Source organism: Gallinula chloropus (assembly GCF_964237585.1).
Source record: "Gallinula chloropus genome assembly, chromosome: Z".
Lineage (NCBI taxonomy): Eukaryota > Metazoa > Chordata > Aves > Gruiformes > Rallidae > Gallinula > Gallinula chloropus.
Window position 1 is genome coordinate 55,621,767 of NC_140089.1, and position 56,643 is coordinate 55,678,409.

At 44.2% G+C, this 56,643-nt stretch overlaps 2 protein-coding genes and 1 pseudogene across 3 annotated transcripts; all 3 read right to left on the reverse strand.

The window, feature by feature from the left end:
* Positions 1–4,103: 4,103 nt before the first annotated feature.
* On the reverse strand, positions 4,104–26,320 carry LOC311203668 (uncharacterized protein; the record flags this gene model as incomplete). The annotated part of the gene is made up of 16 exons (XM_084278423.1): positions 4,104–4,264; positions 6,307–6,549; positions 9,030–9,153; positions 10,451–10,578; positions 11,646–11,744; positions 12,310–12,438; positions 13,145–13,273; positions 13,701–13,829; positions 15,839–15,967; positions 16,336–16,470; positions 18,545–18,608; positions 19,858–20,021; positions 22,292–22,412; positions 23,185–23,359; positions 25,083–25,295; positions 26,310–26,320. The coding sequence occupies 16 exons, from the start codon at positions 26,318–26,320 to the stop codon at positions 4,104–4,106; spliced, it is 2,154 nt and encodes a 717-aa protein (XP_084134549.1).
* Positions 26,321–26,565: 245 nt separating this feature from the next.
* Positions 26,566–42,265, reverse strand: LOC311203669 (annotated as a pseudogene). Its single transcript has 13 exons — positions 42,219–42,265; positions 41,908–42,120; positions 40,175–40,349; positions 39,243–39,363; positions 37,455–37,618; positions 34,431–34,533; positions 31,908–32,042; positions 31,411–31,539; positions 29,345–29,473; positions 28,789–28,917; positions 27,957–28,085; positions 27,293–27,343; positions 26,566–26,651 (listed from the first exon to the last, which is right to left on the reverse strand). The product of its transcript is annotated as an uncharacterized misc_RNA (transcript).
* A 446-nt stretch (positions 42,266–42,711) lies between these two features.
* On the reverse strand, positions 42,712–54,105 carry LOC311203670 (protein PRRC1-like; the record flags this gene model as incomplete). Its single annotated transcript, XM_084278424.1, has 8 exons — positions 42,712–42,732; positions 43,139–43,241; positions 43,591–43,694; positions 45,125–45,288; positions 47,861–47,894; positions 49,420–49,571; positions 50,589–50,975; positions 54,012–54,105. 8 exons carry the CDS (start codon positions 54,103–54,105, stop codon positions 42,712–42,714), a joined length of 1,059 nt encoding a protein of 352 aa, XP_084134550.1.
* Between the last annotated feature and the right edge of the window lie 2,538 nt (positions 54,106–56,643).

The following is a 56,643-nucleotide window of genomic DNA, read 5'->3' on the forward strand; positions in this document are numbered from 1 at the left end:
GGCCCGAGAGAGTAAACATGGGCTAATTCAAGGCCAGAGCTGCTGCTGAACAAGGCCGAGCCAATCGTCCAATGTCACAGCGCATCAGGGAATCACATTTAGGAGAATAAAAACGCAGGCAGGTGCATTTTCCCACCAAAGAGGGGAGTGAGAAGATGTAAGGAGCTGTGCAGGCAGCAAGGCCGGGGAGGGTGGGAGAGGAGGCACCCTGCTGCTGGAGAGAATGATTCCCCTGCAGCCTGTGGAGAAAGCCATGGTGGAGCGGGTGTCCCTCCGCAGCCCATGGAAAAGGCTGAGACCCCACCTACAGCCCCTAGAGAGGCTCCACGCTGGATGAAGCAGATCTAGACATAGAGGACATGCTGTGACCCGTGTTAAGAGCAAGCCACTCCCCCAGAGAGAGACACACAGGGATGAGCGAGGGAGAGATTGGCACCAGAGCAGGTTTGCTGGGGGCAGGCTGGTGACCCCGTGGAGGACTGGGACTGAGAGACTGAGAGCCATTGTGATTTATGACTGCCCGCCATAGCAGTGACCCACGCCAGGGCAGCTGGTGAAGAGCTGAAGCCCTGTGGGAAAGGACTCACATTGGAGAAGTTTGTGGAGGACTGTCTCCCGTGGGTAGGACTCCATGGTGCAGGAGGGGAAGGGTGTGTGTGGAATGAATGCCCCCCGGCCAAGAAGGAAACCAACTTGTGAGGAAATGACTGAAACCCCCATTTCCGCAGGCCCTGCCCCTCCCTGTGCCACAATGCAGGGGAAGAAGGGAGTGAAATCATGACCAAAGTGAAGTCTGAAGTGATAGAGCGGTTTTGGTGGGCGTCTGGCCTCCAGCCAGGACCAAACCACCACAATTTATGACAAAGCATCTCAGGAACTACTTGCTGTCTCTAAGAGAGAGACTTGTATGCCATCAAATACATGACTTGGTTGTCCAGCATGGGTAAGTGTAACATGTTTTATAGTTCCTGCGCTATTTCTAGACCCACCCTCAGCAAAAGAAAGGGAAAGGAAAAAACGTCACAGCATTTCACATCTTTCATTAGAAACTTTATTCCATCAGCCTCCAGGTACATGAAGTGAAATAAATGGTAGTGAAGGGCAGAAGGACCAACAGCAGTCATCTTTGGAAAACAGAAACATTTTCACAACAAAACACCTTTTTTTACAGTGAAGAAAAAAAGCCAGGCACACTTGATAGCTTTTCTTTAAAGATGTATTACAGTTCAGTCACACCAAAGTGAAACGTTGTGGGCTAAAACTGGGAAGTTCTGTGCTTTAGCACTAGTACAAGCCTACCAAACCACACGATTTTCTGGGCAGCAATTAGGAAACATGCTTCTTTCTGTCGAAATTTCTGTCCAAATGAGCTGTGTATTCTTCAGTCTGGACTTCAGAGCTTCAGTATAAGGATCATTAGTTGGATACCTACGTAATGAAACAAATTCAATCATGGTCACGGTCCTTGGAGAATCCAACAGATCTTAACTGACACCTTGGCCACTTTGGAGTTTGTTTTATTCTGTATTCCCTTCAATATGAACTCAGCTTTGCAGATTGTCTCAGCAGAAAGTATGAATGCACTGAAATCTTCTTTCCCCTAATCTGCATGCGCATCTCCAATTAAAATTTATGTGACTTCTCTGGGTACATCAAAATAAGGACAAACTTCATGTGTGACTGTGTTGTGATTAAAATCTTTGCTTAAAAGCCTTTAAGCCTTTTAAAAAGCCTTGAGGTTCATGGTGTTTCTCCATGACCACCATTAGTACACCTACATTATGGAAAACCTTAGGTTTCTACTTACTACCTCATTTAAAGTCAGCTACACACTTTGTGCATCGTTTTGCACTTCAGTAAACTGGTACTAAGTTGCTCCCTTTTCAGTGTGACATTTCTCACTCTTGTAATGTGACTGTTTAGCAGCAAAGCTTCTCTTGCCGTCCCTGTCCCTGGTGAAGGCCTTTCTCTTAGTAGACAGTACTTGCTGAAATTACTCGTCAGCTTACTCGTTAAATTCCCACCACAATATAGTATCTCTGTTTGGATTTAAATTCTCTAAAGAGCATACTGGGATCTACAGAAAGGGCTAGATGACAAGCATGAAGATTAAGTTGGGGGGGTGGTCTCTCAAATTGACAGATGAGTGTCCTTCAGTGGAAGCCTCCTGGGGCACAGAGGGGACAGTGGGATTGCCAACGCCAGTCCCACGGGCTTTTGTCCTGTGGCTGTCATTTGACAAAACTATGTGAGCCCTGCAGGTAATCTGTTCAGAGTGTCTACCAGCGATCCTTCGCTGAAATAAATTCAGGGAGGACTCGTGCTTCCCGCTGTATGCCGTACGATGCAACTGCCTACCCCTTTTACCTGGGCACAGAGCAAATGTTGGGACACGCTGCTCCCAAGAAGCTGGAGAGCTACTGCCAGAAGAGGGTGGAGGAGCCTGCTGGGGCTCCGTTACAAGCATGTTTTCCGGCACCATCACCAGCAGCAGCAGCTAGAAACAGTCCTGCCGCACCTGATGCAGGGTTCTAGAGGTAACTTGGCACTGACACAGAATGTCCGGTCTGGATCAACCATTTTATTTCCAGCTGAGATGTTTGGGGAACAATTCTGCTCCAATGCATCGCTACCTTGGCAGATTTCACAGTTCCCAACAGGCTGTTCTGGAGGGAGAGAAAGGAGCCTGTTGGAAAGGTGCTCTCCATGCAGAGCCAACAGAATAAGCTAAACTTTAAGGAGGGACTGGTTTGGACTTTCCTTCTGCTTCCTCGTTACTAGCCTTGACAACACCACCTTGATGTTTTTTCCCAATGAAGTAGGTTAAAGTGTTATGTATTAGGTAACCACCTCTGACAGACATGGTGACGACACGAATTCTGCCTTCAATCCTCTCCCTCTGCCCAGAGGTTCCTTCAGCCGGACAAAATAAAGGCCAGTTGGCCAAAATGCCAAAGAAACGCACACACGGTAGAATATTTTTGCAATTACAACTAGATGGCTAGAACACAGACACACAGCATAGAAATGGAGACAGGAGTTAATAAAGAATGGGGGGTACATGTGTCACATTATCAGCGATGCAAAAGACCAGCTTAAGCACGTGTTTCTCTACGTCAGCTATAAAAAAGAAAAGGTGCCTTTTTAGCAAGTATGCACAGAGATTGCTCAGTTATTTCTAAGAAAAAAAATACACAGAACACTTTACTATTTTTATCCTCTATTACAGACATTATTACTACCTGTTTATAAAATGTAAACCTTTCCTCGCAGTTAAGATTTACAGCAGTCATCACCTTTGTCCACTCCTTACATAATCAGTCCCTGGTGACAAAAATAAACTGATGTAGCACACACCTTTTCTGAAGTAATTACTGATATGTGATGGAGCATTAGTTGTGTAGTGGCAGAAGTAGTGGTCAGAACTGCAACGTATGGAGCTGAATGGCAGCAAAAGACTTGTTGAAGGCTGGTGCTGGGTCTGGAATACCAGGAGTTTCTCGAGGCATCCATCGTAGCATACTGAGGTACGCAATGCTTTTAACTCCCAAACTATGCAAGCAAGGTATGCCCACCACCAGTAATGGACAAGAAAAACCTGGTCATGGATTCCCCAAGCTTCCTTATCACCATCAGATCATGTCTTGAGATCAGAATGGAAGGTAAAATTTGGCCAAGCGCCTTTTCTTCTACAGAACTAGTGAATCAAATCACCTGTACAAAGTGGTATTTGGTAAACTGCACTGTCCTGGGAGGACACGAAGTCTATATTTAAAGTGTCTGAAATGGGATGTTATAAAAACTGATCTGCAAGCTAGTATTTTTAAGCCAGTATATTACAGTATAAATGTGCTGCATACCTGCGTCTATAAAATTAACTGCCATGAAAAAAGAACAACCAGGATCCCCAGAGTGTGGCATTTGTCCATCTGTCACTTGTAGACACAATACAAACCTCACATTGAGATTCTGTTTCAGGTACAGCAGCTGTCTGCTGGACAGATTTGGAACCAAATCTGATGGAAAGGAAACTAGAGGAAGGAGCACAGTCCTGCCACTTTGCCCTGGGAGAGTCCCACTGTGCTACACATCAGCTTTTGGGGTCATTCACTGCCGACCTCTTTCGGTGAGGATGTGGGGCTGTCTCGAACTGGTAGCAAGTCATAATGACATGGAATGTGGCTGTTTTTTGGCAGATCATACGGATCCTGGCTGAAACGTCCGGTGCTGCTGAGTGCTCCCTGGACAACACTCAACGTAGGTTCTGTGATAAAAGAGAGAAGATGCATTCAACACTAGAAGCAGCAAACAGAAACAAACGCGGGGTTACACTTCAGTTTGCATTACAAAAGATCCTCTCTTCTCTGCTTCAGTATTCCTTGTCACAAGGCAGGTGTGGGAACAAAGAGGGATATTATGGTGCTTTGGCTTTACACTAAGTTACACCTGTGGGTTTGCAGCAGGGCCCTGCCACAAGTACATTTCCTGACAGAAGCAAGTGTGCTTTGTCTGTGCATAAACAAAACCAACCAAACAAACCCCCCCAACAATAAACACAAAATTAAAAAACCCACCCACCAAACTAATTTGGGGATTTTAATTAGTTTCATAACGAATTTTTAATTAGTTTTTATAAAAATCCTTAGAAATGTGGGGAGAACTGGTGGGTTTTGGAGGAATGTCTAACTGGGGACAGAAAAGGCAAATGGTATCCTATGACAGAAGACATAGACTTTATTCCAGCCTAGAGAGCATTGGGATAAGGAGGATTCTACCAGACCCCCAAGTTTTCTGGAACTACACCAGCCACAGTAGCGCAGGAACTCGATAGGGCCCATGTCAGTGAAATACAGCCTCTGGGAGGGAAGATGCTGGTTTTCATGTCAAGAAGAGGAAAGATTCTTTCTATCCCTCCCATAAACTTACTCCAGCTGTGTTCAGTACTTAACTGCTGCTGTGGGTCTGCATGGCCAAACCAGCTCAAGGACCGATCCGCCGCTGACCAAGGCCGAGCCCATCAGCACCGGTCACAGCCCCTCTGTGGTCACATTTTTAAGAGGAAAAAACCCACCAGTGGAAGCTTTTGCCACCAGAGGAGGGAGTGAGAAAATGGAAGAAACTTTGCAGACACCAAGGTCAGTGAAGAAGGGGAGGAGGAGGCGCTCCGGGCACCACAGGAGAGATTCCCCTGCAGCCTGTGAAGAGCATGGGGAACAGGTTGTCCCCTTGCCACCCACTGAAGATGATGGGGAGCAGAGATGCTTCCTGCAGCCCGTGGAGTGGGGAGACACACGTTGAAGATGTAGTGACCTGTGTTGGAGCAAGCTCCTGGCAGGACCTGCAGCCTATGCAGAGACAGGCCCCAGGCCACAGCATGTTTTCTGGGGGGACTTGTGACTCTGTGGGGGACCAGGATGGAGCAGTGTGGGCCTGAGAGACTCAGAGACATTCTATGATTTTATGACTGTACTCCATAGCAGTGACCCACACTGGGACAGCTGGTGAAGAGATGGAGCCCCGTGGGAAAAGACTGATGTTGAAGAAGTTTGTGGAGGACCCCATGCTGGAGGAGGGGAAGAGTGTAAGGAATGCCCACCCCCCCCTTTCCCGCTAAGAAGGAAGATTACTTATGAGGAACTGATGGAAACCCCCATTCCGCCACCCCCCTGTGACACCTCAGCGAGGAGGAAGGGAGAGAAATAATGAATAAAGTTGAGTCTTTGAAGAAGGGAGAGGCAGGGACAGGCCTTTTAGGATTTGGTTGCACTTCTCATTATTCTACCCTGGTTTCTGTGCATGTGAGTGTGGTAAGATGGGTTTTTTCAATTCCCTGTTGAGTCTGTTCTGCCTGTGACGCTGATTGCGGAATGATCTCTCCCTGTCCTTATCTCCACTCCTAAGCCTCTCAAGAGGTATTTTCTCCCCCAGCTGAAAAGGGGAGTGAGAAGAGTGTCTTTGCTAGGAACCCGGCCTCCAGTCAAGGTGCAACCACCACAACAGCCTAAAATAGAGTGCGATCAAATGCTTAGCTTACGCTGTTGTTTAAAGACAGGCCTTCAAACCAGGGAAATTGAGCGCTCTCTCTAGGTTAGAGATCAGAGCTGAAGGTATTTAAAGCTCTGTCCTTGTGAACTCTACCACTTCCCTGGAAAAGACGTTGTGAGATGGGTGGAGCAGAAACCAGAACCTGAACGTATCGCTTTTTTAGCTGATTTTTAATGTGTTTTGATTAACCTGGCTCAAAGGAAAAAGTCCTGTGCTCTTTGTTCTTAACCTTCAACATCGAGAAGTACATTTTGCACTTACCAACTTCATAAACGTTCCTATTGGCTGAAGCAGAGCCAGCGATCTCAGCATACGGGGAGTCCCCGCGTGCCGGGGACTTCATTTCCACATAGCCGCATTCTGAACTTCTGGGGACAAGAGCTGGTGGGTCTTTTATAGTAGCGTAGGGGTTCTCAGAACTACTTAACGAGCAATTACTTAAATTATATTCGGAGTTCTTCACTAGATCTGCAACAAGAAAAACACGTGTTTCTCTCAAGCATGCTAGTAGTATGGACATCAATGCTACACAGGGTGTTGAGTTCTAACAAGTCGCTCCCCAACAAATATTTAAATGGAAACCAGTCATAGCACTTCCAAATGGTTAGACAGTCCTTAATGAATCCACTTCTACTGCTATTCTTGTTTATGGCCCTTGGTCTTGTCATCAGCAAATTCCTGTTGCAGTCTGAGAACTGTCAATTCTGGTTAGAATAGTAGCTGGCATTCAATACAGATAATCCCAGAGTGGTTGGGGTTGGAAGGGACCTCAAAGCACATCTAGTTCCAGCGCCCTGTCGTGGGCAGGGACACCCTCCACTAGACCAGGTTGCCCAAAGCCCCATCCAGCCTGGCCCTGAACAATGCCAGGGAGGGGGCAGCCACCGCTTCTCTGGGCAGCCTGTGACGGGGCCTCACCACCCCAACAGAGAAGAATTCCATCCTAACACCTGATCTAAATCTAACCTCTTTCAGGTTAAGGCCATTACATTTTGTCCTTTCACTATATGCCCTTGTAAACAGCCCCTCTCCAGATTTCTGGTAGCCCCCTCCCGGTTAGGTAGTGAAAGGCTGCTACAGAATCTCCCCAGAGCCTTCTCTTCCCCAGGTGGAACAAGCACAACTCTCTCAGCCTGTCTTTGTAGGAGAGGTGCTCCAGCCCTGCAGTGACCTTTGTAGCCCTCCCCTGGCCTCACTTCAGCAGCTCAGTGTCTTTTACTGGGGAGCTCAGAGCTGGACACTGCACTTCACGTGCTTTCACTTTCTGTGCCTTGGGCACTGTGGCTTGAGCACTTGCCAGAAAAGACTGAGGCAAAAAGTCATGAAGTACCTCAGCCTTCTCCAGATCCTGGGTAACTGCATCTCCTGTTTCCTTCTGGAGACAAGCCCAATTTTTCCTCTCACCCTCATTTTGTCACTGATGGAGATATAGAAGCTTTTGATGTTGCCCTTGATGTCTCAGGGCAGATTTAGTTCTGTCAGCACTTTAGCTTTCTTAACCTGGTCCCTGGCTGTTGGAACAGTTTCTCGTTATTCCCCCTAGACTACCTGCCCATGCTTCTACCCTCTGTAGGCTTCCTTTCTCTGTCTGAGTTTGCCCAGGAGCTCCTTGTTCATCCAGGCAGGCCACCTGGCACATTTGTTGGGCTGCATCTCTCCAGAGCTTGAAGGAGGCAGTCCTTGAATACTAACCATCTGTCTTGGGCCCCTGGTCCTTCCAGGGCTTCGTTCCATGGTACTCTACTGAGCAGGTCCCTGATGAAGCCAGTAGAGTACCATGGACCCCTGCAGTCCAGGGTAGTGAGCTTGCTGTGCACCCTCCTTACTTCCCTGAGGATCTAGAACTCCAACATTTCATGGTCACTGCAACCAAGATTGCATCATGGTACTCTGTTACAAGCATTACAGCAGTCTAAAGGAACTTTCTCTAGACAGTCTCTCTCTAAACAAAATACACAGTTTCCAAGAACAAAATTAGGTTATTTGAGAAGACCTAAACCAACTAAATTTATTCCTACTCCATCTTTATTTACTAGGTCTCATGTCAGCTGTCCTGCTGTTTTTGCCAAGCCTGACACCCAGGTCACAAGCCTAGAGCTACCCAAGCAATCCCATTGCACCTTCTAGAAACCAGGCATAACATCAGCATTCCTCCAGTCTTCCAGAATCTCCCCATGCAGTGGGGTAGCCACAGCCGGGATCTCTCAGAAGTCCCAAGTGCTGGTACATCTGCTCTAAGAAAATGTAAAGCTGAACTCTGAGCGTTAAACTGTTTTCTTAAAAACCCCGCGTCTCAGCCGGAGCTGTTGTTAGACCAAGGCTGGGGATGGGCAGGGAAAAATCCTGCTGCAGACTGCTTCTGATGCTGCACCTGATCCCCAGAACCTGACAGTGAGAAGGACTAGAAATGAAGGTAATTAAATCATCTAAAGAATAATGGCACTCAGAGTCCCTTCTAAGGCTTTCACTGGGCAGAGACATGAGGAGTGTGATCCAGCCTTTTTGGGATGCTTGAGATTGGGAAAGGATGAAGCGACAACAGGATACAGAAATTCTCACCCCTTCTCAGGAATTTTCTTTTGAGGGACAATGTGCTGTGTTTCAGCAGACAGGAGGCTTAGCTGGGAAGATGCTGCTACAATTTACATCTGCAGCAGCCCAGATGATGAGAAACTACTTCAAAAAGCATTGATTCTGTGTGGTGGGGATTAAAGAAAAGGATTCACCCAAATATGAAAATAGTTGTATGACAATATGATGAGAGTTTTGCATATCATGTCTGCACTGGGCATCAGGTGGATTCACCGCTCCTCACAAGGAGTCACTTTTTTGTCTCCTTGAAGAAAGATCGAACCCATAACCCCGAACCTCACACACAACCAGACCACCTCTGCATTACCCTGAGCGGAGAATAAAGAAAAATTCCCTGCTTCCCTCTCTATCCCAAACACAGTGAATCCCATTCACCCTCTCCTCCTTCTTACCAAGCTCGTTGAGGTAGCCACCATGTTTCCAGTCTGCAGGCAATGTTCCCGCGTAGTCCATGACAGTTCCTCGTTTTCCAGGTTCCACGTTTTTAAGGTTCACAAACAGTTGATTGGTTTTGGCCTAATTCAAAGGAAGACAGATAACAGAAACTGAAACTGATGGGAAGTTATAGGATTTCCAGGTGCTAATCAGGGAAAGTGGTTTGGGTTTGCGTGGCCAGGTTTTGGTAGCGGTGGGGGGCCAGGGGTGGCTTCTGCAAGAAGCTCCTAGAAGCTTCCCCTACGTCTGACAGAGTAAATACCCAACAGCTCAAGGATGGACCCACCGCTGGCCAGCGACGAGCCCATCAGCGATGGTGGCAGCACCTCTGTGATAGGATGTTTCAGAAGGAAAAAACCCCACAGATAGACACTTCTTGCTGCCAGAGAAGGGAGTGAGAAGATGAAGAAACTCTGCAGACACCAAGGCCAGGGAAGAAGGAGGGGGAGGAAGCGCTCCAGGCACCAGAGGGGAGATTCCCGAGCAGCCCATGGAGAAGACCATGGTGAAGCAGGCAGTCCTGCTGCAGCCCAGGAGCAAGATGATGCCGAGTAGAGATCCCAGCTGCAGCTCCATGCTGGAGCGGGTGGACACACCTGAAGGAGGCTGTGACCCCATGGGAAACCTGCATTAGAGCAAGCTCCTGGCAGGACCTGCAGCCCGTGGACAGAGGAGGCCATGCCACAGCAGGTTTCCCTGGGGCAGCCTGTGGCTCTGTGGGGAAGCAGGCTGGAGCAGTCTTCTCCTGGAGGTCTGAGCCTCATGGAAGCCACGCCGGGGCAGTTGGTGAAGAGCTGTAGCCCCCATGGTAAGGATTCATGTTGGAGAAGTTCATGGAGGATTGTCTGATATGGGAAAGACCCCACACTGGAGCAGGGGAAGCATGTGAGGAGTCCTCTGCCCGAACAGGAAGGAGCAGCAAAGACAACGTGTGATTAACTGGCCACAATCCCCATTCTGCCCCCTCCTGTGCCGCTCGGGGGCAGGTGGCAGAGAATTTGTGAATGAAGTTGAGGCCAGGAAGAAGGGAGAGGTGAGGGGAGGTGTTTGAACATTTGGTTTTATACTTCATTATCCCAGTCTCTTTTGATTTGGTAAGAAATTAGATGCATTTTATTCCGCGTTGCGGCTGTTTTGCCCATGATGTTATCTGCAGAATGATCTCTCCCTGTTCTTATCTCAACTCATAAGCTTTTGGTTGTATCTTCTCTCCCCTGTCCAGCTGTGGAGGGGAGTTATAGAGCGGCTTTGCTGGGCACCTGGCCTCCAGCCAGGGTCAACCCACCACAAAAAGAAACCAAACCTGAAACATGATGGAACCAAATGAAATAAACTAGAAGCTAATTGACAGAGGAGCACTGAGATTTTGATGCTCTACCTTTGCCAGGGTCAGTCTGTCCATGTTGTTGACATGAGGTGGGGTAGCGCACTGAGTCAGAGTATGATAACTGGGGTTAGAGAAATAGTGACTGTTGGAATTTCCACCGGTACTGTGAGGGATGGCTTCTGAAAAGAAAAGAAAATCAACAACTATCAATAGCATGGCATTTCTTTCTAAGGAGATGTTTTTTACAGCTCTGCACTCATTCCAAAACCTAATGGAGAGTTTCTGGAAAATATCTACCTAGGAAATTGCCATTCATTTGACGGATTTAGGGACACAGAGCAGGAACTGACAGGTCACTTGAAGCAAGAGCATGTTACTTGCTAACTTACTTCTCTCCTGAGGTTCCTTGCTCTCTTTTGCCTCTGCAGTCACTGTCCCAATTACAGAGAATTTTAACCACCAAGTTCATAGCAACACTCTCTAGTGCCTCAAGAGCACCCCCACCTTTGCTGACAGCTCTTCTTGGCTCTGAAAACTCTTTCTGCCACCTTCTTCACCTGCTGCCTGCCTTAACAGCTGCGTGCAGAAGACAGCAGTGCCTGAAGTTTCACGTACCCGTTGCGTCACTCCCGGGTTTGCTCTTTGCCTTCACTTGTTTCAGACTCGAGCCTCTCTGCTCCCTGCCTCTCCAGGAGATCTTGCCACAGCTCCTGTGAAATCCTGACTGGCCACAGCTACAGGAGCCGCCTTGTGCAGTCCAGCTGTTGGCACGGAACTAAAGTCTCAGTAGAAACTGTATTTTGCCCGTTTCCAATCCTGTTTTTAAGTAGCCACAGAGGAATAGAAAAGTCCATGCTTCCTCTGAACTGGGCTGAACTGTCTCTGACAGCTGAAAGGTAAGCACGTACATCTGCCATCACACCCCACTGGTCCCCTGTGTCAGTTCACCGGCACGGCTGCCAGGGTGGTCTCTCTCCCCCGTGAAAGGCAACTGACAGCAGTGTCTCAGGCTTCCTCTTCCCACAGGTGGAAGCCCTCCCCTGCCTCTCCTTCCAGGAAGCCTCCCATGGCAGAACTGTAGACATCCTTTTCAAAACCACGTATGCTCCTGCTCACAGCAACCCTTGCTCATCCCAAAAGGTGAAATGGGCACTGTTAGGGGCACGTGAGAACCCTTCAGAGCTCAGCTAAAAAAGCGCAAAGTGAAGAGATGAAGAAAAACCCCCACCTTCAAAATGTCACTTACCTGGAATGGTGTAATCTGCATTGATGGCCCTCAGAGCAGGGGTGTAGGTCACTGCAGGCATATTGTTGAATGATGTTTGAAACCGATGTGAAGACATTCCTGGCCTTAAGGAGAAACATTCATGTTCTTCCTAGAAAAAGGTGTTTTCATGGACTTGAGAAAATAACAACATTTTCTAAGCAAAAGCACAAAGCAGGTCAAGCACTCGCTCCATCAGCAATTCTGCCTTTTTGGAGAGGACAGCGCTGTAAAGGCTGTCCTGTCCTGTTCCAGACTCCCCAGGGAAGTGGTCACAGCACCCAGCTTGACTGAGTTCAAGAAGCAGCTGGACGATGCGCTCGGTCCCATGCTCTGACTTGGCTGGTCCTGTGTGGAGCCAGGAGGTGGACCCTATGATCCTTCTGGGTCCCTGCCAACTCAGAACATTCTAGGAAGGACTCTGTATTTCACACAACTACACTGATTGCTTTGCTCCAGTGAACTCTTACTGAGGCATGGAATACTTACAAAATCCACAGAATATACATCACTTAACAGGATGGACTATTTAAACCTACGAGCTTTATCAGACTAATTTAGTGAGTGATACAGAGATGGAATGTAATAGGCTAATCCAAATTTCCTATCAAACAATTAAGAGAATTTGATTGCATGGAGGCTTTACCTTGATCACATCTGGCCCCCTTCCAGCCTGGGCTGCAGTAACATGTTCCCGTGATGTGGTCACACGTTGAGTTGTTCAGACAGTCACAAATCTGCCGGCATCCATACCCGTATGTACCCTGAGGGCATTCTGCACCAAGTGTGAGAGAAAAAAGGAACTCGAATCAGTCAGAGCTTCTTAACTGTGTTGGGATTACAGATCTGCAGCACCACGGACGCTACCATTTGTTCCTAGCCCCAAGCTCTGTCTGTCCATGGCCAGCAGATGGCAATGTGTCACCAGTGGCAGACCCCTACGGACAAGATTTGCTTCGAGAGGACCTCTGTGTATCTGGGAGACTATGAGAAGGGAAGAGGGAAAAGGAGAAGGAAATTGTCTCTACTTGGGATTTGGCTTTACTTGTACTGGGCCTGCCACTGAGGCCGTGAAATTAGGAAGGAATGAAAACCGAAAAAGAAGAAAAGGGTAAAAGACAGTGAAGAAATAGGCAAAACAGGAACCAATTGTCCTTCTCCACCAGACTGTCAGGTCTCCCAGGCTACTCAGAGCCCCGTGCTTGAAAACCCGTGCAGTCGTATGAGCGGAGCCAGACATCTGGCTGGTGTCATGTCATATGACACGTGTGTCGATGTGGGAAGACAGCAAGAGATAAGGTCTTCATAACCAATTCTGCAGGTTTTCTCTGGAAAAAGCCCAGGTCCAACTCCTGAAGCATCTACCCCATTAAAACTCCCCCTGAAGCAAAGAGGATGTATCAAAACACTGGCCAAAACAGAGGCTCCCCTGAGGGTTGAGTAATTGCTCTTAGGCACCAACACTTGCCATTCCTACTCACTTTGCTCGCAGTGCTTCCCCATGAAGCCCGTGCGGCAGGTGCACTGCCCACTGATGTGGTCGCAGTCAGCTCCGTTCTGACACTGGCATAGCAATGCACAGTCCTTCCTGTAAAAACCCAGGGGACATCCTGCAATAGAAGGAGCGGGAAGAGAACTGGAGTGAAGCAACTGCTCCAGAACTAAAATGCAAACATCCTGGGTAAGTATATTAATGGACTACAGCCAGTACTGCACATCCGCAGGGGGAGCATCTGAATGTCAGAGTCATTCATTCTGTGTGTGCACATGACAGACTCTTCCACAGGGATGCCCAGCCGCAGCCAAAAGTTGTCTTCCTCTAAAGCAAGGCTAAAGAGGAGTTCAAATGTAGTTGCCAGCACTCTGCCAGTGCTTATGCAGCTGCCTCCCCTGCTACCGCGGAGGTAACGTGTTACTTCTTCTGGGCCAAAAATGCTTAGCAGCGTGGGAAGACATCAACGACTGAAATGTGAAAACACCAAAGGAAAGTTCTGTCACTCACTTATAGACCAAGAATGGATGACAAAAGTCACTTACTCTGTGTACAGTAAAGGCCAGTCCATCCTGGGGTACATTTGCACTCCCCATCGCAGGCACTGCAGTAAGCTCCATTATGGCAATTGCACGTGTGGATGCAGTTCGGTCCCCAGTGGGAAGGTGGGCAAGCTAAAACAACCCACAGCATTTCATTAATTGATCCCAAATGACAAAGATCAGTGGGATCCACAAACAGAGCTGCTTACATTCACATAGAAGCACCGCTTCACTTGGTGTTTGTTGTTTTGCTTTTAAAGCCATTTCTTGGGCTACTCCATTCTGAGGAAATAGCCACAGGTTGGGTCTTTTCTAACTAAGGAGCAATTCAAACTTGATCCTCAGTAACTAGGACACTCATACCAGCTTTCTCCACACAGAAAGCCAAGTAACTTTCCTCTTTTCATTATTTTTTAATCTGCAAGCAGTTACATTCAGCACAGCCAAAGGTATAAGTCTTCTAAGCCTCAAAACTGAAGGAGTACAAACAGAGAAGGTTGAAACACATCTCACAGCCTATAGATTTAGGCTAAATATGAAGCTTAATTCTTTAATTTCTAATGTTACAGTCTAGGTAATTACCTAAATAGAGTGCATATGATCAGGACTGTACCTTTATCAAGTGGACTCTTGCTGCTGTGGTTGCATTGATGAATATAGTATTTCTAAAAAATAGAAATTCCTGAATCCTTTAAATGCAAAAGGACTCATCTATGTGTGGGCTGCATTTTTGCAAAGTGGTGGTTTTGCCCAAATTTCACTTCATTAAGAAATATACTACATTGTAGGGACAAAAAAATAAACACTAAGTTTGGTTTTTCTTGTTTTTGCTTCAGTTGTGCCTTATGATTCTTTTTGTTATTGTTTTTGTTTGAAAATAGTGGTCAGCTATGAGGGAATGTAAACCCCATACAGATGAAAGGTTAAAAGTTTTAAGAAGGTTACTGGTTCCAGAAGAATTTAATGGAATCGTTATTTTCCATGTGAACAAAAGGCCTGTACACAAAGCAAAGAAACTTGCTCTGTTACAGCCCATGAGCACAGTCTAAATAGATGTTTCCATTCATATTGCTGGCACCATTTTCTTGTTATTGATTTGTGAGTAAGTCTCTCCTCCTCCTAAATACCCCTATTCTTCTACTCTCCAAAATACCTACTTATTTTACCATGAAAACAGAGACCTTTCTTGCTACTGGCTTCCACAGGAATCGGCTCAAGATTTATCTTGCTATGATACTTAGTTGTGCATGCCAATCACTTCACAGAATTTAGACAGCAAAGAGTTTTTTTTCCAAAGTCACCAGCTGCTACATTGCACTGGTACAGAGCTAGTTAACCTGGACTAGCCAAGCCATAAACGAGTTACCATAAGTGACGTGAAACCAATGTGGGATGGTATTCGGAAATGCACCTCCCTGGAAATCAGCACAGTCTCTTTGGAATGTTGACGTATCAGGCTCTGGTGTGGCTTCTTTTATTCACAGAAATGGGTTGACTGAAACTTTGGAATACAGTGTTTCGGACCGTGTGGATTTTGGTACTTCATGGAATTGGATCTATTTCTCGTGAGAATTCTGCCTCAGGTATTTCTCTCCTATTATCAGTATTTTCATAGACCTGACAAGGCATCTGGAGAATGCTGAATTATTTAATAAAAGAACTCCTATGAAACATAATGAAATTAGGGCCTAGCACTCTGAGTCAGTAACAAAGTCTTCACTGGTTTAGCATACCAAGGCAATACTCCTCAAGTGAGGTAGAATGGCAGTAAAAACGGGTATCTGCGTTGTGCTTTTATGTGGCAAGGTTCTGGTGGCGAAGGGGGGAAGCAGGGGTGGCTTCTGCAAGAAGCAGCCAGAAGCTCTCTGCAGATCCTCTACAACTCTTCTTGGGCAGTGAAAGACTGAAAATTGGTCTCTTCTCTCATATTCTCCATCCCACTTCTTAGAAAAGCCAGAGTGCAATTATGTTGCTGATAGTGTTGATAAACTGAAGAAGAAAACTTTCGGATTTCTTCCTCCCATACCACACAGTCCTCATTTCTGACTTGGACAGTGGGTTTTTTACTACAAACTAGATAATGTAAATAGCCAAACCCGAATTGATTGTTGTTAAAAGAAAGGGGAACATTTCATACTTACGTTGAGAGCAGTCACTACCAATCCAGCCAGGGTAACACTGACAGGATTTATCAATAGGATTGCACATTCCTTTACTGGTGCACGTGCATATTCCAATGCAGTTCTTGCCAAATCTGCCACTGGGACATACTGAGAACAAAACACAATTAGAACTCCTTAGTAATCAGAATGGGATTACCTTTTCTTTATTTCAAGAGGAATCTTGATACTAGGATCAAGACAGGTACTGCTTAGTATAATGTTCAGTAAGGCATTAGAAATTCTGGGAAGCCCTTTATACATGCTCATTATACAAATAATACAAATAACAATACAGTGGGTTTCATACTGTAGGATCAAATGTTCAAACAGTTTAAACCTGCTTAAGATTCCTAATTTATACGCTGCAAGCACTACAACAGCAACTGCTGTTGGTTTTATGGCTTCCAAGCGACGGAAGGAAAATTGCTAAAGTGCCTGGTCTCTCTGTCCCAGAGAGTCTTTACTACAACTTGTACCTTTGTTACAGAGGGCTCCTGTAAACCCAGGTAAGCAGTCACGTAAGCCAGTAATATGGTGGCAGGGACCACTGCTGTGTACACACTGGGGGCATGTCTGGCTGCAGCGGTGTCCATAAATCCCAGGGGAACAGACTGGAATCAGAAAGAACAAACCGTCATTCCTTCCTACACTTTCTATACAGCCGTGAACTACTCTTCAGAGCACTTCCTGACTCTGAATTAGCGCTGCTTTCTAAACACACAAGGCTGGCAATGGCGTCCTCATTATTCGTGCAGTTCAAGGCTTTACACTCACAAATGGAGATTTGCTCCTCTTCCTCTAGGGTTTGCTATATCCCAGCTCTTCATGACTTAACTGACATTCTGTTACTTGTCAGGCCATGCTGACTTGGGTTGCATGTGAAATGCATCTCTAGTTTTTATGTTATACACATTTGACTACACATTGTATGTCCTCTCCAACACAAACAACTCCTAAGGCATATTTGAAGAAAAGTCGTTTAAAAAGATCGACTGGATAGTTTTATCTGTAGAGGAGTATGGTCATCTTAGACCTTGACTTCTTACCTGTTTCCTAACTTGGAAAACAAATAGCCATTATTCACTGAGAAAAACTTACCAATGTTTTCCAGTGATCCTTTAAGTACTCATGACATGATACAGCCAGCTACACATCACCTAACTTTTAGAGAACCTGAGACCAGAAATAGGAATTCACTTAATTCTTATGCGAAAGGCACAAGTTTCTTTTAAAAAAGGAGGAAAAAAAAAGGGGGGGGCAAGGAGGACAGACAGGGAGAGGCCGTTCCATAAAATCTCCTCCTTTGCTGCTCTAATCCCTTCTGGTATTTTTTTCCTGATAAATTAGAATATTAGGTAACGCATCAAGAGAAATAGCTGTTGCACAGCAGCACAATTAGCACAATGCACAATTAGCACTCACAGAACTTAACTTGGAACCTTTCCCATATTTTAATTTCATTCAAGATTCAGTCTTTTAATTATACACTCGATACGAGTTACATGGCTCGATCTCTCTAGAGATCCTCGCTGTTTTGGTAGGTAATACTAAACACCAAAAAATACCAAGTCTGATGGTTACTTTAACAAACCTAAAAGAAAAAAAACCCAAGCTATTCTAACATACTTTGTTGAATTTAGTTCCTTCCTCTATTGTCACAAACCCTTTGCCTGCTGCTCCACTTATTATGCATATACATATGTTCCACAACACCTTTCTTAATCCTACCTTCTGATGCTATCTCTGCAGTGTAACTTTATAGAGCAGCTATTTGAGACCGTGTTATGAAAGTATTGCTCAGGAGTATTGCTCTGACATGTGAAGCTAGTCCGTTACACACGCTGTTGTGATGACACAATCCCGGGACAGATACTCCATTTTTTCTAGAATCAAGCACAAAGTCTCTTTCTAGCAAAATCTTTTTCCTTTCCAAAGATGAAGATTTCACTGAAGCCAAAAGCAGTGTCTCCTTTCCAATACCTGAGGTCACGCAGTCAAGGTCTGTGCTACGCCTGAAGTCGTCATCTCCACCCAGGATAGTTCTATCACACCGGCCAGCTCATTTTTAGAACCTGTTATAAAAAGATGCTACACTTTTACTACGGACTTTCAAATCATAGAATCTACCTACTTTAACCTGGCTTCATTCATTACCATACTTTTGGTCTCTGGTGATTTGTCTGCCCTAGTGTCTCACAAACTACTCATCGATGGCACAATGACAATACTACTATTTTCTCATCATTCACTCCAATTACTTTTATTATTTTTGCAGCCTTGCCATTTCCCAGCGGTATCTGAGTGACTGAGGGGAGGTCGCACTGCGGCTTTTGGGACGACAATAAGGCCAAGAAGACTCCGCGCTCAGTTAGGTGAGTGCTGGCTGTGGGAGCCTCTCTCTCTTTCTGTGAGGACTCCTGTGGAGAGAGTCCACAGAGACTACTGACCCTTGAATACAAACAGGAAAGCTGAAGCTTGCAACGCTACAGTATCGCACGGAGACACAAAACTCCAGAACCCTCTGAGAGAGGCAAACTTAAGAGTGTCAACTCCATCTTATGGAAGCTGGAAGAGTTTTCCCAACACTTACATAGACATTTAGGTGAGAACTCAAATCACTTCCTGGAGATAAAAGGTTTGTGATAGCATGCCCTTCTGCAGAGTTTCATCATGTTTTCAAATTACCTTGCTCTCCATAGACAACAGTGCCAAACACAAATTCTAATGGATAACCAAATACAAATACTTCCTAAAACCACAAGGAAAATGCCAGAGAAACCTTGCAGAAAAGTGCAACAATTTTCATGCAGAACAAAATATGTGCAGAGACACTTGAGTTCTCAAGTTTGAAAAACCTAAGTGGAAGCACAGCTTCTGCACAACTGATCCTCTTTTTGGCTGCCAGAGCCAAGCTTTCTGGGTTCCTGCACGCAAGGCTTTACGTACCAGAGCTGCCAGCACAGCCCTGCATATTTACAGCTCTTCACCACTTCCTGAGGAATGGTTCTGTGAAGGCGCGCAAGGTTTCAGATTGACCCGTCTACCCTCCTACTCCCAGTTTGCCTGTGGATCCCACACTCAACAACATTTCCATACCTGTGAATCACAGATGGAACAAAACAGCCACAGAACTGGCCCCTGTCTCCTTCCAGCCCCACACAGTCCTCCTGTAGAGCAGAGAATTTATTTAAAAACTGGAGTTTCTAAGAATTTCCCAGAAAACCAAACACTATCACTGGAAAAGATGGAGCCAGTTTTTCAGAGAAAGAGTTCATGTTTTGACTACAAAATGTAATAAAAAACAGTTACGGAATAAAACAAATCGGTTTTGACTTTTACCATTTTAAAACCTTTGAAATTAGATATTTTGATTGCTCTCCCCAAGCACAAATTGCAAGGTGCAGCAGACCTGATGAGGCAATGTTATGGGCAGTGCAATGATTTCTAACTTTGCACTTCTCAATGTCGGGGTGACAGCGTCAGAGCCCCAAGAGGAAGGCAAAGACCTGTCTGTCACTGCACTCTTCGCAGTGCCTTCTCACAGCTGACTAAGAATGAAGGCAACTTCTCCATTCATATTGTACCAGAGATAGAAGATAATTTAACTAAAATTATGTTGTTTGATGTTAAGTATCTATTTCTGGCACATTCTTTCCTCTCATAGTTTTTTCTGCTTTAACAGAAGCACTCTGGAGAGCATTTGATGCCAACAGGGAAAAATTTGGGTCTGTGTTTTTCAACAAATTCTAAAGGAGCTGGAGAAAAGTCTGAGGCTCAACTTTAAAGCATGGAAGCAGGAAGAGTTTTTCATCTGTGCATCTTAACTGTGTGTTTTCTGCACTTCAGTGTGTTGCACTGCAGAGTTCTTCCCAAAGATTTGTCGTCATGTGTCACCAATCTTCAACCCAGTTGTGTATGGGCTACCAGGAGCAGTCCTCCTTGGAGACTTATCCCCCCGACAAAATTCAGTGCAAAATCTGGTGAAATTATGAAACTACCTGGCAAGGGAATTCACATTTTTCTCCTCTCCAGCCTGGAGCACAGGTACAGGTTCCATCCAGAGCACTGCAAGCCCCTCCGTTAAGGCACTGGCAAGTTAAGTTACAGCCAAGCCCCCAGGTACCTCTGGGACAATTTATTGAGCAATCTACACCATGCCAACCTGCCAAAAAGAAGAATTTCAAGTGACAAATTAATCCAAGTTTTCCCCCATTCCTCTCTGAGGACGTGTTTCACTCTGCCTATCAGGCAGCATCTTTCGGAGATGTGCAATGCCAGGGTACCACTAGCTACAAGCTAGTAGCAGCAGTTTCAGACGAGGACTCGTCCACGTTGGAACAAGGGTGGTGAAGGGCACCTCCTGACATCTCTGCACAGCACACATTTGCAGATGGGTGCCACCATGCAATAGCAATGCAGGGCAGATCAGCAAGGAAAACACAGACACCTTGAAATTTCACTGCCAAGCACCAGAGGATACTGAAGGTTTAAGGCATGGGTTGAAAAAGCAAGGACTGTATTCCCTACATTCAAGCTGCTGCTTTCATCATTCTTCCGCCAGTACTGAACAGATGGAGATCTGCAATACAGTTTAGAAACTCAAATCCTAGACACAAAACAGAAGGAAACATAGCAGCAGTGCCTAAGTTGCATTTCTCCAAGGATACATGGAAGACCTTCTAGATCATTGCTGCACTTCTCTCCAGATGCAAAAAAGACTGTAATGGGAAATGGTTCTAAAATGCACCCTTCACTGCTGATTATGCTGGGTAGCAATGATTTGCAGACTGCACGCTGGAGGCAGAGAAATGGAAATGGATTTTTAAAAATGTGACCATCTGATACAATAGAAACGGCAGGAGACAGTCTGACGTGACCATCAGCAGTGACACAAGCCAAGGTTCTAATTTTGTACCTTGTTTACAGCAAGCCAAGGGAAAAGTAATTCTGCACTGAGCCTAATCAATAGACTGTGCAAAACACATGGATTGAAACGAAGCCGCCTCGTGCCCTGGATTGAGAACTTCACATTTAGGGGTCATTTCAGGCAAAAATGTTACACCATACGAGCTAGAAAACTGAGACACTTTCTCCCATGTCTCTTTCCAGGATTTATACATATTGCACCGCTTGCTGACCTTTTGCACAGTACTATGACTAAAACTGCACAATGCACAAGAAGACAGGATTTTGCCTGGCTCAAGGATAGTTTTTCTCTCACAACCTAGCCTCTCAGCAGTAGCTGCTTTGCGATGGTTACAGAATTGTCTCAGCTGCACTGTCTCCGGGAAGAGCAGAAGATAGAAACTCCACATTTCCTACACGTCTGATTTAACAGTATCAGCCCCTGACAAATTTAGTGACTATTTTCCGGTGTAACTAACACTTCTCTCCCACTCTCAAGCGTTGTGCATTTTTAGACAGGGAGTCCTACCACACAGGCTTGGCATGGAATTTGCTTGGGAGCATTCAACAGTCTCCCCTCTCAGCAAACCCCCATCACAGCTGAAGGACGCTGGACTACAAACCCTTCCTTACAGCAGAAGTGACAAAGAGAAAGGTGTATTGGAAGAGTGGATCTTTAAGGGAGGTGAGTAGCATAGTTTTGGGTTGAACGTCGACACCACGTGAAAAGATTTCTACGAAACCAGTGCTGGAGGATGTCTGAGATATCTTTGTTCCAGCCAAAGGCATGTGCTACCAGGAGATGAAGAGGTGGGCAGACACGTGCAGTTTCTGAGGGGGTACAATGACCATCAGAATTACTGCTGAGAGGTGAGAGCCATGCAGGGAGGTCAAGGAGCGTAAGTCTAGTCACGCGAATACTGGGAGACCTAGAAAGTTTCTCACAGAAGCAGGGAACAGTAGCGGGCAAAGGCTTGGAAGGGGCTTAGGCAAGGTTTTCTCAGAGAGCTGGTGAGGAAAAGAGCATTCAAATAGAATAAATTGCCAGTAGATACTAACATCAGTGCTAAAATGGCAGGAAGAAATCGGTGCCTCTGTGTGGCTGAGAGGGGCAAGGGTTGCAGCCAAAGGTCATGCACACCCAGGCTGAGGGAAACCCGCCTATGCATTTCGACTAGGCAGGCTGCTGTCAGACACATGGCAGGCATGCCTGTGGTACATCCAGCAGATGACAGCACTGCCACCAAGAGAGAAGTGGTGGCACACCTCAGGGTAAACACCAGTAATTCACTAAGCCGCAGCAGCCTCCAGCCCACTGAGAACACAAACATGAGGCATGTGCACTCTTCTTGGGGCAGATGGTTTCCTAGTTTTCACCTCCCAGAGCAGCAGAAGCATAAATCAGCTGGTGATATGGCCTTCAGCGTGGTCTGCTTTTTATTAAGTTTCTTTCTTCTTCTCTACTTCCAAAACTCAAATTCATTTTATGATTAGGGAAAAAGGAAATTAATCTGAAGGGATGCTTACCTGCTTTGCAGGCACAAGAAACATCTACTGGTGAACAGATGGCTTCGTTTTTGCAGTTGCATACAGATGAACAGTTTATTCCATACGTCCCCAGAAGACAGGCAGTACCACAAGCAGCACCCTGAATGACACAAAAACAGAGTCTAAAAACTATTCAGACAATAGAACCAGTACATTCTGTAGACTGACTCAGGTGCTACAAAAGCCAGAGAACATGCCTGTTCCAGGCTGTCACTAAGGTATCTGAAATTTCATGGCGAGGGACTCCTTCATGCTCTTTAAGTCCACAGTAAGCATTACTTTCCTGTTAGTTGTTGGGAGAGCTCAGGTCACACAGCAAACACCACTTGGTTAGACCAAATCTCAGTAAGACAGCAGGTTCATGGAACGTGGATGTCTACAGTATTTTTAGGAATTAATTTGACTGAAGTTTTCACAGTTGTTGTTCCTACAACAGTCACCCTGTAAATATCCAAAGCACAGGTAACCGCAAATGCATGTAAAAGCTGCAGAATAATCCATCCTGAACTGCAAAAACAAGTGTCTTGCTCTAGATTTTCTCTGGATGGAACATCAGGAGCTTCTGTAGCAAGATAATGATTGAAACCATCATTCCTCCCTTTATTTACACCTCACAAGCACATCCTCCTACTTATCACTGTCTTACAAAGTCACTATCTTTTCTTTCCTGAAATGCCTTCACTTCAGTGCTGAGAACCAATCCCAGATTTGCCTCAGAATCTTAGACAACGCCCAGTATTATTTATGTACCTAAATACCGTTACCTTTCTTTTCCTGTGGTGGAGAAACGACACCTGGGCACCATGAAGAACTTGGCAATCAACTAAAGCCAATGGAGTTGAAAATGTACTGTGAAAGAGAGACTTATTTACCTCAAATCCAGGGCCACAGGTGCATTTTCCAGTCACACTATTGCAGTCAGCACCATTTTGGCAGCTGCGGATCTGCTGACATGACTCGCCATAGAATCCTGGAGAACACGTCTCGTTGCAGGAGAGCCCCGACCAGCCAGGCTTGCAGGAGCATTCCCCAGACACAGGGTGACAGCTGCCAGGAGGGGATAGAAGGATAAGTAATTCAGGACTAAATGTGACAATCTACAACTGAATAGTTCTTGAGATCTATATTAGAACGTATTTATAAAATTACTAGTACTGGCATTTTAAGACATACATCACTGTCCTGTTTGGAGTGTTTTTTTTGATACATCAGAGGGGGACACAACACACATGAGAAAGCACTGGGTATAAAGCAGAGTCATTGAATATTCTTGGCCCCCCAGTGAGTGTTACTAAGGCATACTGACTCATATACTGATTCACACCAAACTTAGGACTCTATAATTTGTAATTAGATGTAAGAAGCTGCAAAACTTTTGAAGGTTTTTCATGGGTTCTCATGCAGTTAAGCCTAATTGGCAGTAAGATTTATACATTAAGAAAGGGAAGGAAAGAGATGTGGAGAGATACTGCCTATTCAGTAGCACCCTATGCAATTTAACATTCCCATGAAAAGATTTTGACCATATACACACGAGTCTGTGAGAAACATGCAAACTTGCAAGATGCCCTAAGTTTGGCTTTAAAAATACACCCTGACTACATTAACTGAATTCACACCACAAAATTCAAACCTATATATATATATATATACCCCTCAGAGAAAGCAAGAGACAAAAGAAACGCCAGCAGAATGTGTCCTGAAAAAACCCTAATCCCAGCCTAACTATACCAAATTAGTTGGTGATGCAGAATGACCTCCAACAGTCTTATTTACAAATGTGAAGCAGGGGTGGAAGATCACCAGAAAGAGCTTACAAGACAAAATAAAAAACCCTTCTAGAAAAGTACATAGCTACAGTGTGCTCTTTTTACACCAGGTGTCATGTGAATAAAGACATAACAAAACCAGCCTGAAATGCTACAATTCCTACAAACCCCCCAAACTGTGATGGGAAGTGGCAGGGACATATGGATCTGCTCACATCAGGTCACAGCGCTGTTGCTGTACCCCACTGAGGAAACGGGGTTTATGTGGCCTTAGTCTCAGCCAGCCAGTGCTCACTCTCTCTTTTCTCTTGACTGTTGAGTACCAAGGGAAAAATGGATAGTTTCACCTGGTCACAGAGAACAGAGGGCTGGGTTCAATACACACTCTAGCTCAAATCCTTGCATATCTACCAAAAGAGGCAATCAACAAGAACCATTTCTGAAAAAACTCTTTGCATAAGAGGCTTGTTACCTGCTGCTGCTCTCTGGATCCCTGGAAAATAATAGAACCTCCCAGGTATACCTATATCTAACCCTTCACGAAGCATAGAGGCTGCTAAGCACAAGGATGGGCTTGCCCTTCATGCCCTGGAGCTGCCATCAACTGACCACATCTACTGATTTCAGTTATTTCGCACTTACAGCACACCAGAACGTGCAAGGGATATATGATCTATCCTGCCTACACACAGTGAGCAATGTAATGATCTACCCACCTGGTAAACAGAGACAAAGGTCCCACTTTGTCATAATATTTATTTGGCGGGTAAGCAACCAAATAAATACAGCAATGAATATTAAGATCACATGTAGCTGCAAGCACTGTCATTGGGAAGCTCTTTTGGGCTGAGAGTTTCCTGATCCAGTTAGGGAATACCAGATTCTCTCACAAGTCCTTCGCTGCTTCAGATTGCATGAAAGTACTAGAAAAATCAGGAAATCTTTCTTTTCAGATTTCTATCTTCTCTACAGAAGAACAGGTTCAAGGGTGTAAAGCCTACCTCCAGGTAGTGGGCCTGTGCCAGGGACATCTTTTATCACACTTGAGACCATAAATTCCTTCGGGACAAAGCCTTGTTTCACACTGCTCTCCAGTGTATCCTGCTTCACAGAGACAGGCACCACCAATATGGTAGCATTTCCCACCATTCATACACTTGCAGGGCTCAGCACACTGCACCCCGTACGTCCCCACTGGACACTCCTCTTGGCACCTATGAGAAAAACAAAGAAAAAAGTGGTTTAGTTCCCATCAAATACAGCTTTGGGACATTCCAGGGAAATCGAGTTTATGAGCAATCTCTATACGGCTCTAAAAAGCTTCTGAAGTGGAGCAGTGATTTATAGAAATTCATGTTTCAAGTACTTTATGTCAAAATTTGTAACTTTTAGAAGTAAACTGGATTCTCCACTTAGCAATAGCGTGAACAGCCAGCAGATTCCTGTGCCCCTGTAGATGCTCAGGGCCTGGCAGTCCTCTGGCAATCACGCTCAGCAGTCTCTGATGAGAACCTGTCTGTTTGCTGGTGGTTAACAACATAAATATGAAGGCTCTATGAGCTTTATTAAAGACTGAGTGGCAAGATCTCAAAATAGACACTTGTTCCTAAATGACGTGCAGATACTTTGCTCAATTGCTAACGTGCTCACACAGACACCTCACTGGTGATGCCATTTTGTTGGCATTAGATGACACTCAAACACATCTGGGAAGTAAGCTAACGAAAGGAAAATGAGCCTTTGGACGGGTAAGAGTGCTTACTGCACCTCCTAGGTGCACTTGCTTAGTGCATTACTTGAGCTACAAGACCTCCTTCTGCACCTAAGGAAGAGTGAGGATTCTTATCTATCTAAACATTTGTGAGTCATGGAATCAGATTGATGACAACAATTCAATAATTAAAGCTGTACTTCCTTTTCTGAGGGAGTACTTTGAGGTTATTTTTTCCTTGGTTAACTTCTTCTTGGAATATTTCTTCTTCTTTAACAAGAATTAAAATCAGCGGCTCAAGTGCCATGTACTGCAGATTAAAGACTCCCAAGGGAGAACTGCTTTTCTACAAAGGCCTGAAGATTTTTAGGCAATGCATGACTCAAAAATATTTTTGATCCTCATTTTATAAACTAAGAAATTCAAGTGTAGCTACTACCAGTAAGCGCTGACATCATAAATTAAATCTTAAATCCTAAGTCTTAATCCAACTTTAATAAGCAAACAGAAAACTCACCTGCTGAACATATTGCAAAGGCACTGGTGTTGCTTGGGTAAAAGCTTCCAGATGAATTCCATGAATTGGATCCTCGATAATCAGACATCCAATGTCAAACCACCTGCAATGACAGCCAAGTTAGAGTCTGTTGAAAAGCAACAAGTTAGCCTTTGAACGATGACCGTTTTACAACTTCTAATACTACTGTAGTTAAAAATGTAACAATGACTTACATGAAGGCATTGCAGCATTTCTGAAGGAAAAGAAACACTCTCTAGTGCCTCAAGAGCACCCCCACCTTTGCTGACAGCTCTTTCTTGGCTCTGAAAACTCCTTCTGCTACCTTCTTCACCTGCTGCCCTGTGTGCAGAAGATGGCAGTGCCTGAAGTTTCACGTACCCGTTGCGTCACTCCCGGGTTTGCTCTTTGCCTTCACTTGTTTCAGACTCGAGCCTCTCTGCTCCCTGCCTCTCCAGGAGATCTTGCCACAGCTCCTGTGAAATCCTGACTGGCCACAGCTACAGCAGCTGCCTTTGTGCAGTCCAGCTGTTGGCACGGAACGTTTCCAATCCTGTTTTTAAGTAGCCACAGAGGAATAGAAAAGTCCATGCATCCTCTGAACTGGGCTGAACTGTCTCTGACAGCTGAAAGGTAAGCACGTACATCTGCCATCACACCCCACTGGTCCCCTGTGCCAGTTCACCGGCACGGCTGCCAGGGTGGTCTCTCTCCCCCGTGAAAGGCAACTGACAGCAGTGTCTCAGGCTGCCTCTTCCCACAGGTGGAAGCCCTCCCCTGCCTCTCCTTCCAGGAAGCCTCCCATGGCAGAACTGTAGACATCCTTTTCAAAACCACGTATGCTCCTGCTCACAGCAACCCTTGCTCATCCCAAAAGGTGAAATAGGCACTGTTAGGGGCACGTGAGAACCCTTCAGAGCTCAGCTAAAAAAGCGCAAAGTGAAGAGATGAAGAAAAACCCCCACCTTCAAAATGTCACTTACCTGGAATGGTGTAATCTGCATTGATGGCCCTCAGAGCAGGGGTGTAGGTCACTGCAGGCATATTGTTGAATGATGTTTGAAACCGATGTGAAGACATTCCTGGCCTTAAAGAGAATCATTCATGTTCTTCCTAGAAAAAGGTGTTTTCATGGACTTGAGAAAGTAACAACATTTTCTAAGCAAAAGCACAAAGCAGGTCAAGCACTCGCTCCATCAGCAATTCTGCCTTTTTGGAGAGGACAGCGCTGTAAAGGCTGTCCTGTCCTGTTCCAGACTCCCCAGGGAAGTGGTCACAGCACCCAGCTTGACTGAGTTCAAGAAGCAGCTGGACGATGCGCTCGGTCCCATGCTCTGACTTGGCTGGTCCTGTGTGGAGCCAGGAGGTGGACCCTATGATCCTTCTGGGTCCCTGCCAACTCAGAACATTCTAGGAAGGACTCTGTATTTCACACAACTACACTGATTGCTTTGCTCCAGTGAACTCTTACTGAGGCATGGAATACTTACAAAATCCACAGAATATACATCACTTAACAGGATGGACTATTTAAACCTACGAGCTTTATCAGACTAATTTAGTGAGTGATACAGAGATGGAATGTAATAGGCTAATCCAAATTTCCTATCAAACAATTAAGAGAATTTGATTGCATGGAGGCTTTACCTTGATCACATCTGGCCCCCTTCCAGCCTGGGCTGCAGTAACATGTTCCCGTGATGTGGTCACACGTTGAGTTGTTCAGACAGTCACAAATCTGCCGGCATCCATACCCGTATGTACCCTGAGGGCATTCTGCACCAAGTGTGAGAGAAAAAGGGAACTCGAATCAGTCAGAGCTTCTTAACTGTGTTGGGATTACAGATCTGCAGCACCACGGACGCTACCATTCGTTCCTAGCCCCAAGCTCTGTCTGTCCACGGCCAGCAGATGGCAATGTGCCACCAGTGGCAGACCCCTACGGACAAGATTTGCTTCGAGGGATCTCTGTATCTGGGAGACTATGAGAAGGGAAGAGGGAAAAGGAGAAGGAAATTGTCTCTACTTGGGATTTGGCTTTACTTGTACTGGGCCTGCCACTGAGGCTGTGAAATTAGGAAGGAACGAAAACCGAAAAAGAAGAAAAGGGTAAAAGACAGTAAAGAAACAGGCAAAATAGGAACCAATTGTCCTTCTCCACCAGACTGTCAGGTCTCCCAGGCTACTCTGAGCCCCGTGCTTGAAAACCCGTGCAGTCGTATGAGCGGAGCCAGACATCTGGCTGGTGTCACGTCATATGACACGTGTGTCGATGTGGGAAGACAGCAAGAGATAAGGTCTTCATAACCAATTCTGCAGGTTTTCTCTGGAAAAAGCCCAGGTCCAACTCTTGAAGCATCTACCCCATTAAAACACCCCCTGAAGCAAAGAGGATGTATCAAAACACTGGCCAAAACAGAGGCTCCCCTGAGGGTTGAGTAATTGCTCTTAGGCACCAACACTTGCCATTCCTACTCACTTTGCTCACAGTGCTTCCCCATGAAGCCCGTGCGGCAGGTGCACTGCCCACTGATGTGGTCGCAGTCAGCTCCGTTCTGACACTGGCATAGCAATGCACAGTCCTTCCCGTAAAAACCCAGGGGACATCCTGCAATAGAAGGAGCGGGAAGAGAACTGGAGTGAAGCAACTGCTCCAGAACTAAAATGCAAACATCCTGGGTAAGTATATTAATGGACTACAGCCAGTACTGCACATCCGCAGGGGGAGCATCTGAATGTCAGAGTCATTCATTCTGTGTGTGCACATGATAGACTCTTCCACAGGGATGCCCAGCCGCAGCCAAAAGTTGTCTTCCTCTAAAGCAAGGCTAAAGAGGAGTTCAAATGTAGTTGCCAGCACTCTGCCAGTGCTTATGCAGCTGCCTCCCCTGCTACCGCGGAGGTAACGTGTTACATCTTCTGGGCCAAAAATGCTTAGCAGCGTGGGAAGACATCAACGACTGAAATGTGAAAACACCAAAGGAAAGTTCTGTCACTCGTTTATAGACCAAGAATGGATGATAAAAGTCACTTACTCTGTGTACAGTAAAGGCCAGTCCATCCTGGGGTACATTTGCACTCCCCATCGCAGGCACTGCAGTAAGCTCCATTGTGGCAATTGCACGTGTGGATGCAGTTCGGTCCCCAGTGGGAAGGTGGGCAAGCTAAAACAACCCACAGCAATTCATTAATTGAACCCAAATGACAAAGATCAGTGGGATCCACAAACAGAGCTGCTTACATTCACATAGAAGCACTGCCTCACTTGGTGTTTGTTGTTTTGCTTTTAAAGCCATTTCTTGGGCTACTCCATTCTGAGGAAATAGCCACAGGTTGGGTTTTCTCTAACTAAGGAGCAATTCAAACTTGATCCTCAGTAACTAGGACACTCATACCAGCTTTCTCCACACAGAAAGCCAAGTAACTTTCCTCTTTTCATTATTTTTTAATCTGCAAGCAGTTACATTCAGCACAGCCAAAGGTGTAAGTCTTCTAAGCCTCAAAACTGAAGGAGTACAAACAGAGAAGGTTGAAACACATCTCACAGCCTATAGATTTAGGCTAAATATGAAGCTTAATTCTTTAATTTCTAATGTTACAGTCTAGGTAATTACCTAAATAGAGTGCATATGATCAGGACTGTACCTTTATCAAGTGGACTCTTGCTGCTGTGGTTGCATTGATGAATATAGTATTTCTAAAAAATAGAAATTCCTGAATCCTTTAAATGCAAAAGGACTCATCTATGTGTGGGCTGCATTTTTGCAAAGTGGTGGTTTTGCCCAAATTTCACTTCATTAAGAAATATGCTACATTGTAGTGACAAAATTGTTTTTGTTTGAAAATAGTGGTCAGCTATGAGGGAATGTAAATCCCATACAGATGAAAGGTTAAAAGTTTTAAGAAGGTTACTGGTTCCAGAAGAAATTAATGGAATCGTTATTTTCCATGTGAACAAAAGGCCTGTACACAAAGCAAAGAAACTTGCTCTGTTACAGCCCATGAGCACAGTCTAAATAGATGTTTCCATTCATATTGCTGGCACCATTTTCTTGTTATTGATTTGTGAGTAAGTCTCTCCTCCTCCTAAATACCCCTATTCTTCTACTCTCCAAAATACCTACTTATTTTACCATAAAACCAGACACCTTTCTTGCTACTGGCTTCCACAGGAATCGGCTCAAGATTTATCTTGCTATGATACTTAGTTGTGCATGCCAATCACTTCACAGAATTTAGACAGCAGAGGGTTTTTTTCCAAAGTCACCAGCTGCTACATTGCACTGGTACAGAGCTAGTTAACCTGGACTAGCCAAGCCATAAATGAGTTACCATAAATGACATGAAACCAATGTGGGATGGTATTCGGAAATGCACCTCCCTGGAAATCAGCACAGTCTCTTTGGAATGTTGACGTATCAGGCTCTGGTGTGGCTTCTTTTATTCACAGAAATGGGTTGACTGAAACTTTGGAATACAGTGTTTCGGACCGTGTGGATTTTGGTACTTCATGGAATTGGATCTATTTCTTGTGAGAATTCTGCCTCAGGTATTTCTCTCCTATTATCAGTATTTTCATAGACCTGACAAGGCATCTGGAGAATGCTGAATTATTTAATAAAAGAATTCCTATGAAACATAATGAAATTAAGACCTCTGAGTGAGTAACAAAGTCTTCACTGGTTTAGCATACCAAGGCAATACTCCCCAAGTGAGGTAGAATGGCAGTAAAAACGGGTATCTGCGTTGTGCTTTTATGTGGCAAGGTTCTGGTGGCAAAGGGGGGAAGCAGGGGTGGCTTCTACAAGAAGCAGCCAGAAGCTCTCTGCAGATCCTCTACAACTCTTCTTGGGCAGTGAAAGACTGAAAATCGGACTCTTCTCTCATATTCTCCATCCCACTTCTTAGAAAAGCCAGAGTGCAATTATGTTGCTGATAGTGCTGATAAACTGAAGAAGAAAACTTTCGGATTTCTTCCTCCCATACCACACAGTCCTCATTTCTGACTTGGACAGTGGGTTTTTTACTACAAACTAGATAATGTAAATAGCCAAACCCGAATTGATTGTTGTTAAAAGAAAGGGGAACATTTCATACTTACGTTGAGAGCAGTCACTACCAATCCAGCCAGGGTAACACTGACAGGATTTATCAATAGGATTGCACGTTCCGTTATTGGTTCACGTGCATATTCCAATGCAGTTCTTGCCAAATCTGCCACTGGGACATACTGAGAACAAAACACAATTAGAACTCCTTAGTAATCAGAATGGGATTACCTTTTCTTTATTTCAAGAGGAATCTTGATACTAGGATCAAGACAGGTACTGCTTAGTATAATGTTCAGTAAGGCATTAGAAATTCTGGGAAGCCCTTTATACATGCTCATTATGCAAATAATACAAATAACAATACAGTGGGTTTCATACTGTAGGATCAAATGTTCAAACAGTTTAAACCTGCTTAAGATTCCTAATTTATACGCTGCAAGCACTACAACAGCAACTGCTGTTGGTTTTATGGCTTCCAAGCGACGGAAGGAAAATTGCTGAAGTGCCTGGTCTCTCTGTCCCAGAGAGTCTTTACTACAACTTGTACCTTCGTTACAGAGGGCTCCTGTAAACCCAGGTAAGCAGTCACGTAAGCCAGTAATATGGTGGCAGGGACCACTGCTGTGTACACACTGGGGGCATGTCTGGCTGCAGCGGTGTCCATAAATCCCAGGGGAACAGACTGGAATCAGAAAGAACAAACCGTCATTCCTTCCTACACTTTCTATACAGCCGTGAACTACTCTTCAGAGCACTTCCTGACTCTGAATTAGCGCTGCTTTCTAAACACACAAGGCTTGCAATGGCGTCCTCATTATTCGTGCAGTTCAAGGCTTTACACTCACAAACGGAGATTTGCTCCTCTTCCTCTAGGGTTTGCTATATCCCAGCTCTTCATGACTTAACTGACATTCTGTTACTTGTCAGGCCATGCTGACTTGGGTTGCATGTGAAATGCATCTCTAGTTTTTATGTTATACACATTTGACTACACATTGTATGTCCTCTCCAACACAAACAACTCCTAAGGCATATTTGAAGAAAAGTCATTTAAAAAGATCGACTGGATAGTTTTATCTGTAGAGGAGTATGGTCATCTTAGACCTTGACTTCTTACCTGTTTCCTAACTTGGAAAACAAATAGCCATTACTTCACTGAGAAAAACTTACCAATGTTTTCCAGTGATCCTTTAAGTACTCATGACATGATACAGCCAGCTACACATCACCTAACTTTTAGAGAACCTGAGACCAGAAATAGGAATTCACTTAATTCTTATGCGAAAGGCACAAGTTTCTTTTAAAAAAGGAGGAAAAAAAAAAAGGAGAGACTAGGGAGACGGACAGGGAGAGGCTGTTCCATAAAATCTCCTCCTTTGCTGCTCTAATCCCTTCTGGTATTTTTTTCCTGATAAATTAGAATATTAGGTAGCTAAGCTACTCTAACATACTTTGTTGCACTTAGTTCCTTCCTCTATTGTGACAAACCCTTTGCCTGCTACTCCACTTATTATGCATATACATATGTTCCACACCACCTTTCTGACGTGTGAAGTGTGGGAGGAGGATATTTCCAGACACCGAGCAGAAAGCAAACTATGCTCTTTATGTCATACAGTGTGTCCTGACATCACCAACGTGTTGAAACTAGTCCATTACACACGCTGTTGTGATGACATCATCCCGGGACAGATATTCCATTTTTTCTAGAATCACGCACAAAGTCTCTTTCCAGCAAAATCTTTTTCCTTTCCAAAGATGAAGATTTCACTGAAGCCAAAAGCAGTGTCTCCTTTCCAATACCTGAGGTCACGCAGTCAAGGTCTGTGCTACGCCTGAAGTCGTCATCTCCACCCAGGATAGTTCTATCACACCGGCCAGCTCATTTTTAGAACCTGTTACAAAAAGATGCTACATTTTTACGACAGACTTTCAAATCATAGAATCTACCTACTTTAACCTGGCTTCATTCGTTACCATACTTTCTGTCTCTGGAGATTTGTCTGCCCTAGTGTCTCACAAACTAGTCATCAATGGCACAATGACAATACTACTATTTTCTCATCATTCACTCCAATTACTTTTATTATTTTTGCAGCCTTGCCATTTCCCAGCGGTATCTGAGTGACTGAGGGGAGGTCGCACTGCGGCTTTTGGGACGACAATAAGGCCAAGAAGACTCCGCGCTCAGTTAGGTGAGTGCTGGCTGTGGGAGCCTCTCTCTCTTTCTGTGAGGACTCCTGTGGAGAGAGTCCACAGAGGCTACTGACCCTTGAATACAAACAGGAAAGCTGAAGCTTGCAACGCTACAGTATCGCACGGAGACACAAAACTCCAGAACCCTCTGAGAGGGGCAAACTTAAGAGTGTCAACTCCATCTTATGGAAGCTGGAAGAGTTTTCCCAACACTTACATAGTCATTTAGGTGAGAACTCAAATCACTTCCTGGAGATAAAAGGTTTGTGATAGCATGCCTTTCTGCAGAGTTTCATCATGTTTTTAAATTACCTCGCTCTCCATAGACAACAGCGTCAAACACAAATTCTAATGGATAACCAAATACAAATACTTCCTAAAACCACAAGGAAAATGCCAGAGAAACCTTGCAGAAAAGTGCAACAATTTTCATGCAGAACAAAATATGTGCAGAGACACTTGAGTTCTCAAGTTTGAAAAACTGAAGTGGAAGCACAGCTTCTGCACAACTGATCCTCTTTTTGGCTGCCAGAGCCAAGCTTTCTGGGTTCCTGCACGCAAGGCTTTACGTACCAGAGCTGCCAGCACAGCCCTGCATATTTACAGCTCTTCACCACTTCCTGAGGAATGGTTCTGTGAAGGCGCGCAAGGTTTCAGATTGACCCGTCTACTCTCCTACTCCCAGTTTGCCTGTGGATCCCACACTCAACAACATTTCCATACCTGTGAATCACAGATGGAACAAAACAGCCACAGAACTGGCCCCTGTCTCCTTCCAGCCCCACACAGTCCTCCTGTGCACACCAAGTGAAAGGCAAGACCAAGCCCCGCCATAGTGGAAACTCCCATTGTCCTTCAAGAGTCTCTTTTGTACCTGACCATCCCGGCAGACAGCGACAGGAACCCCTGGTGGGATGACAACCGTCTGCATGGCTGCAGTCACAGCGTTCAGCGCAATCCATACCGTATGTGCCATCCTGTGGAAACCAAACAAACAACCCAGAGATGACGACAGCTGGGAGTTAGAAGACAACAAGTTCTGGTCAGTCCTGCCTCAAAAAACAACCACGCATCTCTCCTGAATCCATAAGCTGCGTTCTTAAGATAAAGCACTTTGGGCTTCTGCAGCAGTTTTTGTGTCCTGCATTTTCATTCCTTCAGTTAAGAGGGGAAAATAAAGAATTACATTCTCTGGAAAAATCCCAGAGGAGGGACTTGGAGACGGTGATCCAGAACACAGCAACCTACACTATCAGAGGCTGCAACGAAGCCTTCTTGGACTGTCCCTCTAATTTCCCTAACAGCTGAGGTCCTACTCCAGGACCGGGGAATCCCTTGATGAGAAAGCAGTTCAGACTCCTTTCTGCCTCAGCTCCTGAGTTGTCGACGTACTGGACAAAAACAAGATACCACAGAATACCACAATTTCTACAACAAAGTACTAAAATGTTAGATTAAAATGTATCTTCAGGGTAAAGCTCATTGCCTAAGCAATGCAAAGTGCATCCCTTTGATTAAAAGTCCTTCTCTCTGCACTACAGCATGTGCTGTTAAAAGAGAATTTCTCTGGCCAGGAGACAGGGCACAAAACATTTTTTCTGCTACGCAACGTTTTTTGAACCATCAAGAGAAATTACAGTTGTAGGTTAAACACCCTTCTTGCTGTGCTGAGCTGTGCCACAAAAGCACAGCTGATTTTCATGGAACTACATCTGAACATCTGAATTTGCCTTTTCTTCTTCCACAGAAGGTGGCACATACATCTGGGGGCAGTTCCATACAAAATCAATCTGACAAACTGAAAAGAGCAAAAATCTTCACAACTGCATTTGTAAAACAAGGGAAAGTACAGCTGTGAACTGATCTTACACGAGAAGTGTCAAAACCAAATTAGCAACATGGAAAAACTCCACTAGAATTAAGGTGATACTTATGAGGCTGCCCACAGCAAAACAAAAAAGGAAAGAAAATCCATGCCAGGGTTTAAAACGAGCTAAAAAGAGGCTTTGCCTTCTAAATTAAATGAATTTATCAGTCCTTCAAAGTCAGAATAAACCCTATAGGAAAGCTCCTTTGCTGGTTTTGGTGTTCGTGCCTACAATTCTACTAGGTTCCACAGCATTTACCTATTCAATTCCAGCAATTTCGAGTCTGAAGTAGAACAAAATCTAAGAGCACTCAAGTGCTAGGAGCCCTTTGCTCATGGCAACAGTACATTTTTATACAGAGAAAAAGAAAAGATTAGGCATTTCCTTTGCGTATAATCGGATTTGCAAAGAAAGGAAATCCTCAAGTACCTAATTGAAAAGTGGTATGTTTAGTCTGCTATTTATTTAGACTTAAGTAACGATCTGGGCAGTGATAGGAATTTTCTGAAGTTACTGAAAGAAATTGAAATATGTTGATTTAAATAAACTCCTCAAACAAGAACAAAACCAAGATAACTCTGGACTCAACTGAATTAGTTTCCCATTCATTCTCCTACTCTGGAATTCGGAGGCAGAATATGCATTGGAATATGTACATGCTTACAGACTTCACTTGACACAGGCAGAGAGAGACAGCAAGACAAGGAGCATGGGCATGCTAAATTATCTGATGGAGAAATGCTTTTAAGCACTATTGTGGCTCTATTTGCAACAGTGAAGCAAATGCTATGAGACACTACCCATCTGTTTTAGTAAGTCCGTTTTGGAAGAGCTATTGGAGCTTGGGAGATCCCATCGTCCTCCAGATCAGACACTAAGTGATAAACAAAGCTGCCCTAGAACAAAGAAACATTAGTCTTCTGACGGAGACGTACTGTTGAAAACGCTGCATGAACGTGCACAGATGGAACTCTAATCCACTTTGCAGAACGTCTTAGAATTTGTCTGTCACTCTACTCAATCCGTCAACGTAAGCTGTAGCTCACCTGGAAACTAAAAACAACCACCAAAACCCCAAACAAACAAAAGCTGAGTATTCTGAGAGAAGTTCAACAGAACAAATTTTCATGCAAAACAAAGTCGTGGCTCCCAGTTTAACACTGTAGTTCAGCTATTCCTACCACATTACTGCTCAGTAGAGCTCCTCCAACCTGAGAGAAGCTTAAAGGTGAATTTCCCAGAAAACCAAACTCTATCACTGGAAAAGATGGACTCTGGAAAACCCAGTTTTTCAGAGAAAGAGTTCATGTTTTGACTACAAAATGTAATAAAAAACAGTTACGGAATAAAACAAATCAGGTTTGACTTTTACCATTTTAAAACCTTTGAAATTAGGTATTTTGATTGCTCTCCCCAAGCACAAATTGCAAGGTGCAGCAGACCTGATGCAGCAATGTCATGTCAGTGCAATGATTTCTAACTTTGCAGTTCTCAGTGTCGGGGTGACGGCGTCAGAGCCCCAAGAGGAAGGCAAAGACCTGTCTGTCACTGCACTCTTCGCAGTGCCTTCTCACAGCTGACTAAGAATGAAGGCAACTTCTCCGTTCATATTGTACCAGAGATAGAAGATAATTTAACTAAAATTATGTTGTTTGATGTTAAGTATCTATTTCTGGCACATTCTTTCCTCTCATAGTTTTTTCTGCTTTAACAGAAGCACTCTGGAGAGCATTTGATGCCAACAGGGAAAAATCTGGGTCTGTGTTTTTCAACAAATTCTAAAGGAGCTGGAGAAAAGTCTGAGGCTCGACGTCAAAGCATGAAAGCAGGAAGAGTTTTTCATCTGTGCATCTTAACTGTGTGTTTTCTGCACTTCAGTGTGTTGCACTGCAGAGTTCATCCCAAAGATTTGTTGGCGTGTGTCCCTAATCTTCAACCCAGTTGTGTATGGGCTACCAGGAGCAGTCCTCCTTGGAGACTTATCCCCCCGACAAAATTCAGTGCAAAATCTGGTGAAATTATGAAACTACCTGGCAAGGGAATTCACATTTTTCTCCTCTCCAGCCTGGAGCACAGGTACAGGTTCCATCCAGAGCACTGCAAGCCCCTCCGTTAAGGCACTGGCAAGTTAAGTTACAGCCAAGCCCCCAGGTACCTCTGGGACAATTTATTGAGCAATCTACACCATGCCAACCTGCCAAAAAGAAGAATTTCAAGTGACAAATTAATCCAAGTTTTCCCCCATTCCTCTCTGAGGACGTGTTTCACTCTGCCTATCAGGCAGCATCTTTCGGAGATGTGCAATCCCAGGGTACCACTAGCTACAAGCTAGTAGCAGCAGTTTCAGACGAGGACTCGTCCACGTTGGAACAAGGGTGGTGAAGGGCACCTCCTGACACCTCTGCACAGCACACATTTGCAGATGGGTGCCACCGTGCAATAGCAATGCAGGGCAGATCGGCAAGGAAAACACAGACACCTTGAAATTTCACTGCCAAGCACCAGAGGATACTGAAGGTTTAAGGCATGGGTTGAAAAAGCAAGGACTGTATTCCCTACATTCAAGCTGCTGCTTTCATCATTCTTCCGCCAGTACTGAACAGATGGAGTTCTGCAATACAGTTTAGAAACTAAAATCCTAGACACAAAACAGAAGGAAACATAGCAGCAGTGCCTAAGTTGCATTTCTCCAAGGATACATGGAAGACCTTCCAGATTATTGCTGTACTTCTCTCCAGATGCAAAAAAGACTGTAATGGGAAATGGTTCTAAAATGCACCCTTCACTGCTGATTATGCTGGGTAGCAATGATTTGCAGACTGCACGCTGGATGGAGAGAAATGGAAATGGATTTTTAAAAATGTGACCATCTGATACAATAGAAACGGCAGGAGACAGTCTGACGTGACCATCAGCAGTGACACAAGCCAAGGTTCTAATTTTGTACCTTGTTTACAGCAAGCCAAGGGAAAAGTAATTCTGCACTGAGCCTAATCAATAGACTGTGCAAAACACATGGATTGAAACGAAGCCGCCTCGTGCCCTGGATAGAGAACTTCACATTTAGGGGTCATTTCAGGCAAAAATCAGTCCCTGACAGAGGTGGGCAGGGACGTGCAGTTTCTGAGGGGGTACAATGTCCATCAGAATTACTGCTGGGAGGTGAGAGACAGGCAGTGAGGTCAAGGAGCGTCAGTCTAGTCACACGAATACTGGGAGACCTAGAAAGTTTCTCACAGAAGCAGGAACAGTAGCGGGCAAAGGCTTGGAAGGGGCTTAGGCAAGGTTTTCTCAGAGAGCTGGTGAGGAAAAGAGCATTCAAATAGAATAAATTGCCAGTAGATACTAACATCAGTGCTAAAATGGCAGGAAGAAATCGGTGCCTCTGTGTGGCTGAGAGGGGCAAGGGTTGCAGCCAGAGGTCATGCACACCCAGGCTGAGGGAAACCCGCCTATGCATTTCGACCAGACAGGCTGCTGTCAGACACATGGCAGGCATGCCTGTGGTACATCCAGCAGATGACAGCACTGCCACCAAGAGAGAAGTGGTGGCACACCTCAGGGTAAACACCAGTAATTCACTAAGCCGCAGCAGCCTCCAGCCCACTGAGAACACAAACATGAGGCATGTGCACTCTTCTTGGGGCAGATGGTTTCCTAGTTTTCACCTCCCAGAGCAGCAGAAGCATAAATCAGCTGGTGATATGGCCTTCAGCGTGGTCTGCTTTTTATTAAGTTTCTTTCTTCTTCTCTACTTCCAAAACTCAAATTCATTTTATGATTAGGGAAAAAGGAAATTAATCTGAAGGGATGCTTACCTGCTTTGCAGGCACAAGAAACATCTACTGGTGAACAGATGGCTTCGTTTTTGCAGTTGCATACAGATGAACAGTTTATTCCATACGTCCCCAGAAGACAGGCAGTACCACAAGCAGCACCCTGAATGACACAAAAACAGAGTCTAAAAACTATTCAGACAACAGAACCAGTACATTCTGTAGACTGACTCAGGTGCTACAAAAGCCAGAGAACATGCCTGTTCCAGGCTGTCACTAAGGTATCTGAAATTTCATGGCGAGGGACTCCTTCATGCTCTTTAAGTCCACAGTAAGCATTACTTTCCTGTTAGTTGTTGGGAGAGCTCAGGTCACACAGCAAACACCACTTGGTTAGATCAATGGACAGTATCTTAAGTAATAAGGAAGCCCTTCACGAAACCAAATCTCGGTAAGACAGCAGGTTCATGGAACGTGGATGTCTACAGTATTTTTAGGAATTAATTTGACTGAAGTTTTCACAGTTGTTGTTCCTACAACAGTCACCCTGTAAATATCCAAAGCACAGGTAACCGCAAATGCATGTAAAAGCTGCAGAATAATCCATCCTGAACTGCAAAAACAAGTGTCTTGCTCTAGATTTTCTCTGGATGGAACATTAGGAGCTTCTGCAGCAAGATAATGATTGAAACCATCATTCCTCCCTTTATTTACACCTCACAAGCACATCCTCCTACTTATCACTGTCTTACAAAGTCACTATCTTTTCTTTCCTGAAATGCTCTTCAGTGCTGAGAACCAATCACATTTTTGCCTCAGAATCTTATAAAATGCCCAGTATTATTTATGTACCTAAATACCGTTACCTTTCTTTTCCTGTGGTGGAGAAACGACACCTGGGCACCATGAAGAACTTGGCAATCAACTAAAGCCAATGGAGTTGAAAATGTACTGTGAAAGAGAGACTTATTTACCTCAAATCCAGGGCCACAGGTGCATTTTCCAGTCACACTATTGCAGTCAGCACCATTTTGGCAGCTGCAGATCTGCTGACATGAGTCGCCATAGAATCCTGGAGAACACGTCTCGTTGCAGGAGAGCCCCGACCAGCCAGGCTTGCAGGAGCATTCCCCAGACACAGGGTGACAGCTGCCAGGAGGGGATGGAAGGATAAGTAATTCAGGACTAAATGTGACAATCTACAACTGAACAGTTCTTGAGATCTATATTAGAACGTATTTATAAAATTACTAGTACTGGCATTTTAAGACAGTCATCACTGTCCTGTTTGGAGTGTTTTTTTTGATACATCAGAGGGGGACACAACACACATGAGAAAGCACTGGGTATAAAGCAGAGTCATTGAATATTCTTGGCCCCCCAGTGAGTGTTACTAAGGCATACTGACTCATATACTGATTCACACCAAACTTAGGACTCTATAATTTGTAATTAGATGTAAGAAGCTGCAACACTTCTGAAGGTTTTTGATGGGTTCTCATGCAGTTAAGCCTAATTGGCAGTAAGATTTATACATTAAAAAAGGGAATAAAAGAGATCTGGAGAGATACTGCCTATACAGTAGCACCCTATGCAATTTAACATTCCCATGAAAAGCTTTTGACCATGTACACAAAGTCTGTGAGAAAAATGCAAACTTGCAAGATGGCCTATAGTTTGGCTTAAAAAATACAAATGTGAAGTAGGGGTGGAAGATCACCAGAAAGAGCTTACAAGACAAAAGAAAAAACCCTTCTAGAAAAGTACGTAGCTACAGTGTGCTCTTTTTACACCAGGTGTCACGTGAGTAAAGACATTCCTGTACAAAACAAGGCGCTAATGTTGACAAAGGCAGACAGAGGCCTTTTTTGCTTCTTCCTGCAAACTGCATCTTCAGAATGACAAGTTTCTGTAAACACCCCAAACTGTGATGGGAAGTGGCAGGGACGTATGGATCTGCTCATACCAGGTCACAGCGCTGTTGCTGTACCCCACTGAGGAAACGGGGTTTATGTGGCCTTAGTCTCAGCCAGCCAGTGCTCACTCTCCGTTTTCTCTTGACTGTTGAGTACCAAGGGAAAAATGGATAGTTTCACCTGGTCACAGAGAACAGAGGGCTGGGTTCAATACACACTCTAGCTCAAATCCTTGCATATCTACCAAAAGAGGCAATGGACAAGAACCATTTCTGAAAAAACTCTTTGCCTAAGAGGCTTGTTACCTGCTGCTGCTCTCTGGACCCCTGGAAAATAGTAGAACCTCCCAGGTATACCTATATCTAACCCTTCACGAAGCATAGAGGCTGACAAGCACGAGGATGGGCTTGCCCTTCATGCCCTGGAGCTGCCATCAACTGACCACATCTACTGATTTCAGTTATTTCGCACTTACAGCACACCAGAACATGCAAGGGATGTATGATCTATCCTGCCTACACACAGTGAGCAATGTAATGATCTACCCACCTGGTAAACAGAGACAAAGGTCCCACTTTGTCATAATATTTATTTGGCGGGTAAGCAACCAAATAAATACAGCAATGAATATTAAGATCACATATAGCTGCAAGCACTGTCATTGGGAAGCTCTTTTGGGCTGAGAGTTTCCTGATCCAGGTTGCAAGAAAGTACTAGAAAAATCAGGAAATCTTTCTTTTCAGATTTCTATCTTCTCTACAGAAGAACAGGTTCAAGGGTGTAAAGCCTACCTCCAGGTAGTGGGCCTGTGTCAGGGACATCTTTTATCACACTTGAGACCATAAATTCCTTCAGGACAAAGCCTTGTTTCACACTGCTCTCCAGTGTATCCTGCTTCACAGAGACAGGCACCACTAATATGGTAGCATTTCCCACCATTCATACACTTGCAGGGCTCAGCACACTGCACCCCGTAAGTCCCCACTGGACACTCCTCTTGGCACCTATGAGAAAAACAAACAAAGAAAAAAGTGGTTTAGTTCCCATCAAATACAGCTTTGGGACATTCCAGGGAAATCGAGTTTATGAGCAATCTCTATACGGCTCTAAAAAGCTTCTGAAGTGGAGCAGTGATTTATAGAAATTCATGTTTCAAGTACTTTATGTCAGAATTTGTAACTTTTAGAAGTAAACTGGATTCTCCACTTAGCAATAGCGTGAACAGCCAGCAGATTCCTGTGCCCCTGTAGATGCTCAGGGCCTGGCAGTCCTCTAGCAATCACGCTCAGCAGTCTCTGATGAGAACCTGTCTGTTTGCTGGTGGTTAACAACATAAATATGAAGGCTCTATGAGCTTTATTAAAGACTGAGTGGCAAGATCTCAAAATAGACACTTGTTCCTAAATGACGTGCAGATACTTTGCTCAATTGCTAACGTGCTCACACAGACACCTCACTGGTGATGCCATTTTGTTGGCATTAGATGACACTCAAACACATCTGGGAAGTAAGCTAAAGAAAGGAAAATGAGCCTTTGGACGGGTAAGAGTGCTTACTGCACCTCCTAGGTGCACTTGCTTAGTGCATTACTTGAGCTACAAGACCTCCTTCTGCACCTAAGGAAGAGTGAGGATTCTTATCTATCTAAACATTTGTGAGTCATGGAATCAGATTGATGACAACAATTCAATAATTAAAGCTGTACTTCCTCTTCTGAGGGAGTACTTTGAGGTTATTTTTTCCTTGGTTAACTTCTTCTTGGAATATTTCTTCTTCTTTAACAAGAATTAAAATCAGCGGCTCAAGTGCCATGTACTGCAGAATGAAGACTCCCAAGGAAGAACTGCTTTTCTACAAAGGCCTGAAGATTTTTAGGCAATGCATGACTCAAAAATATTTTTGATCCCCATTTTATAAACTAAGAAATTCAAGTGTAGCTACTACCAGTAAGAGCTGACATCATAAATTAAATCTTAAATCTTAAGTCTTAATCCAACTTTAATAAGAAAACAGAAAACTCACCTGCTGAACATATTGCAAAGGCACTGGTGTTGCTTGGGTAAAAGCTTCCAGATGAATTCCATGAATTGGATCCTCGATAATCAGACATCCAATGTCAAACCACCTGCAATGACAGCCAAGTTAGAGTCTGTTGAAAAGCAACATGTTAGCCCTTGAATGATGACCGTTTTACAACCTCTAATACAACTGTAGTTAAAAATGTAACAATGACTTACATCAAGGCATCCCAGCATTTTTCAAATCAAATTTGCATGTATCAACTCATGTATATATAAAAAGCTGAAGTGCCTGTGTTCCCATCTAAAGAATTCTATGGTTCCTGTTGTTTCATGTATTTTATATGTGTCTACATATAAATGACATTTTATTCTTTAAAGCACTGGAAGCAAGACCCTTTGAGTCAATGAGAAACAGCCCTCTCCCCACCTCAGGGATATATTTCAAGTTCTCACTTGTCAGGAAGCAATTCCTCAATGAAGTTTTCTACCGATACAGCAGGCTGTTTTTCATGGATTACTCCAGTCCGGCGCAAGCTGTCTATTCTTTCTTGGGCTCCCTACATGGGAACATGATCTGTTAGACAACATTCTCTTTCAATCACATCATACAACACTCAGAGATGAGTGCAAAAAACCCCTCTGGAGCAGAATTTTCAAGTTAAACAGAAAACAGCGATTTTGAAAAATTACTCTTTTTATCAACAGTAGAAAAACAAGAAACAAAAGTCATGAAAAAGCACCATAGCCTTTCCCAAACAGGAATCTCAAACAGTAACACAAGCTATGATAAAACTCACTAAAGTATCAGAATATATCCTGTTACTCACATCAACATTTTTGCATCTTAAGATCTGTTATGCTTTGATCCTTTCAGAGCTTTGGACCAACTCTGTCCAGTGAAGAGACCCTCTCTGTTCTGGTACCTATCCAGCTAAGGAATCATTTACTCCAACCCTGTTCTCACTCTGAGTTGCCATACAAACACTATTACCACTACGCTGCAGTAGCTAATCAGGTAAAGCAACATGTCTATTTTTCTCCTTTACCTCCATATAAAATTGTTTCAGCTAATACATTGCTATGAGGATAAGCTTCACTCCGCTGTGAATGCTGCCACAGCAGTTAGGAGAAAATACCTCCTTTTTATGGAGGAAATGGTTTCCTTACATTGAAGAAACAGAATACAAAATAGTTGGTGTCACTGGGTTTGGGTATTGGCCAAGGAGACGGTTCCACCTAGATACAAGGAACAACTGTGTATTTTTAAAAGGTGGTGAAACAACCCTTGCTAACTCTTCTTCTGGGCCAGCACAGCTCTTTGAAAAGCTGCACAATGAATTCCTACATACTAAATGTAAGAATGGAGCTGTTCAGGAAGATCCTTGGCAAGTGTTGATCAACCTGTCTTTCACCTACAGAATTAGTTGGGAGACAACCCAGTCTCAAAGGCTCTCTTAACTTCTGATTACATTTTTCCTATTCAATTTCTCATGTTTAGTTTTCATCCCAAAGTACTGTGCTAGTGACAGACTAAGAACAAATGCCTGATACACTTTCAAACTACAGTCATATCACAATGCATGCCAGATGTGATGGCAATCAACTGCTTTAGAAGAAAATGGACATAAATGTTCTTCACTGCTGTGACCGCGTTTGCACAAGAACCCCAAAAGCTATTCCAACAAGCAGCTTCAGAATGATCTAACGGAACAGGCGGCAAGTTACACCAAAAACAAGAAAAGGAGAAGTCTCCCAATGCCACAGACTGACATTCCCCTTAGGGAAAATCAGATTTTTCTGGGTCAATGCCCCATCCCTGGAAGTGCTTAAGGTCAGGCTCGATGTGGCTTTGAGCAGTGTGGTCTAGTGCAGAGAGTTTCAGCCCCCTCTGCTGAGGACAATTTGTAAGGTCATTTCCAAACCCAACCACTCTCTCATCCTACGTTTCCATTGCCCTTCTCTGTGCTGGAGGTACTTTAGTACTTACTTTTAAACCTGCAGCGTAGCCCACAGGTTGGGGTGCGATGTTAGACTGCGCAGCCTCTCCAGTAACAACGGCCATTCCAAAGACTTCTTGAAAGGCATCTCGAATGGCTGCAACTTTCACCTCTTTGGTAGAAGTAACCACTATGTCCAGTTCTCTCCCAGTTTCTGTAAAACACAGGTGTGTGTATATATATAGAGAGAGATGTATATCTATGAGCGTGTACTATTCTTCATTCCCATTACAAGCCAGTTTAAATACATTCTACATCTTAAGACTATGCTTCAGTTGGTCTTCTCTTTCTCACATGTTGCACAAAAGTTCTTTCCTGAAGCAGAAGTCACTTAATTTAGCTAGTCACCTAACTTTTACTTCCTAAGTGATTCATCAATGAAAAAAGGACAACAGGAACTGAGGCGTATTCTGCACCTGAAACAAAGCATAGTGCTCATTTAAGATGACAACTCATGGATTTAGAAGAATAATCCTGACATTCACCTCCTGCTGCTTCTGCTGAAGACAGAATATTGAACTAGATGAACCACTGGGCTAGAATCTCTCTTTTAGGGGGAAAGACTGACAGAGATAGGCACGTTCAGCCTGCAGAAGATAAAGCCAGAGGGATCTCACTGATTTGTACACATATCTGAAGGGAGCCTGCAAAGAGGAAGAAGCCAGACTCTTTTTGGTGGTGCCCATGGACAGGAGCAGAAGCAATGGGCACAAACTGAAACAAAGGAGGTTCCATACAAACATCTGAAGGATCTTTTTAACCATGAAGGTAACCAAGCATTGGCACAGGTTGTCCAGAACCACGAGGAAGTCTCCATCCTCAAACATACTCAGAAGCTGCCTGGATGCACTCAAGAGAATCAAAGAATGGTAGGGAATGGAAGAGAACCTTCTGCGTTCCAGTTTGTGCCCATTACCCCGTGTCCTGTCACTGGGCACCACTGAAAAGAGTCTGGCCCCATTCTCCCTTCAGATATTTAGGAGTATTGACCAGATCCCCCCTTAAGTCTTCCCCAGACTACCGAGACCAAGCTGATTCACCCTTTCCCCCTATGAGAGATGATCCCGTTTTATTCCACATATTGCCCACTGCTTTAGTACAATGGTGCAGCAATGTGGTCAGCTGGATCACACCACAGGTCCAATTGAGTGACAGCTCAGAAAAACAAAGCGCACAAAGGTGTTAATGCTTTCTTCTCTGCCTCATCAGTTTCCTGACCAGCTTCACCTACATGCAAAGAGCAGCACTAGCACAACTAAGAAGGAGGACTGCTCACCAGACTGCTGCAACAAAAGCAAAAAGCAAAACAAAACAAACAAACAAAACACAGCAAGGAAAAAACACCTAAACCAGCCAAACAAAAACCCAACCCATAAAACCTGTCCAGTACTCTGACAAATTGTAGAAATCTCAGCTCAGTTAGACGTGACATGAATGTACTTTAGTAAAACACAAAATTGTGACTACCACAATGCTGCTCCTTCCTATTCATTTTAAAGCTCTAACTGAGATACTATGCTTTTCATTCCAGGCTCAATGCTCAGCAATACTTCACAGAATCACAGAATCATACGACTGGAAGAGACCTTTGTAGATCATCAACCCTTTCAGTAAACATTTCTTTCTAATATCCAATCTAAACCTCTGCTGGCGCAGCTTTGTGCCATTTCCCCTTCTCCTATCTCCTCTCACCTGGCTGAAGAGACCATTGCCCACCTCCCCACAACCTCCCCTCTGGTAGTTGAGACTTTATTAGACTGTTTTAGCCTTTTCAATGTTCTTCCCAAGTGTTTCAGGAACTGCTTCAAGTTTGCTGAGCTTCCTAAAATAGTATAAATACTGTTGGGCTAGAAAAGCAGAACAGCTGAAAGTCAGAAGAAAGCCTCAAAAGCGATGTAAACACCATTGTGAGCACGCTTACCTTTCGGCTTGTCGACCCTCAGTGCGATACCTTACACACTGGGATTTAATCACCAGATCCAACAGAACACATACAGCATATTTTAAACTCAATTCCATATCACTCCCTCAAACAGAGAAACAGGGAGGGAAAAAAGTATGTGACTTCCAGATTACAGACAAGGACTTGTCACCGTTTTGTTCTCTGTAACTTGCTCATCTCTCACAACCTGAACTGAAGGGTATTACTATGCTACTACCTAAACTACAGCAGAATATAAGTATTAAGCTGCTTCGTGGTCTTCTTACCACATTTACACTTTGTAATGCCTGGTGCATCTCATTCCCCAGCACAAATGCTGCAAGACGTGACTAGGAGTGCGTGACTTTTCGGATACAGCAAAGGCCAAATATCATCACCGCCATCCTCTCACGCACCAATGCAGAAACAGGCCTGCCAGTGATGGTGGGCAACACACTTGATTTCCTCCTATTCTGGGACGGGAAGTCTTGAACATTTAACAAATACTAATTACAGCTATCATCAGACTCGGTAGCTAGACTCAAACTGTGACAACTCCAACTGAAGAGCCTCTTTGTTATGACCTTACAGACAAGAGGACCTATTTTTGAATGGCCCATTACTAACAAATATTTTTACAGCTGAAATTGAGCTGAAATTCCTCAATTTATAAGTAGATTCTAAACAACGCTGAAAAAACGCTCTATCTTCTCCAGCCAAATCCCAGGTGGAGCTGCTGACAGACCTAAAAGTTCATTAAATGTAAGCACAAACACTGACAGGGTCTTGCTGGCCTATTATCTACCTTGAGGGACATCTGAAAGAATGGTGTTGGATTTCTGAAGAACAGCAGAGCAAAAAGTAGTTCAATCGATTTCAAGAGCAGAAACAGAGATAACTGCAGCACTGCCGTGTATGCACTTCAACAGAGAATCCAGCTTGCATTTCTGCAACAACTGACAGTTAAGCCTCACAGATTCTGTCTGATGTTTAAAAACCTGACTCTGACGTGTGCTTCCACACATCCAACACTTGACAGCTTCAGTACAACTAATGATTCCTCATTCTTCCACCTAGGAAATTCTCAGAGGTCATGGAAAACACAGAGCACGTACAACATTTAATACTCCAATCAAAGAATCTACATTTGGGTTGAAGTCAATCATACACATTCTCCACAAACAGACATAGGTCACTTGCTGGATCCTACTGGTATACAGGCAACAATAACGTGGATGAGATTGGCTTTTCAACTAATTCACTACTGCCCTTTCAAACGGGCTACAAAATCATGTCACAAGGAAAACCTTCTCTTCTGGAACATTACCTTCTATCGCAAAAAAGCAAGAGGAATATGGTGACTGGAAGACATTTCTACTTGAAGACCAAAGAAGCTGTCTTTTTATGATTATAAGACACGTGCCCTAGAAAAAAGCAGCACGACAACTCTGCTCTCACCATACTGATGGACGATTAATCTTGCTCTTTAAGACTGTAGCACTGTCAAGATCACTGGAGTAAAGGGGGGCTCCCTCTGCCACATCACACACAACTCATTCTTCCAGATTTTCTTCTTCAAAAGGCTTTGAAAGCCCCTCCAAAAGTCTCCAGTCCCACTGGGACGTCAATCTTGATTCTTCCTTCCGATTTACTATCGCACAGTACAGATAGTCGTGTTGCTCCTGAAGGCAGCTCAGAGCTCACACACAGTCCCTGCATCTTTCTGCCACAGCCTTCACGACGCTACTCAGATGTAGCATGTCACAGCTCCAAAAAGGTTACAGGCTCATGAGATGCTGTCAGTTGTTGCTGCTTATTTCCTCTCTACGATCAGATCGCACCACAAGGATTATCTGTTCTGCATTATACACTCCGTGCCCTCTAGCGGAATAGAAAAATCCTACAAAATACCACAGACACCTCTTAAGAAACCCCTCCTCAGTGGAAGAAACACTTATTTGCCTCTCCCTGAGGAGACTTGTTTGGTTTAGAACAGGAAGGACTTGCATCCCCTAAAAAAACAATTCAGTTCATTAGGAAATGATAAAGAAACCCAGGATGTGCAAAGAATCAAAGAGGTTCTGACATTTCCCATGATTTAAGAGCATGTGACAAAACCTCTAAGGTAGAAGGATCTCCCTGTCACGAGCACCTAGACGCCTGCATTTATGTAGTCATTCCTCTTCTGGAAAGGAAAGAAGCACAGTTTCAGCAAACGCGCCTATTAAAAACAGCCACCTGCAACTGAGCACAGAGGAAAGACAGGACCTAGAGCAACATGCACTTGAAAGTTGTATCTTGTTAGAGACAACAAAAAATGGTAGTTCCTCCTGAAAGGTAACATACAAAACCACAGAGCTTTATAAACCCCCACAGCCCTCCAGCAGGTGTTCCACCTTGGGCAGTAGCTACTCTGGGGTCTTCAAGCTCCTCAGGAAAAGTGATTGCAGAACCAGTTCCAGGAGCCAAAGGGGAAGAGAAAGTTGCTTGCTGAGTAATAGGATCTGCGAAGACACCTAGGAAGAGGGAAAAACAAGACACAAGTACTGCGTTTCATTTCTTATGCCGTAGCAACATGCAATTGTTTTACAGGAAAATGAACAGGAAGAATAGAATAATACTGGGCTGATTCCTTTCATTTCTTGAAGGCCCCAGAACAATCCTGCTTGTTAGAGTTTAGCAGAGGCAACTACTGTGAATGAGTTCAACAATATCTGCTCATAGAACCAAGCCTACCTGCACCTTATGTTAGAGTTTAGCAGAGGCAACTACTGTGAATGAGTTCAACAATATCTGCTCATAGAACCAAGCCTACCTGCACCTTATGTGTAAAATTAAACAAAGACATGTTAGCTTAAGAGTGGTGCTTTTTATTGTCTTCAAATTTCCATAGGTCTTTCTGGACAGACTGCTTAAAAGACATGTCACAAACAATGGTTAAAGCCTGACTCAACTGCTGCTGAAGAGCTAAGTTTCCATTAGGCTAGTAGAAAATCACATCAGTTCAGCAACTACAGCACTCGCTTGCATGGCAGGCAAGTATTTTCCACTGTCCTGATGCAATTTAGTAGCCAGAAGCAAGAAAAGAGAAGCTACTCTCATGTGACGGACGACTTCTTACAGATAGCGAGCTTCTCAGAACAAAAACTTGCCCATTAGGAGATTACAGCCTGAGATACCTTACCATTCCGTGGAAATACAATGGCTGAAATTGCCTCTGAGCTGAACAGCAGCAACACAGAAATAAATGGTCAGCTGGGCTTTCCTGGGCACATTTTAAAATACTGCTCTCAAACACTTTTCTGTGAGCCTAAGTGCTAGCAGAACTCTATGGAAGAGGACTCTTGTCCTACACCGTGATCGTACTTCAAAGGCCATTCTCCATTCCTCCGAGCGCAGCTACTCAGTAATTAAGTGTCACAAGAATACTAAAGAAGCTGAACTTGTGGGACTCTAGCAGACTGCTGAAGTAGCCACCCAGGAGACCCCTCATCCTGTCTCACAAGCACAAAGGTCTATATACAAAAGGTTACCTGTGACGGGAGGTGCAGAGAATGATGGCATCAGTGGGCTCTGTGGTGCTCGACCAGCGTGGCCTCTGGTGATATCATACGTTGAAGACATGGAAAATCCTGAAATCGGGGGACCAGCAGGAGGTGCAGGAAGACCAGAGCCAGCAGTAGAGCTTAATGAAGGAGCTGTAGAGAACTGCGACACAGAGGTACTAGAAGACGAAGGGGCAACTGGAGGTCGGGCTGGAGTTAGAGGTGGTGCCATAGTAGAAACTGTTGCAGATGGCACAAGTGGAAAAGAAGATGAAGTCATCATAGGAGGAGGAAGTGGAGATGCTCCAGCTGCCAGAGGTGCTGAGCACTCAGGAGAAGATGACAGGCTTGGTGTAGCAAGGGGACTGGACAAAGCTAGGGGAAAAAAAGACAAATGGAATTTTAGAAACACCGAACCTTCATCTCAGAGATTCAGGTATGTAATTGTTCAGCTAGTTTACAAGTAAGTTTTGAGCAAGTCTGCTTTTCTCCTTTCAATGGAAAAAAGTTTAGTACTGCTTGAGTTTGCAACCACCACCAATTGCCCTCAATTTCTGGAGATAGTAGCCTGGAATCTCTTTTCTTCTCTGACCCTATTTATCACAGCTAAAAAGACGAGTCAACATTTGACTACCCATTTTGTAGCAGATGAAGTGGGCCTCAGAAATTTCCAGCTAGCACGCTTCTTCCTGCTTCATCCACAGGAATAACAAAGATGCAGGAAGTGTCCCTCTTTAGATTAAGAAATGCACTCAGGGGACCTGTGAGGCTGGGACTTACTGCAGAGGTACAGGTCTATGAGATGGGCTGAGCACCAGGCAGCCCTCTCTTCCCTGGCACCCAGCTACCCAGGCTCCTAAACCCTCTGCTTTCTGTGTTTCAGTCTGGCCCCCAGCTGATCCTTGGATAAGCCAATTTTGTTCTCTAAACCAAATTTAGACAGAAAATTAAGCCAGAGAAACAGAAAACACTGGTTTTTACAGCACTAAGCTGTTGGATCAGCTCAGATGTGAAACTGCACTCAGCCTAAACATTGATGACAGTCAAGTGACATGCCAAGTTACCGTAAGGAGGTCGTTTCCAAACTTTATCACGCACACCAGTCAATAAAAAACAGAACATGCACACCCCCAACATAGCTACAAAATACTTACATGGGCCACTGTCCTAGTATATTCCATAGATTTTAAAACATACAGAACAGAAATATCAAAAGGATGAGATAAAGATCAAGAAACTCTTCTGCTCCCACTGAAAATTAGTATTTGAATAGTATATTCATAAAACAATATGTTATGTTATTAATGGTTAGCACACTATAGAATACCATTAATAATATTGTAGTGTGAGCAATGTTACTACAGAAGCCTCATTAATTTTACATCAGCAATTTGGAGGTCTGGTTCTATATTCCGATTATGGCTTTAATGGTTGTCACACCTGGAAAAAATGCCTTACAAAGACACACAGACCCAAACAAAAAGGTGTTGCTGGATGTGCTTACAAAATCATGCTATTTGTTTTCGTCTCCCAGCCATCAAGTATATGAAGGCTTATCTTGAAATTCAGCTAGCAAATGTTCATCTTCCTTGATGTCATTCAATTCTTCTGGAAAAATCATCAGAAGGTGTTGCACTTTGGTATTCCTAACAAATGGGCTCAAAATCCACCAAAGCTAATTCATCTGGAAGATTTTTACATAGCTCAGGAAATTCTCTTTGCCAATTTACATATACAGAGTGGAAAGGGTTTTTTGTGTGACACTTGCAATGATTTTGGCAACAGGAATGCATTAACAACATAAACACTTTCAAATAACAATTTTCTCAAACGCATGACTTTCTTGCAAAGAAGTAGGTAACTCCTTCTTAAAACACCACCTTTATCTTGAAGGGATAAACCACCTTTATCTTGAAGGGACAAACTGTAAGTGTGTTTTGGGGTTTTTTTAAATAACTACTGGGTAGCACACTGCTGATGGCCACTTGTCATCACAGAAAATGTCAGCGAGTCTGCAAGTCTGTTTTGGTACAAGAAGAAAGCTGAAGCCATATTTAAATCCCTTGCCACAAGACAACCAGCAAACCTCTGTGCGATGCACAAAAGTTTCACGGTCACTTCCTCTACCATTACAAGGTGCAGCTAAAAACAACCCCTACTATTTAAAGAGAACTTCTATAAAGTTAACCACACTGCTGGCATCCTGTAGCCCTTTGTGCACCAGCTCCACTTTCACTGCTGCAGTAACTTGCCTATGAATGAGGCGGTCAATAAATGTCATGGGTGGAAATAGATCGGTAACCTTATTCGAGAATCCATTTTTAGCCTAGTCAAAGCAATCACTCCATCAATGGTTACTCTGAGGCAGTCTTAATAAAAACATGGCTTTTATTAAAGAAATCATTCACTGTTGAGGATGCAGCTTCTCCAGCACAGCCCTCCTTCAGCATTTGACAATAAAGTTGTTCTTTCTGTATTTCATTACTGAAACAGAATTTAGCAAAAACCATAAGCAGAAACACGTTAGGAACATCTGTACAGCAAACCTTCCATACTGTGATCTGTTCTCATGCTTGTTTCTTATAATCATCAGCAACGTTTTCTATGCGTCCTTCCAACAGAATTTCCTGACAAATACATTTGTCAACGTATTGTTTACATTTAATATTACAGACATTTTTACCATGTCAGGAAAAACAAGTGATGCCCCAAAGAATATACATTTGTGTCCTCACTACTGGGTAAAAATATATCCAGAGGTTTCTGAAATATATGCCAAGAAGTATCTTCAATATGAGTAAAGCTTGATTTTTCTTCTTTTTTTTAGATAAAACTATTATAAAGGAATGCTCTGGTATTTTCTTCCTGCACCCAATGGATCGCCCAGCACATCCTCCTGGGGCTAAGAGCGCTCCACTCGGGAGTCCACGGCACTAGTGTGACTCAAGGTAATGTTACCAGATGTGTCAGAAAACTGAGCATTCGGTAGTCAAGCACATGGGGTTCAGACTCTGGAAAAATCAGATTCAGTGCTCTGATTACCACCCACAACAGTAAAATCCAAGTGATCGTCCACGTTTCTCACTATCCCCCACAAGACTGTAGACTTGTTTTAACTCCCTTCTGTGCTGCTCATCTCACTGTGCACTGTACTGGCCAGTATTCCCTGTCCCCACGTCCTTAAAAACCCTAAGTGCATCCACATGACTTCATCAAAAAGTTTCAAGAATAATAAAAACATTTACACTACTCTCTGTCAGATGTATGCCATACTGCCATGAGAAAGAAACAAATTCTTCCCATCAGCCTGGAGAAGAGCTCTCTAGGTTGATCCCAACACCTCTGGATGAACTGCTGTGCTTTAAAAAGACATGAATAAATATCACTGAGTTTCTGAGGAAGTTTCTGTACCTAATGACCTACCTGTAGCAGCAGTGGTAGCAGCTGTAGTTTGGTGGGGGGGCGTACCGGGGTGGAGTTGTCCTATTCCACTCTCTTCCATCATTTTCCTTCAGCTACAGAAAGCTGTAAGACAAAAAAAAGAGGAAAAAAAAAAGTCATATATTGAGAAATAGGCATAGTGTTTGCTGCAATACTGAGCTGTAGTAACTCCAAGGACCTGTTATTTTCAGAGCTGATGCATGACAGGATGCAAAAGGTGGCAAGAAGCGAGACAGAGAACGAAGTCTCCCCCCTCTGCCCGTAAAGAACCACAACTACCCCTGAAGTTGGAGCCCTCTCCAGCTTAAGCACTGCCACAGATGCTCCCGACCCACCATCAAACTGACTGCAAGCACTTTCTCCAACACCAGGCATAGTGGCAGAGCTTGCAAGGGCCTAGGGCTCCAGACTCCGTGACCTGAACTCTATGACCCTGTCTGCTTAAAGGAGAAGCTAAAGAAACCTCCAGACATGCCACAAGAAACCAGGGAAATTTACTTCCAACCTACCTAGAAGTACAATGACGTTCATTTACACTGAACAAGTTCTCCACTGCACACAATTCCTGTAAAATCCAGGTCTCGTACTGCTCTGGTGAGTATCAGAAGTAACAGTAATTGAAAACTTTGGCTTTTCTTTTGAAGGCCACATTACATTGAAAGTATTTTTCAGCACTTTTGACTACACCTGTACAGTGCACTACTTGTGGAAAAGTAAAGCGATGTGCTTATTTAAAAACCCCTAAATTAAGAGAAAGGCCTCAGGAGATGAAAAGGAGAGGATGAAAGACTAAGATTAACACCTGGAGATTTTTGTTCTTCAGTGCAGAGGAAGTCACCTAAAACCCCCTGCTTCCTCCCAAGTCTGGTAAACCAGACCGAGATTGTTTGTACCACTCCCTGAGGTAGCAATTCCATAAGGACATTTTAATAACATAAAAACCCTACAGAAAGGAATTTATGTCTGAAAAATTGGCAGGAAAATATTTTCCATCATATCCATTACCTCAGTAGCTACTGAGGACTGACAGCTTACTACATTTAACAAGTATCAGAGGAAAAGCCTTAGGTAATGTGTTGAGTAAAAGTACTCACAGGTATTTATAAAGAACTCCACTTACAAAAATACAGGGGGGGTTCCTCTAAAAAAAAAGAAAAAACCCTCACTGCTGTTTAAAATGTGTATACAGCTATGTTTAATGTAGAGGGAAAATTACTGTTATGACCAAACTGAAAAATACAAAAAGCAGGATGCCAGTGTTAGTCTGGACAGGCTAAGGAGCATCAAAACCAAATGAAAGCATTGAAATCACAAAGGAGAAAGTGTATTTCCTCTTACAACCAATATGTGTTGTAAGAGGAAATAAAGTAACTCAAGATTCAGCATTTGAGCCCAGACTCGGAAAGCAAGTATGGTTCCTGTGCAGCACACCTCCTAAAACCTCTGATGACCCAGGGACTGTGGGTTCTGAGTACCTTTTCAATTAACTTGAAAGCTTCTCTGCAGACAGGATGAAAGGGTCAGTAACTGCCTGGTGGGGAACAGACTGACCTTGACGAATGAGCACATCTCAGCATCCCTCAGAAAGGAGCTACACAGCCCTCCCCTAAAGTTCACTAAGCAGAAGAATTTGCAGTAAGATTTTGTCTTTTCACTCACCTACGGGAGTTCACGTTCCTCCTCGCAGAAGTATTTCTAAAGTCATTCTTCTTCCAATTATACACTGCAAACAAAGAGAGAATTTCCCACTGTGCAACATCTGTAATCACTGACCAAACCCTCCCAGAAACACTTTCTTTCATCAAGGCTCCTTTCAGCTGCTGCTTGATTTCACCTCTGTCGTGGTTTCACCCCGGCTGAGAGCCGAGATCCACGCAGCTGCCTGCTCCTTAAAGGAAAAGAGCAGGGAAAAGGGAAGGGGGGGAGGGGAGGGTAAGAGGTAAGGGAAGGGAAAAGGAAGGGGCAAATAACCCCAAAACCAAGAAATAAGAGGCCCGTGGGTTGGGATAAGGAGAGTTTACTAAGATAACAGAAAGATACAATATAACAATGTTGACAGGACTCTAGAGCAAAAATATATGAAGCTGTTGATACACAGTGCAGTTTCTCACCAAACCCACAACTCAGGCCGTGCCACCCAGAGCCGTCCCAGAACCCGACCGTCCCCCAAGAACCGCGCGTCCCGGAGCCGCCCTCGGCCTTCCTCCCGTCAGCCCCCCGATATCCTGGGCAGGACGTAACTGGCGTGGAATACTCTCTTTGGTCAGTTAGGTCACCTGTCCTGGCCTCGCCCCTCCTTTCTCATGAAGAGCTGAGAAAGTCCTTGACTGTCTGACAGCAATTAACAACATCAGCATTCCATCTGCTGCTACAAATGAATTTAACTCCATCCTGACCAAAACCAGGACAAGAGGGAAAATTACTGTTATTACCAAACTGAAAAGTGAAGCAAGCATTGAACAGCAATAGCAAGCCCAAACCTGCAAAAATTAGAGAAGCCTGAAGCCTAAATGCTCCCTATCATCCTTCTCCGTTTAGCTTACCCAACTCCTCACACAATCAACAATCTCCTTGTGAACTCCTGACTTGGCAGGGATGAACA